Source organism: Papio anubis, chromosome X (genome assembly GCF_008728515.1).
Source record: "Papio anubis isolate 15944 chromosome X, Panubis1.0, whole genome shotgun sequence".
Taxonomy (NCBI): Eukaryota; Metazoa; Chordata; class Mammalia; order Primates; family Cercopithecidae; genus Papio; species Papio anubis.
Window position 1 is genome coordinate 72249373 of NC_044996.1, and position 72089 is coordinate 72321461.

At 37.5% G+C, this 72089-nt stretch overlaps 1 protein-coding gene across 1 annotated transcript; it reads right to left on the reverse strand.

The window, feature by feature from the left end:
• Positions 1 to 5808: 5808 nt before the first annotated feature.
• Positions 5809 to 23821, reverse strand: TBX22 (T-box transcription factor 22). Its single transcript, XM_003917929.5, has 9 exons — positions 22725 to 23821; positions 15184 to 15360; positions 14393 to 14573; positions 13470 to 13571; positions 11856 to 12030; positions 10745 to 10909; positions 10302 to 10366; positions 9539 to 9624; positions 5809 to 7073 (listed from the first exon to the last, which is right to left on the reverse strand). Exons 2-9 carry the CDS (start codon positions 15356 to 15358, stop codon positions 6463 to 6465), a joined length of 1560 nt encoding a protein of 519 aa, XP_003917978.1. The 5' UTR covers positions 15359 to 15360; positions 22725 to 23821; the 3' UTR covers positions 5809 to 6462.
• Positions 23822 to 72089: the final 48268 nt, after the last annotated feature.

Consider the following 72089-nt stretch of genomic DNA (forward strand, 5'->3'; position numbering starts at 1 on the left):
CATAAAAATTATAGAAGGTAACATTGGAAAAACTCTTCTAGATATTGGCTTAGGCAAAGACTTCATGACCCAAAACTCAAAAGCAAATGCAACAAAAACAAAGATAAATAGATTGAACTTAACTAAACTAAAAAGCTTCTGCACAACAACAGAAATAGTCAGCAGAGGAGACAACCCACAGAGTGGAAGAAAATCTTTGTAAACTATGCATCCAACAAAGGACTAATATCCAATATATAAAAGGAACTCAAAGAAATCAGCAATAAAAAAAATTAGCATCAAAAAGTGGGCTAAGGACATGAATAGAGAATTATCAAAAGATGATATACAAATGGCCAACAAGCATATGAAAGCATGCTGAACATTATTAATTATCAGGGAAATGCAAATCAAAACCACAATGCAATACCAGCTTACTCTTGCAAGAATGGCCACAATTTAAAAAAAAAATAGATGTTGGTGTGGATGTTGTAAAAGGGAACACTTTGACACTGCTGGTGGGAGTGCAAACTATATGTATATGTACATAACTATATATATATAGTTTAGCCACTGTGGAAATCAGGTTGGAAATTTTTCATAGAACTTAAAACAGAATTACCATTTGAACCAGTAATACCATTATTGGGTATATATCCAAAAGAAAACAAGTCATTCTACCAAAAAGTCACATGGACTTATATATTCATTGCAGTGCTTTTCACAATAACAAAGATGTAGAAGTAACCCAGGTGCCCATCAACTCTGGATTGGACCAAAAAAATGTGGTACATATACACCATGAAATACTATGCAGTCATAAAAAGAATGAAATCATGTCCTTTGCAGCAACATGCATGCAGCTGGAGGTAATCATCCTAAGTAAATTACCACAGAAATGGAACACTCAATACCACATTTACTCACTTATAAGTGGGGGCTAAACAATAGGTACTTTTGGACATAAAAATGGCAACAATAGACACTGGGGACTACTAGAGGAGGGAGAGGCAAGAGCTGAAAAACTAGCTATTGGATAACATGCTCAGTACGTGGGTGATGGGCTCAATCATATCCCAAACCTCAGCATCATGCAATATATCCAGATAACAAACCTACACCTGTTCCTCCACTGAATCTAAAATAAAAGTTAAAATTATTTTTTTAAAATAAGTAAAAATAAAAAATACCGTTCCTCCTTCACTCATAATCTAGTAGAAGAGACATGCATATGAATAACTAAACTAAAAGGTAGCATAATAGATGTGTGTGTGTGAAGCATCAGGGCTTTGTTAGCAACAGCTGGGATATTCAACCCCAACTACCCACTAGAAGACACTGTATCCTGCCTACCCAAGGGCTAGGGGCAACAGCTTTGATTAATCACACCCAGAGACCTGCTGAATTTGCTACAACACTTGAGTGCAAACAGTGGATTAGTTTACCCTAATGCCATATGTATGTGGTGCTAGAGCCTACAGAGCCTTTTGAAATGTGATGTCCCATTCTCACCATTGCCTCACCAATGTACAATTATAGCAAAGTATCATAGTGACAGGTTGCAAACTCATTATACTTTTGCTAAACAGTTCTTTCTCATGATTTGGAGAGGATTCAATCTGAGTTTTGCAAAACATAGCTATTAATGTAACAAACACTGTTTGGCTTGTGTATGGGTTCCCTTTAAAGAAAACCAAATACAATGTTAGCGTAGGTACAGCAGTGAGTAACTTTTCTACTTCAACTTGGGTCTTACTGAGAAACCAATGACTCTTCGAAAAAATAATCTATTTGTTGATGTTTTTATTAAGTAATTTTTTTCTATAATTTGCAATTATCAATAAAGAAGAAAACCGGTATGATTACACAGTGTAATTGGTAGAAAGGTCACAAAATCTGTATGTCACAAAGGAAATGGTGAAAATGCGATTTCAGGCAAAATTGAAATAATTTTACAGTTCCAAAACATCAACATGTTCTAAAAGAATGACCATAAAAATGAAAGATAGACTGAATTATGTATTCAGTAAAAAATCTTTAAATACATTAACTTTCAATCATTGTATACTCATGATTTTATTACTTTTCAGTTCTAGAAAAATTTGAACTATTTATACCATTCTCTACAACCAAGATATTACATTATACTTTATCATGTGCATAAGTATGTGATGTTCAATCAAAATCAAAATTCTGCCACCTTTAACAACAATTAAAATATAATAACTTGATCAAAAAGTACTACAATTTCAAGGTTTTCTATTCTATTTAACTTTAAAGTTTGTGACTCTCAGGCAGTTTAAAAGATAAAGCCAATAGACATGTAGATACACTTCAGCTAAGTAGAAAGATCCTGTAACTATTTTTGTACATCTGCTGACTATAATGTATGTATACATATCAATGTGCAGTACAAATTTGTAAACATGAACATTTGAAACTTTGAAAGGAAATTATACTAGTCTTTTTCCTCTCAGTGTTTTATTGAAACAGCATGTCAAAATTTGGCCAGCACCACACATGTAAATAGTTTTAATACTGAATATGTTTCCAGTGTTCTGTATATCTATTTGTTCTGTTTTATGTTGTCAACCAACCCATGTTTATTTGCACAGTTTTAATACAAATTATCATTTAATTGCAGGCCAAACTTAAGAAGATTAAATGTATACCAAGGCATTTATATCAAAGCAACTGCCTAAGCTATGTATTTGGTTTGTTTTAAACTGCTCCAATAAACATGTTAGATTCTAGTGAAATCAACTGGTAAACTGTTGCTTTATAACACAATATTATGGTTATTTTGGCTAATTAAAAATTTTTCAGCACAAATGCAACATATCTCTAAATCCGAGTAAAAATATTATACTTTCGCCCTGTCAATTCAATTCACAAAGTACAGTACATGCAGTTGGACATTTCTAAGTGTGCTTAAATCTGCCTTTCCCCAGAAGTATCTATAACTAATAGTATAAGTATGTAACGACTAGGTGTTCTTTGTAGCATCTCTTATTGGGGAGGGGAGGGAGAAAAAGCAGCACACTGTAAATTATTTAATAACAAAACAAAAGTAAAACACCACTGATTCTGTGTGTGTATGTGTGTGTGTATACACACGCATGTTACAGTGTGACATATGGAATTTATCAAACTGCATATTCAGATAAGGAAAAGATTTGTTACTGAGATTTAGTAAAGAGATAATGACCACATACTACCCTACTGTATACATATAATTTGATTATCTTAAAGCATCTAAATTTCATCATTAGCATGTTTGTAGACCTTTGTAAAATATATTTTTTTACTTTACTTTTTGTAAAATATATTTTAAATACTTATACAAAACATCTGTTTCAGTCATGTTCTTGTTCAGCATTATACCAGCAATACTTAAATATACATATTACCTGGTTTAAGTGAGCCATGGCTTCCCCCCAGGGTGCATAATAAAAAATGATTAGGAGAATAAAAGGGAAGTCTTCCATAATGGAATGGTTCACTGAATTATCACTTGATGATTTAACTGTTCATCTCTTTTCATCCTACAGACATGCTTCAACCTCACAAAAGAATGAAGTCATGTCCATTCCCAGAGTATATGTAGAATCTATGTTTAATAGCAGTGAAATACCATGAATATCTATCTTCATAGATTGAGGAAAATAAAACTCCTCATTTTCAAGCACAATGAATAGGAGCAATGACATTATGTGAGTTTGGAGGCTCTAAAATTATGTAGTTATATATGATACTTCAAAATGTAATTTCCAGAAGGCTTAACCCCTCTGTATGGTGAAAAGAAATAATGGCATTAGAGTTTGATGTCTAAATTATATTACCTAAAGCTATATATTGGTCTTTAAAGTATAATGAATAGAGAATTTATCTACTTAGATATGTGTTTTGTAACCAGGCTCATACTTTAAGTCCTTATTTCAGCTGACTGATTGTTCCATAAAATAATACCTTCCTGACCAGAGAATCTGACTACAGGTCTGAGCTTGACTGGGGACTGTGAAAGGGTAAAGTACCATTCATTTATTTTCTGACTCAACGTACAAATTTTACAGTTAATGAAATGCTTACTTTCCCTATATTTATTTGTGGTAAGTCATATAACCAGGTCAGGTTAAGAATCAGATTTTACAAATTTAGTGAGCTGAATTAAGGAGGAATATAAAAAGAAGTGGTTCCCATATATATATGGTCAAATCAGATGGAAATAGAGGTTTTAATTGTTAGATATTGGGATCTATTAAGTATCATTTGGTCACTTTTATAGGCTATTACACACTTAGTCCAACAAAAGTGGCTTTGGATTTTTGTAGATTTCTAAAGCAAGTCTAACGTTAAGTTGATGCAGGTGAAAATGATAGAATTACATATCATTTTGTTTTTCATTTCATAACCATAGCATCAATTTACCCAGTTACTCGAGTTTTGCACCATCCATTGAGGAGTAAGAATTTATTAAACAGAAAATAGTTGAAGACACTAAATATTTACTGTGCATGAATTAGAGCTGTTAGAAGATTTCTGCAAATGAGTCACTTGCTCAGAAGCAGGGGATTGCTTACTGAATCTCTTCAGGTTTCTTCCAAGTCTAATTATCTGTGAAGGTTTTTCCTTGTTTACTTCTTCAATTAAAAGTTCAAAATGACAATTTATGAATATTATTTAATGTAACAACATAAATGTTTCCTTCTTGTATTTAAACGTTTGCCCCTTTATGTTAATCACCATTACCAATGTAATCACATATTACTAGTTTATATGAGTAACATATAGTCATATTATCTGACACATACAGCATAGGGTATATGTATTCTGGAGAAGCTCCAAAATTAATCCCTTCTTTTAAATAGTCACTAAAAAGCAACCCAGATATTTCTTTGATTTTTCAGTTAAATACTTTCTCTTGCCAATTACTGAGGTTCTGCCATGTAGACCTCCGAATGTTTCATTTATAATCTGATATAAGGGTTTCTGCTTAAAAAGTAACAATCCATTTTACTAATTAAAGTCAGCCTTTAGCTTTCCTGTTTGGGAGTAGTCAAAAATAAAATGTCTTTTCTTATTTTAATTTCTGATTTAATAAACCTGGGTGGTATACATTTTATTCCTTAAAGACTTTTGCAACAGTATCTAATTACATTAGATCGCAAATAATACTTCATCTTGACTAGAATACTTAATTTAAATGCAATCATGTGGCATCCTATCCCTACTCCCAGGAGTGAATGGCACATAGTTTTAATACATATATAGGAAGGCACATTTATAAAGCATATTTGGGATGAAATAATCATTTTAAGCAAAATAATTGATAATTGATATGCTCTTCTTTATATGTGTTGGAAAAATCAGAAAAATCAGTTAGCAGTTTGCTTAGTTTGTCAAAAGTCAAGTAATTCCATTGTGATATTAAAGGGCTTGGCTTAATAAAATGTCTAGAGTTACTAGCATAAACTCAGTATCTGATTCATCTTAAAGATATGCTGGCTATGTATAGGTTATACCTCATAATTATTTTCAGAAATTTAGGGCCTGGTGAAAGGAATCTTTTCAACTTCATAAACTCAAATATTATTCCACTTTTGTTTAGTTTAATTCACTATGATTGACATACAAGAGTGGAGATAAATCATACCAGAATAATGATATTTTCATATTTATGGATTCAAATATATTTTCCCTCTTATAATCATAATGTCTTTATCTTCTTAGAAAACTATAATAATATGTTTTTCTAATATTGTGTAAAATACCAGATGTGTTAAAGGAATACGTGAACAAGTTTTATCTAGGATTTATCCAAAAATAAAAGAAAATAAAAGCAAATATATTAGAGTGTTTTACTTTTCATTTGATCTTTGTGTTCCTTCTAGATCAAATGGTCTTTAGGCTACAAAGATAAATAAAATATAATACTTGAAAGTTTGTGTCCTTATTTGTATCTTAAATTGAGATTAGCAGTTTCTTCAACAGCAAAGTATAAAGGCATAAGGCAAACAAATAATTAAATTTATTTCTACAACTACTAGATAATGACACTAAAGCCAATCTTCATTGTTAAAACTGAAATTGCTTCACTGCTTGCATGAGTTACATCCATCTTCTTTTTGTCATTGTCAATGTGTAAAATGCAGTTATCATGGTGAACTAGCTTCACTATAATTGAAAATCCCATCGCTTAGCATCAATTTTCAGTGGTGGAGTATCATCAAATAATATTTATTGCATAGCTCATTTTGAAGCTCAAGGCCACTGTAATCAGAGATTCCTATACATTGCACTTGACATTATAAACAGCTCTTCATGAATATTATTTGATAAGGCACTTTAAATCTTTAAATGCATAACAAAGAAATACTTATTGTAATGATGCTTTTCAAGACCAATAACTGTTGAAATTTCTTTGGCTACAAATAAAGAAAATATTCGTTTACATGTAATTGTTCTAGAAATGCTATTGTTTTACTAAAGGTAATGGTTAATTGCTGGATACCAATGAACATGATTACATTTGCCTTCTCTAAAAGAAACTTGACTGTCGTCATTCACTTTAAGATGATTGGGACCATTTATCAGTCTAGACGGCATAGTGAAATTGTATCTATAAAAGCCATAGGAAGGATGAAAGGAGCAACTAAGTGCTTCTTGGGTGATGGAGTTTGGCAGCAAAATATTTCCAGGTGCCTGTAATCCATACAACATTTGACTGGTAGAATCAGGTGCTTGTAGATACTGATCACCGGAGTCTTCAGATGAACCACTTTTTGAATTGGTGACCCCCAGGGAAGATAACATAGGCACTTCCATCATGAGTGGGGCTAAAGACTGAGAACTGTTGCTGCTTGCTAGTCTTTCAGGAGCCGGTAAAACAAGAGGTTGCTGTTGCCAAAAATTAGTTGGACAAATCTTGCAGCAAAGAGGCAGGTTGACATTGTGCAGGTATGCCTCTGGACAGGGCATTCCAAGGGAACTTGTAGGTAAATGAAACATAGGTGAAAAGCAAGGTGGAGAAAGTAAGTTCAAAGGAGAGGGGGCCCCTCCACTAGAGGTCACTGGAGATGAGCCACTGCTTCCACCTGTGAATGACAATTCAGTCAATGAATAATGAACTTGACATTTGATGTTCCTGCTGTATTAGTAATCATACCCATCACTATCCCTGCTTCATCCTTAGATTAACTTTCCTTGTGAGTTCACAGTTCTTTTAGCTTCTTTGAGACAGGACCTGCTCATTCCTCTGACCAAAGTTCAATATAGTATCTATACCAGGTATCCCTAATGCCTGGGCTACCCACTGGAACAGGTCTGTGGCCTGTTATGAATCTGGCTGGACAGCAGGAGATGATCAGCAGGCCAGTGAGCATTACCTTACTGCCTGAGCTCTGCCTCCTGTCAGATCAGTGGCAGCATTAGATTCTCATAGGAGCGCACACTCTATTGTGAACTGTGCATGTGAGGGATCTAGGTTGAGTGCTCTTTAATGATAATCTAATGCCTGATGATCTGAGGTGGAACAGTTTCATTCTGAAACCATCGCCTCCCAACTCCCACTGTTCGTGGAAAAATTGTCTTGGCCCCTGGTACCAAAAAGATTGGGGACCACTGATCTATACTACTACCACTATTACTTTTAGCACTACTACTATGTATCATGTATTAAGCATTCATTTGCTCAAATATTGTGCTAGGCACTTGAATCACATTTGTCCAAAGAATTACAAAGAAATCCAATTATGACTCGGAGTCAATTATATCTTACAAACACAAACTAGTTTTATTATTTTAAAAATTAAAATATTTACATAATAAATAATTTTTAGTAATCTTTAAAAATTACTAAAATAAGTACTTAAGATGAACAAATTGATTGGTTGTTTTGGATTATGTAGATTTAATTTATAGATAGAATGCATAGATTTCATGTACATTGATTTTTTAAATTCTTCTGACCAAAGGTATACTGATTTTAAAAATTCCTCTGACCAAAGTTATAATGATTTAAAAAATTCCTCTGACCACTGATTTAAAAATCAGTGTACATGAAAATAGTCTTGTATAAATGAAAGCAACATATTTAAAAGCCTTAGCTTTTTTTCTAATACAAAACAATGAATGGGGCAATTTCCATACTGCATTGTATCTTAAGAGTTGCAAACAATTTTGCAAGTTAAGAAACATAAAGATGAATGTAAGTATTCATATCAATGATGTTTGGTGATCTTTTATGTTTGCCTAGCTCTACTAAAACTAGGGATAATTACAAGGTCCAGGAAACTCTAAACCTTATTTTTGTAAATGTCTGAATTCAAACAATTGGTTATTGGCTGGATTTGACCAAGTTGTTTCTTTTTTTAGTGTTGCTGTTTTCTTAACTATTTTTGTGTATGTAGACATATCCTAAACCTTCATCAACAAGATTGCAAATATCTTTTATAATAAAGCATTTAAAAGTTATTTAAGAAACTAGTAACTCATTTGCAATTTGAGAGCATTTTGGATATCTTAAATAATTAAGAAAACTGTGTACTTTAACATTTCATGATCATCTTTAACTTTTTCTTTATTAATGCGCATTTGTTTTGACTTGGATATTTTAAAAGTATGCTTCCTAGATGCTACTGGTTAAATCGACACTGTAAAGTAAGTGTTTATATATTTTTCATGCAATTCCCTAAACCATATCGAGACAATCATCCAGTGAAATATTTCACCAAATGATTAGACTTCACTTCTTCCCTTTTCAGTTAGTCGTTATGGCATCATGTAAAACTCAACCTAACTATAATGTTGATTTTGCTTGGTAGTTGTAACCTTGAATTAATGGTCAAAGTCAAGCAACTCCGATGGAGTAAAGATAAAGGGATAAAAAAAATCCATGTCATTTTCAAGTAAAAATTATTCTGTTTATTATTAACTATCAGAGCAAATTAAGGTATTCTTCCACCAGAAAGTCGGCATTATTTAATTGTTATTACTTTGTCATGTAATGTACCATCTGAGAATAAATATCTTGCAATTATTTTTAAATGCTTGTGGCAATTAAATTGTGAAGACTTAGTATTATTTTTAACATTTACTTTCCCCATGGACAAAAAAGAGGCAAATTAGAGCTAAGTGATGAATTTAATGAAAGTTATTTTAACGTGTACTGAAAGGTCCTCATAAAAGATAAACTATTCATTTCAATAGTAACATATCTGCAAATCAGGCTACAAATGCACCACAGGCATATCCTAAAGAACGTGAGATAGTGAGAGGCTGAAGAATCCAGATGAAATCTGAAAATCATAGGGTGTAAGATAACTTACTAACATATGTCAATAAGTCCACAATTACCACATTTCTATTCTCTTCCTTTATGCCAGCTTCTCTCCCTTTATGCCTCTTACCTCATCATTCAGGCAGAGGTACACCCACTTACCTGTAAGTACACATTTTCTTGCATGTACATATCCCTTTGTATAGTATTTGGTACAAGTGTTCTGGATGTTGTTATTTAATTAATATGTAAAAATAAAACAAATGTTCCAAGTTTTCTTACTTTGTGTGTCTGCGCCAAACGTTTTAAAATCGAGAGTGAAAGAAGGCCTCCATGGGTAGGTCTCTAAAAGCCCATCCAATACACCCCTAAAAAAGAGAGTCAACTTTCAGCATCCCCATAATGCAATTTCTGAACATAATGATTTTGAGTTATTTTGCTATGTCGTTTAGATGTAACTATTTTAAATATTTCTCTTTTATACAGCTAGACTTCTGAATAAAATTCAGTTAAACCTAGAATTCTAAAATAAGCAAGATCTTAATACTGAGTAGCAAAGGAGTGGGAGGAAGTAATGTTTTGGACACAAAACATCTGGGTTCCTTTTCTACCACCTACTAATTACAAAATTTAGAGCGTTTGAGTCTCTGAGCCAGTTTTCTTATCCTTAAAACTTGTGCGGGGCCGGGCGTGGTGGCTCACGCCTGTAATCCCAGCACTTTGGGAGGCTGAGGTGGGCGGATCACAAGGTCAGGAGTTCAGGACCAGCCTGACCAACATGGTGAAACCCCGTCTCTACTAAAAATACAAAAATTAGCCGGGCCTGTTGGCATGTGTCTGTAATCCCAGCTACTTGGGAGGCTGAGGCAAGTGAATCACTTGAACCCCAGAGGCGGAGGTTGCAGTGAGCCAAGATCACGCCATTGCACTCCAGCCTGGACAGCAGAGTAAGACTCCATCTCAGAAAAAAAAATAAAAATAAAAATAAAAACTTGTGAAAATAGCTAGCTACATCAATATTAGATGTCATTGCTATGCTGCTTACCTGTTTCTTCCAGTATCTCTAAATCCTTTAGCAAAAGGATTTCTTTCTATTTTTAGTTTCGTAATCTATGGATTCAATAGAGAGAGAAAGATAATATCATTGCTTTCAGTGAGAACACTGTCACCATTGCTTATAGTGGTTACAACCACCAGAAAAGATGTTGCAACATGTAATATGACAATTTAAATAAATGTAACCATATTGCAAGTCATATTTAGAATGGTTAGCTCCTATTTATAAATCATTACTTTTATAAATTACATTCTGGAGTTGCCTTCTCACATAAGATTTACACAATTCATTATCAAACTTGCATGGATGACAATTCAATAAAACTATGATTTTTATTTAGAATTGTGGAAAATGCAACTGATTGCAGTTAGCCTCTATCCCAAGGTCCCTCTGGAGCCATTTCCATTTGCCTGAGACATGACCAGCTTTACCTGTTGGTTTTGGTAAGCCGTTACTGTGGTGAACTCAGTTTCTTTAAAGGAGAATGTTTTAACCCCTTCAGTGGGCAAGGACTGAAGCTGGGACAAGTCAACACTGCTGTCTTGCTCTATCACGTGCACTCGGGGTTTGTACTTATGCATGGATTGCAGAATAATCTGGAGGAGAAATGACCAATGCTGTTAGAAAAACTGGCTTCCAGTCCCCAACCCTAGTTCTCTCTCCTGACCACCTCCACCACGTGCACACAAAAAGGCAATGATGAGGCTTAGGTAACTATTTTGTTATGCCATTTGGCCTCCAACAGAGGCACTCCGAGGGAGGCGCTCCAAGCTAAAAACATTTCCAGAGAAAGGCACCTCAGCGGCACCCGTCAGCAGTGATTCCATTTCCAGATTGAGGCCTTTTCCTGCTTCAAACATTGGCGACCATCTGGTGTGGAAGTGGCACTGCGATCTGCTAGCCTGCTACAGGTTCTCATGGCAGTAACTGATGGGCTTGGACACGGTGGGTAACCTTCTGGCATACCCTACCTCCTAATCTTGGGAGCTTCCGTCTTTCCTTTTGTAGCTGGCACAGCGCCAGACTGGGGAGGGCAGAAGCAGGGATGCACCTAGTTACAATGTGCAAGATCAATAGTACCTATGAGGGTTGGTTGTTGGGGAGGTTTCCAGGCTGCAGTCTGACATTCCCCCACTTGTATCCTTCCACCACACCATACAATACACTGGGTGCCCATCCAACTGCGTGGACTATAGGAAGGCAATCAGAGATCACAGTGATTGCCCAGGAGGCTATGGTGCCTGAGAACTCCCTGAATGGTTCCCTCCTACTCTCCCAGACCAGGCATTCTGGCTTAAACAGGTCTCTTTCTGTCCTCAAACTCCCTATATTCGCCACCCCCAGTTGCCAGCACTCTCAGATGCCAAACAAACGTTTCAGGAGCCCTAGGTTGGCTACTTTACTTACAGGTGCAGGGCTTGGACAGTTCCTAAAAAACACAACATGTGCATCTGCAAAAAGCTTCCTTGGCCTCTCCAGGGTGGCCAGTGGGCAGGAGCCTTGGCACCTCCCTACTCAGGGTAAAGGATTTTGCTCACGTACATGGCCTTTGTCATCCATCTCATTGTTGGTGAGTTTCATGCGATCAAAGCTGATGATCTGCCGCATCCAGGTCTCTCCTGAGCAGGGTGAGTCCGGGTGAACATAGAATCTAGGAATGATGCACAGATGTTCCGTATTCCCGGCTACCATCCACTGTGAGCTGTGATACACGTACCTGAAAAAACACATGCTGTGGCACTAGGTGTAGCAGGCCAAAGCTGGGAGCTGTTGTGTTCTGTTCCTGAGGATTTTGCTCCAGATTAGCCCAGTGATCTCAAGGGCAAGTAAGCAGAAGATTCAACTTAATTTCTAACAAGCATTCAGGGGCAAAAAATAAACTGTAAATAAGCATATGTCATCAAAATGCAATGAAGTGCAGGGCAAGTAAAATGTCATGAGATTTCTAAGTTTGGTTTGTATTTTCTCACAGAAACCACCACAGAAATTGATCTAACCCATTTTATCTCACAGAGACAATGGAAAAATCCACTAGCTTTGGGTGTGAAGAGTCTGGGAAGAAGTGGAGGGCTGACAAGTATTTCTGTCTAGCCTACTGTCACCAGTCCTCGTGGAAGCCCTTTTGCCAATAAGGCTTCACATCAAGAAAACTCTTAGGAACACAGTCCTGCACAGCCTCTGGCCGATTTTCACACTATTTCCAATCTCAACTTCCCAGTTTTGCGCCTATTCCCATGCCAGCTGCAACTTGAGAAGCAAACAGCTTTTTCTGCTGTTTTCATACTGCAGCCCCAGCAGTCCTCTGAGCTGAGCCTTCTCCTTGCTTTCAAAGCTAGCTCTGGTTTTGAGGTGGGCTGTCTCCTTGGAGGACCAGGGACCCGCCTCTGTGTCAAATGCTCACAGCCCTAGTGTAAACAGCTGTCACCTCCCCATCCCTCCAACCGTGAACTGGACCCCAAGCCCCTGAGTCAAAGTGTTGGCAAGCTGGTGTGTCTGGGATGTATCCCACAAGGGCTTTTTGGCTTTAGAACAATTGGGCCACTTTCAGCCTGCTGTAGGTTGAGGACTTAAATAAAGGGAAAATGACCCTTGTACTCTCTAAGACCCAGACATTGCTTCAGGGGAAAGATTAAAGATGGACCAAAAGACAGGCCTAGACACAGGAACTGCTTGACTGACCTTGAGTGGCAAATTGATCATCCTTCTGGGCTCCTGCTGCCAAAGCAGCACAGCTCAGGGCCCAGTGTGTCCCCAGAAACCCAGGCTCCCATGGAGCCTGGGGATTTCTCCCACAATTCCTTCAATCCCCTTCCCTTCTGGCCACCAGAGCCCACACCCTCTGCAGTTTACACAACCAAGGCCAGAGCAGTGGGTAGGGAGAAGCTTGGGGTACATTTGAAGCTCTAATTAGTGCCCTAAATTCACTGCATTCCAAGAGGGGATGGGGGCAGAAGAGAGGAAGAAGACTTCTCTTCTTTCACTGGGAAACCCAGTTTGAAAAAGAAAATTCAACTCCCAAAGCCCACAGGCGAGCAATCGCTCACCACCACTCCCCATGCTAGAGTTTTCAAAGTTGCGCTGTTAGGTTGCAGGTCTGAAGGTTCAAATCCCTGGCCCTAGCCTGGGCATGGAGTACCATCCTATGGGGCCCATTACCTATAGCGTTTGGAATCCACTGGCACCACATCGATGGCCACATAGTACTGCTTCCCTGGATCCAACCCTTTCACTTTGACCCGAACAGAGGGGAACATCCGCCTGTAAGAAAGAAAATAAGGACTGACCCAAGAGCTTTTAGAAATGTTTGGAAGAGGGAGTGGCTCTGGACAAATGCTGACTCCAGTAAAAAGTGAAGGGATTCACAATACCCTTCCCATTTCAAAATAGCAAGGAATAGCATTTGCAAATGAGAAAAGATGGTTGGTTGTATACTTGACTGAACAAGTATGGAATTTCTAAGTGGAGCAGAATATTATTATCACAAGGCTTTGTTCATGTCCCTCCCCAACCATAATAAAAAGCTATAGAAGAGAAAGTATGAGAGAAAAAGCTGTGTCCCAACCTCCTTTTCAAGGGTACTTCCTGTGAAGCAGATTTGTGGAAGGCTGAAATTTGTAAGACTCACAAAATAACCAGCTGCAGTGAAGTGGCTGTCCCATGCCAAAAGGTGGCTATGGGAATGGCTCACCTCAAAATAACCTGGGCCAGGTCTGGCGGGCGCGAGGAACTGTGACATGGAATATTGTCCATGGTTATCTTAGAGGCCTTAACTGAGAGGTCTGGCCACAGTCTAAGACCAAAGTCTGATTTTTGTCTTATACTACACAGGCAGGAGACGGGGAAGTGAGTTATTGGAGTCATAGTGTACAGGAAAGGAAGAATGAGCCACTTACATGGGGCCAGGTAAGTCTGAGCCCTATCAATTGAGGGGCTATGGCTTTCTACTGTATGTCAGGGAGTTGGGGAAAAGGAACAGAGGAGTACCAGAGCATGAAACTGGAGACTCCTCATCTTACCAGAGCGGTAAATTAAGTGCCTAATGTGTGCGACCCCTGTGAACAGCTTGGGCAGAACCGAACCTGCCCGCTTTAGTAATGATCATCTCAGTCCCGATGTCATGGAATCTCTTCCACAGTTCAGATCCTTGAAGCTCCATTTGAATATCTTTCTCTTCCAGACTTTCAGAGATGTTGCCATCGCCGCTGTCGCTGCCGCAGCCAGAGGAAGCAGTTGTTGAGGACTCTGTCTTAGGTTGTTTTTCTGCTGGACACAGAAACGCGCTCAGGGTTTAAGACAGCGTCACAGTTCACATGCCCACTTCTCGCTGGTGCCTATCTTGGAGCAGACAGGCCTTGTACCTTCCCTAGGAACTTTGGCGACAGATTCCCCAAGCTCCGCATAACACCCTCTGCGTCCGCTTAATGGAGAAAGAGGGGCCGTGAAAGGTGCAGCCCCGCTACCACCCCCCACCCGCCCGCCTTTTTTTTTTTTTTTTCTTCAGATTTGCCAATCCTCACTCTCTTGGAGACGTTGGTAACCGAGACTGGATGCCCTCGGGATTTGGGAACTCGCCCTGCTTCCCATCCCGGGATACAACAGCCACCCGCTGGCTCTGAGAGCTTCCCGCGAAGGTAGGAGGAGGATGTAGGAGAGACTCACTTCACAATCATGTAGGGACCCTCCCCTTTACCGCAAAGAAACTGCTGTATTCCGGGAAGGATTCGGAGGCGCTGAAACTTCCCCTTCACCAGGTGGTCGAGGTGTCCCGCGGCTCCTAATGTGGCTCTGGCTGCGTCGGGACGCGAGCCAGGCGGAGAGATGCGGAACCAGTAAGCTCAGGCAACCGGCTCAGGGCAATGGGAGTACTTACCAAGCGGCTCGCTCTTCCCTGCAGCGCTGCTCCTTCTCTCCTCCTCTTCCTCTCCGCCCTTTTTCTCCTGCAGCTCAGGCTGCTCCTCCTGTATTGGGTCCTGGAATTTTCTTTTGCTGGGTCTCCCCACCAAGGCTTCCACGGAGAAGGCACGCGCCCGAGAGCTCAGAGCCATCCCTGGAGGGGGTGAAGGGATTCTTTGCAGCAAAGTTTCAACCTGAACTGGGTTAGGGAGGGAGGGGGAGACACAGGCGGAGGGCACAGAGGGTAAAGGAAGGAGGGAAAGCAGGAAAAACAAAACAAAACCAAACCCAAAACCCAAAACCCAAATCTGAAAAACAATTTCTGGATCTGTATTCAAATAAATCAATTTTGTGTGTATGTGTGTGTGTGTGTGCGTGTGTGTGTGTGTAATTTTTATATATACATATATAGTTTTTGTTTGAATAGACGAAAGAAAAGGAGAGGAAGATCAAACTAGTATGTATGTCCTTCAAAGTCTAGTCTCCCTTCCTCCCAGTGGACATGTGCAGACCATTAGTCCTCAAATCCCCGATTCCAGGACCTGGCAGAGCACAGAAATTGGCAAGTGCCCGCCTTTTAGGGAGCAGACCTGCCGCCAATGGCGGCTCAGGTTGCTGGGATTGGGAGTTACTGTTGCATCCAGTGAATACCCAGCCGGTCACTGCCTCCACTGTTTGTTTTGGAAACTATTGGAAGCATAAAAAACACAGTGAGTGACACTTCATAGTCTAACAGGGAGGGGGGTTTAGGGGCTTGTTGGAAAAAAAGCTATAGATAGGGAGGTAGAGAGAGGAGAAAAGGGAGACACAGGTTACGATTTTATATTAAATTATAAAACTCAAAGACATGCGAAATAATTGCCCACGAGGGGCCACTTTAAGCAGATCCAGAGAGATGTATCAGGGTCTTTTGCTCTCCGGTGAAGGCACTGGGAAACAGAAAGGAGCACAAGCTTTTGGGGCCAGTTGGCTCTGCAGGTGGAGTCTCAAACTAGGTGAGCAGCAGTTGTGCCAGTTTATCCTCTCTCTTCTGGTAGTGAAGTGAGGATAGGCAGGAGTCTTCCAGTTGCCACTGTCAAGCATCAGAGAAAACTTGGATCTTCAAGCCCTGCCTCTGCTAGAGCCCAATATTCCTATACATAGCCTTTGTTTTTTTCTCACAGACAGGACTTAATCAGCAAACATAGTCTAAAAACTCCAGGGCCACCAGCAGGGCAACAAAAGGGCCTTTGCTCCCAAGAATGTGCATAACTCAAAATGTTTGGATTAAGTGATTGAGTCCAGTGTCTCCTGGAATATATTCTTGGGCTGGATTTTACTTTTCCTTAAACTGAATATACAAGTTTCTTTTTCTTTTTTTTTTTTTTTTGGGGAAGAGACTTGTCTACGACGTCCAAAGAACACGTTTATGTGTGCAGATATGAGATGTCTGCCTGTGTGCACATGACTTGGTCACATACTTTTCATCAGAAATAAGAAATCAAGTGCCCCTGGATTCTTTTGCAGGTTGCATCTTAACTAATGGCATTTGCATTTTTCCAGAAAAATTATATTATTCACCTCTGACACATTGGTAAAAAGGGCATGTAAAGCCGATCCAAGTTCATTTAAAATAAGATGCAACTTGAAATAACTTATAATATATGCCAATACTGGAATCTGGGAGTAAAAGACCTGTGTGTCCTTTTAATTTCAGCTACTTAGGTACAAATGTGCCCTGCCACTGTGATGGCAGTGGTAGTAGTGGTGGCAGGGGGATATTCAGCCATAGGGAGGAGATCTTCAGGCAACTGGGTATGACTTTAAACACTCCAAAAATCTCAGTATGGCCAAGGGTTAGTTACAGCTTGGATGCCGCTGAAGGGTTTGGCTCAATCGTTAGTTATCCACTGCTCACCATGCAGAACTGAGAAAGACACTGTTCCTATCCTAGACAGGCAAAGTGAACCTCACAGGGCAAGGCCACTTTCCTATAGGGAACTTGGGCTGGAAAACAGCCACATCTGCATGTGATCTTTGCCACATCTCTTAAGAGCATTTGTTTCTTTTTGCACCCATTAAAGTGGGGGGAGAGTGTTCATTTCCTCTTACTCAGAAGATATATCTATCTATTATCTATCTATGTATCTATCTATCAATCTATCTATCTATCTATATTTTATTTATTGCATGCTCTTAGCTAAAATACACAGCTCAAAAACAGAAAAGTCGAGTTTATTTGTTAATTTTGGAGTGCAATTTACCATGTAATATTTGTGTTAGTATCTCCTAATACAGGCATTTTCTTGCCTTTAACTTTAGCTCACTTTATTGTTAAAAGGCAGGACATTACCTTGTATAGAAAGGGACAACTTTGCTTGGTATCTTTTTTTTAAATAGATTTTTGTAAAAATAAGGCAAAAGATGTTTGTTGCAATGTCTGTGCTAGTATTTTAGACTACCTAACATATGATGTGATATTTTGAAATCGAGAAAATAGCATATCTTGGGTGTAAGTTTCTTTCTCAGAAGAAACTTCTTTCTTAATATTTATTACATGCATGTAATTTAGTCATCCAGAATTTTTTATTTTTTAATCTGAACTTTTTCCATTCCCATTTCTGTATATATCTGTTGACATCACTGGGAGATATGTAGCTAAGCTCTCCCTTGTATGTACTAGACTAAAGTATAGTTAGTTCCTGTTAACTCGTATCTGAGGGGGAAAATATTGCATTATCTCATAACTAACTTTGCAATCTGGTCAGCTGCTGAAGCACTGGGTTGTCAGGTATTGGGGGCCTGAGGCGCATATACTAATGCCAGCAATTCATTCTCCACACCTGGAAGTCTCTTTGGGGCATCTCTATATTTCATCCATGAACACCCATAAACCTTTATAAGAGACTCTTCAACAATGGAGGGGCAGCAAAGCATGTGGAGATTTCTGAGACCCACAGGGGCCCACAATAGAAAGAAGAATATGTTTTTTAAGTTTGATAATAGGAAAATCCTTACAGTAAAATGTTGGTTTTGAATTGTCCACTCCCCGTGATTAAGATATTTTGGCATAGTTCCAAGCTTATAGAACATGAATCTGAAATAAGCTACTCATGGCCTTTTTTTTTTTTTTTTTTTTTTTTTTTTTTTTTTTTTTTGCCATTACTTGGGAAAGACCTCCTTTGAATGAACACTCTAATGAACACTCTAATGAAAGCAGAGTCAGGAAATGTAATCAGCTTCCCCGCAACATCATTTGAGTACCTGAATTCAACTTTGCCTGCGCTAGCTAAGTTACATGAAGAAATAAATTATCTTTGTTTGCTTAAGTGAGCTTCAGCTGGGTTTCCATTACTTGTAGACAAAAGAATCTTGACAAATACACTCATCTTGATAAAAATTTGGAAGATCACCTTCTTCTTCTTGTTTTCTTTCTTCCTTTCCTCTTCTTTCTCCTTTGTCAATACTACTGGTTATGAGAATAGGAAAATTATATGCTATTGACTAAATTTTACTTTCTACATGAATTCTTCAGGCTATGATAATAAATAGGAATAAGGCTCAAGCAGTACACCATATAAGAAGACAGACTTTGGATTCAGACTGACCTGATTCAAATTCTGACTCTACTTTCTATCTGAATGACCTTACACAAGTCTTTTTTATTTTTTTTTTGCATTCAGTTCTTTGTTTTAACCATTTAAAGCTATTATTTCTAACACTTTTATCATACAGTATGTTTCTGTAAGTGTGTGTATATATCTGAGGGTTTAGTAAAAAAAGAAAAAAAAACCATGCAAACTGCTTAGGACAAAGCCTGGAACATAATAAGCACTCACAGATGTTTTCAAAATTAAAGAGATGATAGGAGTTAATTTCAAGAATGTGCTAATCTTTCTATCAACTATACAGCTATGAATTATTTGAGGCAAAACACTCGAAGCGGAAAACTTTGGGATCAACATTGGAACCACTAACTTTTGGTTAAATCCTAAAGCAGATTCAAAAGGTTGAAAGTCTTTAGGGAAGCCAACTTTCTTAAAGAAATTCAAATACTATTTTGAAACATGTCTTCTAGAATACATGACCTGTTTTTATCAATTTTATCCTTGGAAATATATCTTTGGTATTTGTCAATGCAATGTAAGTGTATGTTCTTATATGATTAGATAAAATATGTTAATGACAAGACCCTAACTCATGGGTGTGTTCTTACTTCAGGAAATTGAGGGACGTGGCCTAATTAATATTGAAGTAATTCTCACACTGAATCCCTCAACTTCTGGTTGGCTTAATTCAATATAATCTCTCAAGAAGACTGTGCTTTTATTCATCTAGTCATTGAGTCATGCACGTCAAACTTTGTTACTCTTGCTCCTCGGTAGAGTAGGGGAAGAAAAAGTAGAGATACAAATTCTTATCTGTGTTCACTGTGTTCTTCTCATGGGGAGGACTGGAAGCGAAATGCTTATGCTTGCAAAAACTTTAGCTACCGGAAAATGTATTCTGTTGAATTTAATCGTGTGTTCATATTGCTATCAAATGGTGAAGGCCTTCCTATGATAATAATTACAACATTAGGCTTCAGTTCATTGTATTTCTCATTCTAACAGAAGTATATCAAAAGCATACAACTACATTTTCTTATTTCTTCACTGGATTAATAACTTAAGGTCGATAGAATTTTTAAAAATTTCCTAGGAAATTTGTCCCCAGAATTATGGGGACAGTTTTGTAGTTGGCTAATTTTGAGCAGGATAAATGAATAAATGAAAAAGATAAAACCTGTTTGAAAGTCCAAATGTTAACTACCCTATAGTGATTCTAGTAATTGCCAGAAGAGGCATTGTATAGTCACCATTCAGCTGCCTTTGACTTCCTGGAGCAGTGAAAATAATAAATAATTGTAAATGCATCCTTTCTCTTTTAGTCCTCAAACACTCTCCATTAAAACATTGAACTTAAGGCCAGGTATATGGGTTCACACTTGTAATCCCAGTGCTTTGGGAGGCTGAGGGAAAAGGATAGCTTGAGTCCAGGAGTTTGAGACCATCCTGAGCAACATAGAAGATCCTGTCTCTACAAAGCATAACAAACAAAATTAAAGAAACACACACACACACACACACACAACAACAACACCAAACTAGAGTCAAACCCAGTCCTTTTCTATGTTACCTCTCCTCTCTGGTGCTCCATTGGAACTTGCACAGTCATATATTAACTGAAGGCTCAATCAGGATTGCTGGACATCATATTTTTTCATGGGTTGAGTTTGTGGTATGTGAATTTTAGGTTAGGTCATTTTAACTTGGGTATACTTGGGTATTATGTCTTATACATTTCTTTTACTTACTCCACCCCCATGTTTCCTCTTTCCTGTTTCCTTTTCTCTCTCTCTTTTTTTTTTTCATGCTGCTTTTTTTTTTTTTTTTTTTTTTGAGACAGAGACAGAGTCTCACTCTGTTGCCCAGGCTGGAGTGCAATGGCATGATCTCGGCTCACTGCAACCTCTGCCTCCCGGGTTCAGGTGATTCTGCTGCCTCAGCCTCCTAAGTAGCTGGGATTACAGGCACATTTCACCACGCCCGACTAATTTTCATATTTTTAGTAGAGACAGGGTTTCACCATGTTGGCCAGGCTGGTCTTGAACTCCTGACCTAGGGTGATCCTCCTGCCTTGACCTTCCAAAGTGCTGGGATTACAGACTTGAACTGCTGCTGGCCTCATGCTACCTTTTAAAAAATGAGGATGAGAGTCAGAGTTACCTCCAAATATGCTATGTGCATCAGCCCCAAAGAAAGTGGGCTAGGATTTGAAAAATGACTGCAGGTGCCAGTGTGATATTTTAAAATAGATAATTCAGACATGTAGCAAAATATCACTGGCTCAGATCACTTGAACGAGGATATGCCAAGTTTATTGCATCAATGAAGTTTTGAAAAAAAAATACTGTTTATGAAGAATGATTTTATCTTCCTAAAACCAGAAAAATGCTTGCTTTACACCCTCTTCCCCTACACACGCTTTCTCACCATGCAGTCCTCAGATCAGTGAGTCATTATCTGGCTCTGCCTAATTTGGGCAGCCATGAGCCCAACAGAAGCAGATCCTTCTGTTAAGAAATAAATCATCCTGAACTCCATTGGGCCCACCAAATCTCATGCTGATCTTTTCACTATTTAATTACTCCTGGTTATTTACAATATATTTTCCTCTTCTTACCTTGGCACCCTACCCCATCATTCCTAGGGCATGTGAATAAGGTACTAAAGGCTTCTTTCCATATTCTCATAATTATTTGTATTTAATCAGGGCTTTTCAATGCCTAACAACCACAGATGTACTGACAGTCAGAAGTATTTGGTAGTAGGCTGAGGGATTTTCCCTAAGTCTATCAAAACACCAAATATAGGCAAACACTTATACTGCCTGTGCTTCAAGCCAATCTATGCCTTCTTTCATACACTGTCTCCCTTCCCAGGGTCCCCACATTAACATTACTAGACAAAAAACTGCTCCTTCATGAAATAAATGTTTGTAGAGTTAGTAAATCCTGATCGATGCTCCAAGGGGCAAAAGCGAAGGCTTTAATAATTAAGAAATAAAGACAAATTTTAAAAAAATACAAAAGAGAAATCACAGAAGATAATAAGGTATCCATGGGGATAACTGAAGCAAAGCAACCATACCACCCTACAGCAAAATCCCTGACATGCCTTTCATAGCCAGGTGCTTTCTGTAGTCTCCTTCTCTAGTTTGAAGAGGCATGTGTGTGTGGTATGCGTGCTTGTGTGTTTGTGTTACAATGCAGTATATGAACTCAAGCTCTGGTGAGAAAAATCAGGAATAAGTAAAATAAAGCAATTTCTTTTGGCACACTTTGATGTTCCCTCTCTCACCCCAATGCCCATGCTTTGGGACTTCAGACCTCCTCCTGAAATCAAGTGAGTGCAAAGAGGATCCAATAATCCTGCTGCCTCTGTGATCTAGAGCTCCTTGGGGAAGAGCCTCGGTAGAAAGTACCACTGCTTAGAGCCCTTGGCTAGGGCCACTTTTCAGTGTTAGACACCTGCCACTCAGCTCAGTGGCTACCATGTTGGCTTCAGTCCTTACCTTCCAGGAGGCACTCTCGTCCCTCCACCTTGCTCCCTAGCTCTCTAAACAAGATCTATGAGCCCTAATGCATAGTATCCTGGGCCTGGGAGCCTTCTGGCAACATTGCTACCTAGGAGAGGGACTATTGCTGGATTCTTTGGGTATTACAGCATACTCTCAACCTACTGGACAAGTCTAGCCTTCATTAATTTTAAGGAGCACTAACATTCTACTTTCAGTCCCCCGAGAGGTAGTGATGGCAAGATCTCTGTCACAAAACCCCAGCTGATGAAAGATGAAACTGACAATTATCACTTGGACTTTCCTAATGTTAGGGACTTGGTTAGTGATAGTTAACAGGAGAGGCAGAGGCTGAGGAGAATCCCTGTGCCAATGTCCCCCTAAAACCTATAACACGGTCAGTAAGGCAGAGGTATTTACCTGGAAGGCAAGAAGCAGTGTGTTGCTGTGTCAAGAGGCCAGGCCAGCCCAGTGATTCTGAAGTCAAGTCTCAGTCAGAGCTCATTCACTCTGCATATGCCTGCAGCCGCTCTTCTCAAGAGCCCAGAGAAGAGTGGACTAGAGCCAGAGCACAAGAGAACGTGGTGTTCTGGCCCTCAGCTGTGGGAGAGGCACTTGCTACTTCCGGGGTTGGACACCAGCAACTTCTCCCACAGAAGACATGCTTTTACTCAAGGTTGGCCATGAAGTCACAAAGACAGTCTGTGATTTCAGCTTTCAGAGCTTCAAGGCTGCAGGCACCACGCATCCTACCTCAGCCTCCCTGTTGTAACCATACCTGGTTGCATCCTGCTCTGAGCTACAGGATAATGCACTTGGAGAAAAATGCCTTTGAACCAGAAGTGGATTGACTTTACAAGTCTAGTCAGCTCATTTCCATGCCCAGCAGGAGCACTTGCAGTTGGAAAATGCTTTTCAATCCTCAATCAACAACAGCAGCTCAGAAGCTCCACCCAAGGGGCTCAGCTCTGGAGTCATCCACTAAGGGACCCACTCAGCCTCAGGCAGTGATTCCCAGGCAGTGTAGAGGCTCTTAGTGGCCAGGATCCCTCTCTCAGTCCACAAGCGCCACATAAACAAAACTTTACGCCTCCGAAAGGAAAGATCCAACACACACACACACACACACACACACACACAATTTAATGCACAGCGAATTCCAGAAATGCCTTGGCTGACACATTTTTCCGCTGCAAAATAGAACATGTTTGATTTTTACTTGTTGGTTTATTTCTCCAGGGTAACTCAGAGAGAATCGAAAGGGGCTTAAGGCTCTAAGCCAGAAGACTTTACTAGCAATAAGTGATCCATAGGTCCTTGAAAAATCAATGCTTATTTTATCCTCTAGTGAAGAGGCTCTCAGAGAAGAGAAGACAGGTTCCAGATTAGTGTGGTTTAACTGGATGAATTCTATAGCTTTTAAATTTATTTTCTCCATTGCAGAGGGTACCATACCTTTCAAGTAATGCAGGAAATCCCAACTAAACCCCTCATTGGGCTACCACACCACAGTGTCATGGATAACTAGGAAGGACCCAGGGGATTCCCCAAATAAAACCCCTGAAGCAGATAATTCCTGTTATAACCCTGCCTGAAAAACCAGAGGCCAAGGAGGACCACACATTTCTTATCAATATTGAATGCCAAATAGTGAGGGTGATATTTCTGATGGATTTATAAATGCATTCCGGTGTTCCCAAGATTTCCAACTCACAGTCAACCACACCTAAACCCAAGGGATTATTTTTTATTTTATTTTATTTTATTTTATTTTATTTTACTATTTCATGTGAAAGTTTTAAATGTCTGAAGAGGACTACAGTCTCTCTAAAGTATTTTTCCTGGCAAATATTTTCCCTTCTCTCAAGAAAAGTAAAATAGTGATTACATTTTATTTTATTTTATTTTATTATTTTATTTTTTACTTTCCCCTTTACTTTATCTTGATTTTTAAGCTAAAACATGTCACGGTAATGAGTTTCAGCCATTTTTGAAGATAACTCAGAGACAGGATTTTCCAAGAATCCTTCTACACCCCCTGAAAGAAGAATGTGTTTGTGTCTTCGCGCTCCTGTGTGTGTGTTTAGGGAGAGAAGGTTGCAAATAAGAACAGTATGTGAGCCCATCCATAGAACTACGTGCATTTTGAAACATGACAAATCTGTTTCTGTTCCTCGTTTAATGTCGGGAAATGTGTTTCCTGTCGTAATTGGGGCTATTCACTTTTGGTGATATTTAAAACGGGCCAAACGGAGTCAAGTTGATGTTTGGTTAACCACGAAGGAAATGGCTTTTGATCAGGCAGGCAATTACTAACCAAATTTGGTAACTTCCCAAGCAAAACAAAGGAATTTGTTAACTATTTTTCTTCTACAGTAATGTGCAAGGCAATTATTTATGAATGAAAGAGAGTTTTCCGTGCTGGTGAGCAATAGGCAGCGGGGAGTGAGCCACCAGGACTAGACTCTCATCACAAAACATCATTTCCAAACTCAGGGCGGGAGGGAGTGTCCTTTTTGTGTCCCTCTGTGTGTATATGCCGGAAGGAGGCTAAGCGCAAGTGCCAGCATAATCCTGAGGTGGCAAGGTCTCAGCCTGCTGTAACAGAAGAGGCTTGTGGCTACGTCATAAACAATCCTATCCAGGCAACTCAGGAAACAGTGTCTTTCTTCCGTTCTCCACTCTCCTCTGTGAGCTCTGTAGTGCTCCGTTTCAGGGCCGTGGCAGTCGGGGAATACTTCTGGCCTTTGGGGTGAGGGCTTTTGAGAGACCAGGCTCTAACGCTCCGCAGAACCAGGTAGTTAGCCACGGACAAGTGTTACCAAAAACTAAATTCAACATGATTACATGTGAAGTGCTAGATGTATACTGCCTGGGTAGACGCGGCAGTGGCGGTCTTCTGGGGGCAAATTTTGGCATTCCAAAGAGGCTCATCTTTTCTCATGACCTTAGCAGGTGCACTCAATTCCCGGCGGCTCCTACAAAGTCTTACCCAAGGAAGCAGTCCAATAGAAGAGAAAAAAAGGCTTGGCTTCTCAAGATTCAGGAGATTTTGACAGAGTTCTGGGGCGACACCACTCACAGGTGCGGGGCCTCCAACAATAACCACTACCTTTTCTTCCTTCCTTCCTTCCTTTTCTTTTCTTTCTTTCTTTCTTTCTTTTTTTTTTTTTTTTAAGCTTGCTACCTGGCTACATGTTAACTCTTAATCCTCATGTTGCTACATGTTAACACTTAAACCTCACAGCAGCCACAACAAATGAGGTAGGTAACTTCATTCTCCCATTATCCGCGTCAAGTAATCGAGATTTAAGAGAGTACATTAATGGTGGAGCCAGCTGCCAATCTCCAGCTCTGTGGTGACTCTACAAGACCACTGCTCAGGGATCACCAAGCAAGGAATTTTTAAACCGTCTGCCATCATTCCAATAGCCTGCTCCTGCCCCAAGTCCCCGCGGTGATTATCAGAGGGCCCAGGGGCAAAAACCCGGCTGCAGCTTCTTGGAGCCAGCATAAGCTATCCTATTTTGCATGATCCTTTGTCTCCTTGGTGCTGCTCCTGGAGGAAACCTGAACTTCCCAGCAGTTCGCGGGGCGGGCGCCTTCTGCGCACAGCCAGTAACCTAGCTTTCTTCCAGCCAAGCGTACCTCACAGGACCTTTGCGACTGTAGAGCTTGAATCTTGACTTAGTAATTTAGGTCGCGAATGACTGCTCTGGGCTCCAAGATGTGTTCAGAAGTTTGGGGTGAGGTTGCTGCACTCATCAGGGACTCCAAAAACCCTTTCCTGTGATAGTAAAGCTCTGTCTGGGTCAAACAGGCCGTTTTACAAACACTTTAGAAAGTCAAAGCACAAGTGCCATTTTCTGGTGCTCCTCTGAATCGCTGTTACCCAGTTATATCATCCGACCTGTGACTCAGCTTCCTACTATCTTCCTGGACCAGCATGACCTTTGAAAGACCATGATCCATGGCGCCATCGATTTATTAAAAACACTATTTTGTGAGAAGCCAAGAAGTTTCAGATGTTATTCCCCTTGCCGGAATGTAACAAAATGCCACTGATATTTTTAAATTGGGAGAATTTAGGCGGTTCATTTTTTACCATTCATAGAAAAAATAATATTGGACATGATTAATGGATAATTATTGGCTAGAATTTCAGACAGCATTCTCTCTCTTACTTAGCATAATTGCTTAACTGTGTCCAGATTTACCACTTACCTCTATTAAAAAAAAACACAAGTGGCCAATTCCAGGAGCAATTAGCACATCGTCACCTAGGGAGCCCAATGAGATAACTTTGAATATTAACTTGCAAACAATTATTATTTTAATGAATTTACGCATATATGTTAGCCTAAGAATAATCTATTGAACCAGTTACAATAATTATGTTTTGATGAAATTTAGGCTTTATTCTCTAGAAAATCTTAAATACAACCCTGTATTCAAATGTTCAATTAAAACTTTTAACACAATGATGCAAGTGTATATTTCACACTGGTGAACTTATTTTTAATATTTTAAAGCCACGTTTATTTAATGAAAAATATGCATTGAAAAATGACTGATTTATTGCTTAGGGTCATCCCAACAACTGAAGTAGATTGAACAGCACATCTAATTGACTGAGCAAAATTTGGTCACAAGGATTATTGCCACAAAATGAACTTATCAAAAGAAAAAAAAAATAGATCTTGTTACTTAAGTCGGGACAAATCAGGGAGACATGGGGATAGAAAATTCAGAAAACTTTAAAATGGAGAATAGGTTTAAGTATAAGAAAATTAGTCATACTTCACAAGAGAAAGAAATAAAAGGCATCCTAATAGGGAGAGAGGAAGTCAAACTATATGCAGACAATATGATTCTTTACCTAGAAAACCTCATGGGCTTGGCCCAAAAGCTCCCTTATCTGATGAACGAATCCAGCAAAGTTTCAGGACACAAAATAAATGTACAAAAATCAGTAGCACTTTTATACATGGACAACATCCAAGCTGACAGCTGAATCAAGAATGCAATCACATTTCCAGTATCCACAAAAAGAATAAAATACCTAGGAATACAGCTAACCAGCCATGTGAAATATCTTTACAACAAGAGTTACAAAACACCTTTCAAAGAAATCTGAGTTGACACAAAATAGGAAGGATCAATATTGTTAAAATGGCCATACTTCCCCAAGCAATCTACAGATTCAATCCTATTCCTGTCAAACTACCAATGACATTCTTCGCATAATTAGGAAAAAAAAAAAACTATTTTAAAATCATATGGAACCAAAATAGAGCTTGAATGGCCAAGGCAATTGAACAAAGATCATGAACAAAGAACAAAAGAACAAAGCTGGAGGCATCATGTTACCCAAATTCAAACTATAATACAAGGCTATAGTAACCAAATAGCATGGTATTGCTACAAAAACAGATACATAGACCAATGTAACAGAATAGAGAGCCCAGAAATAATGCCACACACTTACAACCATCTGATCTTTTACAATGCCCACAAAAACAAGCAATAAGAAAAGAACTCCTTATTTAATAAATGGTGCCATATGGCTAGCCATAGGCAGAAGATTGAAACTGGACACTTTCCTTACACCATATGCAAAAATCAACTCAAGGTGAATTAAAGACTTAAATGTAGAAACTAAAACTATAAAAACCTGGGGAGATAACCTAAGAAATATCATTCTGGATATAAGACCTGGCAAAGATTTCATTACGAAGATGCCAAAAGCAATTGCAACAAAAACACAACTTGACAAGTGGGACCTAATTAAACTGACGAGCTTCTGCACAACAAAAGTAAATATCAACAGAGTAAACAGATAACCTACAGAACGGGAAAATACATTCACAAACTATGCATCTGACAAAGGTCTAATATCCAGAATCTATACGGAACTTAAATGAATCAACAAAGAAAAGACAAACCACACCATTAAAAAGTGGGCAAAGGACATGAACAACCACTTTTCAAAAGAAGACATAAATGCAGTTAACAAACATAAAAAAAAATGCTCAACATCATTAATCATTAGAGGAATATAAATCAAAACCACAATGAGATACCATCTCACAACAGTAGGAATGCTTATTGTTAAAAAGTCAAAAAATAACAGATGCTGGCAAGGCAAGGTTGTGGAAAGAAGGGAATGCTTATACACTACTCATGGGAATGTAAATTAGTTCTGCCACTGTGGATAGTAGTGCGGCGATTTCTCAAAGAACTCAAAACAGAATTACCATTCAACCCAGCAATCTCATTATTGGGTGTATATCCAAAGGAATATAAATTGTTCTACTATAAAGGCACATGCATTCATATGTTCATCACAGCACTATTTACAATAGCAAAGACATGGAGTGAACCTAAATGCCCACCAACAGTAGACTAGATAAAGAAAATGTGATACATATACATGACAGAATACTATGCAGCCATAAAAAGGAATGAGATCACGTCTTTTGCAGCAACATGAATGGAGCTGGAGGTCATTATCCTAAGTGAACTAATGCAGGGACAGAAAAACCAAACACAGCATGTTCCCAATAATAAGTGGGAGCTACACAATGAGTTCACATGGACACAAAGAGGGGAATAACAGACACCAGGGCCTACCAGAGAATGGAGGATGAGCAGAAGGAGGTTATTGAAAAAACTACCTATCGAATATTTTGACTATTACCTGCGTGATGAAATAATCTATATACCAACCCCTGTGACATACAATTTACTTATATAACAAATCTGCACATGTACCCCTGAACCCAGGAAAAGATTTAAAAAGTCATACTTCAAAAGGCTTATTAAAGTGCATGTAGTGATCTCTGATTGAAGTATAAAGATTTTCTTAAATAACAGGAGATATTTGATGATAATGTTAATTATACTATTACTAAATAATCTTGCTGTACACTTTTTTAGTGCCTGATTTGATCATAGTTATTTATAATTGCTAGAAACAGAAAACAAACCGCTGTCCTTCAACAGGTAAGTGATTAAACAAATTGGGTACATATGTACCACAATAAAAAGGAATAAACTATTGATACACACTACAACCAGATGAATCTCCAGTTCATCTTCTTCTAATTCTTAGTTTCCTATTGTTTGGTGAGTTGCTGTAGCTTCACTGTAATTATTTACATGGCTTTAATTTTGAAATTGTGTTCAGCATGAAAATAAAACAAGTGAGGAAGGTTGTAATTATATAATTGCAATGTCCATCTTTATTTACGGTTTCTAAATTAATGAGATTCCCCCCCCCATGATAAAATTAAATCACATGTAGTAAATGTGGCTGTCATTATAGTAGTGGCATTAAATTAGAAATTTAATAGTAGGAAAATCTATGAAATTTTCTATATTTTATTTATAAATTGATTTTTCTCTTTTTATTGGTACTGATAGAACCCAGCTGAGATAACTTTATCTCTAATTAGATGACATATTATTTTAAAGCATATCAAATAGTGTTTTATTTCTTTATTATAACATGTTTCAAAAACTCAGAAAAAGATAAACCAAATCATTTTAATTTTCTGTGATGAAAAATGAAATGAACAGAAAAAGACGATTGGAATAATATAATTAGAAACATTTTTGAAGTGGATGTAGCTTTATATGGTATGTTGGATGACATTTTCTGTTGAATTGGGGGAATGTTTGTTTGTTATAGATTGGCTCAGATCATTATCACATTTTGTGATCTTACTGAATTCCAATAAATTACTTTTAAGTTATGTGGTACTCTCTGGTCAGTAAACAAAAGAAATAAAGCCCAATATTAAATAAGTTTATTAGAAACTGATTTATATGCCTTTAAAGGAAGCATCGTATTTTTATACTTGTGAATGTAAGCAATATTCTCATTATGTATTAATTTTTCTAAAGCTCAAAGATTAATTCCAAACTAGGGACTACAGCATAACTAAACTCAGCTGAGAGGCAATTGAATTTTTTTGTGGTTCTACTAACTGTTTCATTCTTGCAATAACAAAAAGCTGGTGTCTTGCTTTCAGGTAATAGTTCATTTTGAAACATCACCTGTATTTAATTTGGTAACTGATATTATTATCTTTTATATTTTCATCTGATTATCTTAAAAGCTTTTGGCTTTCTTCAATGTTATAGTTATGAATTTGATGCTAACAGATTTTCTATTATAAAATGTATTGTCACTAACCCAATCCATATTTGAATATTTATAAGATAGAACACAAAATTGGCGAACATCTGAAAAAATTATCTTTTTCTCTTACTGTGTCATTATATTTTTATACTTTACATACTTAATTATAAAAAAGAACAATGGTTTTCCTTAGAAAGTCTTCCAGTGATAAAGCATAGAAGTGACGTTAAAGTATAGTAGTTAAGAGAACCAGATGCAGAGTCAGAGAGACCTAGGTCACAGTTTTGAATCTGCCACTTATTACCTGATAACTTTGAATGAATTACTCAGCTTTTCAGAGCCTCAATTTTTTCATCTATAAAATGTGGATAAGAGCAACACTTATCTCGTAGATTTTCTCTAAGAATGAGATAATTCATGGCCAGCATCTTGCTAACTTCCATTGAACATTCATTAACAATAACAACAGTGCTCATTGACTTACATCCAATATTTTCAAGAAAATTTCTGATGTGAAACCACTTCAAATAATTAAAATTTTTTTCAAATTCAAGTTTAGATTTTTTTACAGCTGTTATCTAATAGTGTAATCTCACCTTGGTTAAAAGCTAAAGTGCAATACTTTAATTTCTGATATTTTTATACTTTGATTAGAAATGAGAGGTAAAATCAGACAGATCAGACAGTATAATTAAAAAACACCGAATCACGCACTTTGCTTTCCTTTCCCATACATTGAAAAAACTTATTTTGGAATAATTTTAGATTTACAAGCAGTTGGAAGAAATAATAAAAGATCCTGTGTACTCTTTATCCAGTTTCTCCCATGGTAATATCTTGCAAAAGCATGTACAATAGCACAATCAAGATATTGACGTTAATATGAACCAAAAATTTTGTTCAGCTTTCACCAGTTTTGCATATATCCATTTGTATGTGCAAGCCCATGTATATATTTAGTTCTATGCAATTTTATCACACATGTAGATTTTTGTGTTCACCACCATAGTCAAGATACAGAACAGTTCAATCACCACAAAGATTCCTTATGCTTCCTTTTTATAACTATACTCACCTCCCTCCATCCCACCTCCATAAATGAAATTTACACAATATAATCTTTGGGATTGGATTTTTTATTCAGCATATTTCCCTGGAGATTTATCCAGTTATGATGTGTATCAACAATTTATTACTTTTTGTACACATTTTGTTTAATCACTTACCTGTTGAAGGACACTGGGTTGTTTTCAGGTTCTGACGATCACAAATAACTATTATGAGCATTCATGTACAGGTTTTTAAAAACTTCTCCTTCTCTCCATCACCATGCCATATTGTTTTTATTTGCTCCCCTTGACCATCCTCTTGGATTGTCAATGATTCAACTACAGTTTTTTTCACTGCTCAACTGGTCATTTCTCACTTTCAAGATTATAAGAGGCATAGCAGAATGATGAAATTATTTTGATAAGTTCTGATTAATCTGATCAATGTAGTGACTAGGGATTACTCTTATTACTAGTTGCAAATGAATAAAAAAGTGCTATATTTCTGTGATAGGTAATATTCAGCCCTCAGCCATTATTTTGCAATTGCTGACAGGGAGAAAACTAAAACATACATTTAAGAATTAGGAAGATCATATCTCAAGTGGATATATGGTAAAAGAGTATTTTATACAAGTGTATTGCATTCATATGTCACTAGTAAAAGTTAAAAAGGATTAAATTGTATTACTTTGGACTCTGAAGACATCTTAACTACTTGACACTAGATACTGGAATTTTATTTTCATTTGGCGTGCTGTAAAGAATTTCAGAATACACGAGGGCATTTTTGAAGGTTTATCAATTTTACAACAGGATACAGATATACAGTTATTTTTAATAATTTGTGTAACATAGAAAGATGACACATTTTTGCCTAAATAGCTTTTCTTCTAATCAGAGTCAGCTACTTCCACTGCTTTTCACTTTTCTTTGAAAGAAAATCATACAAACATTTGTTTTCTTCTGTGCTTTGGATTTGGACTGAAGTCTGGGTTCTTTAACCTCTGGTTTCCCTTTGCACATTTTCCATTTCACATAATTAGGTATAGGATAGTTTTGTTTTGTTTTTCATATTAGTGAATAACTCTCATATAGATATGAATTGGCAATATTCACTTCACACTTTAGTATTTCCAAAGCAAATCTTTATATAACCAGATCAATAAATTACTGGACCATCATTTGAAGCTTCGAATATTTTTTTCTACCAGTGGATCTTTTAAAATATATTATAAAAGGCATTTATTATAACAATATTTTGTCATTTTTTGCTCCGTAGTTTTAGAACTCATCATAGTTGATTTAGCCTTTGAAGTGTGTAGATAAATTGAATTCCCTGAAGCTTGACTGCTTGAGTGTTTTTCATTTACCGTAATAAACAGTGAGATCCTGCATTTTTCCAGTATTATATAAACATAGGGGAATTAGTTCAGTCTCAATGATCAAAATTCTCCTTCCTCCCGCAGTAATGTACCCCGATGTGGTCCAACTGTCCACCTGGATAGTTAATTCCACTTCGTAAAGGATGCATTTTTTTTGGATACAAAGTACACTATAGTGCACCCTGGATAAAGATCTTGTTCATAAGAGAGTTATTGTCATTAGATAACTCAACAGTTTTGAAATTCATCAAAAATCAACGTTAGCAGTAAAGCTAAAGTTTCAGAATACTATGATTTCAACAATGTATTCAAATGCCAATAAATATATTCCATGTAAATAGGTTGCCATGTAAATGTACTGAAATAACTGATTATGAGGATATTTGAAAATACATATTGCTGAGAATTTATAGAACAAAATGCAAAGTTGAAATAGAAAAGTCATAGAAGTATGAAGTAATAGTCCAGGTCTCATATGTTGTGATATTATCTTATATATCTTGAACTAAAAAGCAAGTTTAACTTACAAAAATACAATTTTACTTTAATATTGTGTCCATTAATTACTTGAGACAAAATCCATTACAAATATCCTTCTGTTAATTGAAGTTTGAAGCATATTTTAATATGTATCATTATCAATTAAGGAGAAAAAATTTAGTGTAATTTATGATATTAGGCATAGTAGAAATAATCTAGAAGCAATATAATACTTGCATTGACAAAGTGACATAATAGCAATAAGATTTCCATATTGAAGGATCTGATCATAATTTACTAAAATACAAAGGGTTTATAATTCTGTCCTTTATAGTCACACGCTTAAGTTGCTTCATCAAAGATAGTTTTGACTATTTAGATTCAATTATTGCCTGTTATTAAATCAAACCATTAAAACAGGGGGCGGAGCAAGATGGCCAAATAGGAACAGCTCCAGTCTCCAACTCCCAGCGCGAACGACACAGAAGACCGGTGATTTCTGCATTTTCAACTGAGGTACTGGTTTCATCTCACTAGGGAGTGCCGGACAATCGGTGCTGGTCAACTGCTGCAGCCCGACCAGCGAGAGCTGAAGCAGGGCGAGGCATCGCCTCACCTGGGAAGCGCAAGGGGGAAAGGAATCCCTTTTCCTAGCCAGGGGAACTGAGACACACAACACCTGGGCGTCGGGTAACACCACACCCCAATACTGCGCTTTAAGCAGGGCACACCAGGAGATTATATTCCAAACCTGGCTGGGAGGTGCAGCCCAGGGCCTCCCTCATTGCTGCTTTACAGCAGTCTGCAATCTAACAACAAGGCAGCACTGAGGCTGGGGGAGGCGCCATACCATTGCTGAGTCTTAAGTAGGTAAACAAAGCTACTGAAGCTCGAACTGGGTGGAGCTCACAGCAGCTCAAGGAAACCTGCCTGTCTGGGTGGAGCTCACCTCTGGGGACAGGGCACAGCTAAGCAGCAACAACAACAACAACAACAAAAGCATGGGGAAACCTCTGCAGGCGCCAGCTTGACTCTGTCTGACAGCTTTGAAGAGAGCAGTGGATCTCCAACAGGAGGTTGAGATCTGAGGGAAGGGACAGACTGCCTGCTCAAGTGGGTCCCTGACCCTGAGTAGCCTAACTGGGAGATCCCACTAGGGGCAGTGCACCCCACACCTCACAGGGTGGAGTACACCCCTGAGAGGAAGCTTCAAAGTAAGAATCAGACAGGTACTAAGCTGTTCCAGAAATATTCTATCACCTGCAGCCTCTGCTGCTGATACCCAGGCAAACAGGGTCTGGAGTGGACCTTAAGCAATCTCCAACAGACCTACAGCTGAGGGTCCTGACTGTTAGAGGAAAACTATCAAACAGGAAGAACACCTACACCCAAAAAACACCATCAATGCGTCACCATCATCAAGACCAGAGGCAGATAAAACCAAAAGATGGGGAAAACAGGGCAGAAAAGCTGGAAATTCAAAATAAGAGCACATCTCCCCAGCAAAGGGCCTTGGCTCATCGCCAACAACGGATCAAAGCTGGAGGCGGAGAATGACTTTGTGAGATGAAGAAGGCTCAGTCATCAAACTCGAACAAAGAATTACTGTACCGAAAGAAATAAAATCTTAGAAAAAGAGTGGAAAAGTGTCTTCGTGGTGGTAAGAGAAGGTCATAGCGAGAAATAGAAAAATTCCGAAACCATGACCGCGAGAAATACATGGCAAATCCCCACAAAGCCAGTACCGGCTTCGATCAGTGGAAGAAAAATTATCAGCGATTGAGGGATCGTGAATAAAATTAAGGAAAATCGTCAAACCTTATGGGATTTGTAAAAAGACCAAATCGTCTGATTGGGGTGCCTGAAAATGAGGGAAAATGGAACCAAGTTGGAAAACACTCTGGGATATCATCCAGGGGAGAACTTTCCCAACCCTGGTAGAGCAGGCCACCATTCAAATCCAGGAAATACAGAGGGAGCAGCACAAAAGATGCTCCTCGAGAAGAGCAACTGCAAGACACATAGTGCCAGATTCACCAAAGAAGTTGAAATGAAGAAAAAATCTTAAGGAGCAGCCAGAGAAGGTGGGTTACCCACAAGGGGAAGCCCATCAGACTAACAGATCTCTCAGCAAGAAACTCTATAAGCCAGAAGAGTGGGGGCCAATGTTAGCATTTCTTAAAGAAAGAATTTTAAGCCAAATTTCATATCCAGCCAAACTAAGTTTCATAAGTGAAGGAGAAATAAAATCCTTTACAGATAAGCAAATGCTTAGAGATTTTTGTCACCACCAGGCCTGCCTTACAAAGACCCTGAAGAGCACTAAACATGGAAAGGAACAACCGGTACCAGCCACTGCAAAACATGTACTAAAATGTAAAGAACATGAGGCTAGGAAGAAACTGCATCAACTAACGAGCAAAAGCCAACCAGTGCCATCACTTGTGGAAGGATCAAGTTCACACATAACAATATTAACCTTAAATGTCAATGGACTAAATGCTCAATTAAAAGGCACAGACTGGCAGGCTGGACCAAGAGTCAAGACCCATCAGTCTGCTCATATTCAGGAGACCCATCTCACATGCAGAGACATACATAGGCTCAAAATAAAGGGATGGAGAAGATGTACCAAGCAAATGGAGAACAAAAAAGCAGGAGTTACAATGTAGTCTCTGATAAAACAGACCTTAAACCATCAAAGATCAAAAAAGAGAGACAAAGGCCATTACACAATGGTAAAGGGATCAATTCAACAGGAAGAGCTAACTATCTAAATATATATGCACCCAATAGGAGCACCCAGATTCATAAAACAGATCCTTAGAGACTTACAAAGAGACCCTAGACTCCCATACCCAATGGCAGGAGACTGGCACTCACTGTCAGCATTAGACAGATCCTTGAGACAGAAAGTTAACAAGGATATCCAGGAATTGAACTCATCTCTGCAGCAAGCAGACCTAATAGACATCTATAGAACTCTCCACCCCAAAATCAATAGAACATACATTCTTCTCAGCACCACATCACACTTATTAGAAAATTAACCACATAATTGGAAGTAAAGCACTCCTCAGCAAATGTACAAGAACAAATTATAACAAACTGTCTCTCAGACCACAGTGCAATCAAACTAGAACTCAGGACTAAGAAACTCAATCAAAACCCGGCTCAGCTACATGGAAACTGAACAACCTGTCCTGAATGACCCTGCAGGTTGCAGAGGTGAAGGCGAAATAAGATGTTCTTTGGGAAACCAATGAGGAACAAAAGATACAACATACCAGAATCTCTGGGACACATTTAAAGCAGTGTGTAGAAATTCTCTTTATAAATGCCCACAAGAGAAGCAGGAAAGATCTAAAATTTACCTCTAACATCCTGAGGTCAGAACTAAGAGAAGCAAGAACAAAGCAGCATTCAAAAGCTAGCAAGAAGGCAAAGAAATAAACTAAGATCAGAGCAGAACTGAAGGAGATAAGAACACAAAAACCCTCAAAAGTCAGTGGTCGGTTGGTTTTGAAAAAGATCAACAAAATTGACAGACCATGGCAAAAACGAATAAAAAGAAAAAAGAGAAAGAATCAAATAAGCCTTAATAAAAAAGCGATAAAGGGATATCACCACAACCCCACAGAAATACAAACTACTGTCGAAGTACTGTAACCACCTCTGGAAATAAACTAGAAATCTAGAAGAAATGGATAATTTCCTGGACACTTACATCTTCCAAGACTAAACCAGAAGAAGTTGAATCCCTGAATATAGACCAATAGCAGGCTCAAAATTGAGGCAATAATTAATAGCCTACCAACCAAAAAAGTCAGGACCAGATGGATTCACAGTTGAATTCTCTGAGGAGAATTTAAAGGAGAATGGTACCATTCCTTCTGAAACTATTCCAATCAATAGAAAAGAAGTCGTCCCTAACTCATTTTATGAGGCCAACATCATCCTGATACCAAAGCCTGGCAGAACACAACAAAAAGAATTTTAGACCAATATCCTGATGAACATAGATGCAAAAATCCTCAATAAAATATACTGGCAAACCCCGGATTCAGCAGCATCCAAAAGCATCACCATGATCAAGTGGGCTTCATCCTGGGATGAAACGGTTAAGCAATTACAAATCAATAAGCATCCGGCATATAAACAGAACCAAAGACAAGAACCACATGATTATCTCAATAGATGCAGAAAGGCTTTTGACAAAATTCAACCTTCAGTAATGCTAAAAAGCGGCTCAAATAAATTACGGTATTGATGGAACATACCTCAAATGTAGGGCTGTGATGACAAACTCACAGCCAATAATGTGAATGGGCAAAAACTGGGAAAAATTCCCTTTGGCTTTGGCTGGGGATGCCTCTCTCACCCTCCCTATTCCAACATGGTGTTGGAAGTTCTGGCTAGGGCAATCAGGCAAGAGAAAGAAATCAAAGTGTTATTCAGTTAGGAAAGAAGAAGTCAAATTGTCCCTCTTTGCAGAGATGACATGATTGTTGAAAATCATTTGTCTCAGCCCAAAATCTCCTTAAGCTGATAAGCAACTTCAGCGATAGGGATACAAAATCCAGTAAGTACAAATATCACAAGCATTCTTATATACCAGTAACAGACCAGCAGAGGTCAAATGTGAATGAACTCCATTCACAATAGCTTCAAAGAGATAAAAATGCCTAGAATCCAACTTACAAAGGATGTGAAGGACCTCTTCAAGGAGAACTACAAACCACTGCTCAAGTGAAGTAAAGAGGACACAAACAAATGAAGAACATACCATGTTCATGGATGGGAAGAATCAATATATTGAAAATGGCCATACTGTAGGTATTTATAGATTCAATGTCATCCCACATCAAGTTAACAATGAGTTTCTTCACAAAGTTGGAAAAGCTGGCACAGGTTCAGACCAAAAAAAGACCCCACATTGCCAAGACAATCCTAAGCCAAAGAAGACAAACCTGGAGGCATCACTTGCTACCTGATTTCAAACTACACTACAAGGCTATAGTAACTGAAACAGCATGGTACTGGTACTAAAACAGAGATATAAACCAATGGAACAGAACAGAGCCCTGAGGAGATGTACCACACATCTACAGCCCATGATCTTTGACAAACCTAGGAAGAAACAAAAGAAATGGGGGAAAGGATTCCCTATTTAATAAATGGTGCTGGGAAAATTGGCTAGCCATGAGTAGAGAAAGCTGAAACTGGATCCTTTCCTTGTATACTCCTCATGCGAAAATCAATTCAAAGATGGATTAGAAACTTGTCAGGGCCCTAATACCATAAAAGCCTAGAGGAAAACCTAGGTAGTACCATTCAGGACATAGGCATGGGCAAAGGCTATGTAAGCACCACAAAGCAACAGTAGCAGCAAATGCCAAAATTGACAAATGAGATCTAATTAAACTAAAGAGCTTCTGCACAGCAAAAGAAACTACCATCAAGAGTGAACAGGCAACCTACAGAATGGGAGAACATTTTTGTCTACTCTAAATCTGACAAAGGGCTAATATCAGAACCTACAAAGAACTCAAAACAAATTTACAGAAAAAAGCTCGACAAACACATGTAGAAATTGGGCAAAGGATGAACAGACATTTCTCAAAAGAGACATTCACTTACAGCCGTAGACATGAAAAATGCTGTCATCACTGGCCAATCAGAGAAATGCAAATCAAAACCACAATGAATATCATCTCACACCAGTTAAATTGCGATCATTAAAAGTCCAGAAACAACAGGTGCTGGAGAGGCTGGAGAAATAGAACACTTTTACACTGTTGGCGGTTGGGATTATGCTGGATTCAACCATTATGGAAAACAGTATGGCGATTCCTCAAAGATCTATTAGATGTACCATGACCCAACCATCCCCATTGCACAGGTATATACCCAAGGATTAGAAATCATGCTGCTATAAAGACACATGCACCATTATGTTTGTGCGGCACCTATTCCTAATAGCAAAGACTTGGAATCAACCCAAATGTCCATAGTGACGGGCTGGATTAAGAAAATGGCACATATACACCATGGAATACTATGCAGCCACTAAAAAGGATGGTTTGTATGCGTTTGTCGGGACATGGATGCAGCTAGAGTATGTTGACTATCACAGAACAAATCAAACACAGCATGTTCTCAGTCATAGGTGGGAACTGAACAATGAGATCACTTGGACTCAGGAAGGGAACACTTATCACACTGGGGCCTATCATGGGAGAGGGGAGGGAGGGAGGATTGCATTAGGTTATAGCAGTAAATGGCCGAGTTGATGGGTGCTGGCAGGTTGATGGATTCCGCAGCACAGCAACATGGCACAGGTATACATATGTAACAAACCTGCACGTTATGCACATGTACCCTAGAACTTAAAGTATAATATTAATAAAAAAAAAAAAAAAGAAAGAAAAGAAAAAAGAGAAAGAGGTTTAATGGACTCACAGTTCCACGTGGCTAAGGAGGCCTTATAATCATGGCAGAAGGCAAAAGGCATGTCTTACCTGGTGACAGACAAGAGACTATGAGAGCCCAGTTAAAGGAAGAACCCCTTATAAAACCATCAGATCTCTTCAGACTTATTCACTACCATGAGAACTGTTTGAGTGGAATCACCCACATGATCCATTTATCTTCCAATGAGTCCCTCCACAGCATATGAGAATTATGGGAGTTACAATTTAAGATGAGATTTGGGTGGAGAGACAGCCAAACCATCTCACATATATTATAAATATATCTGAGACTCACATAATATATAATTATATATGAGACTCAAATCAAGCACTCAACCCCTTTTACAACAGCTGCAAAAAATAAAATAAAATACTTAAGAATATATCTAAACAAGGAAGTGAAAGACGTCTACAAGGAAAACTACAAAACACTGCTGAAAGAATCATAGATGACACAAACAAGTGAAAAAGCATCCCACGCTTATGGATAGGTAAGATCAATAATATTGTAACTATGAAGATACTGCCAAAATAATCTATAAATTTAATGTAATTCCCATCAAAATACCATCATCATTATTCACTGTACTAGAAAACAATCTTAAAATTCATATGGAACCAAAAAAAAGCCTACATAGAATTACTAGCAATTTCTTTTCTAGTTATATAACAAAAATAATTGAAAGCAGTTACCTGAACAGATATTAGTTCACATATATTCATAGCATCATTATTTACAATAGACAAAATGTGGAAGCAACCCAAGTATTCATCAAGTATGAACAGATAAACTAAATTTGGTACATACACATGATGCAGTATTATCCAGCCTTAAAAAGCAACAAAATTCTGACATACGCTACAAAATAGAAGAGGTATGTAATGTAGTCAAATTCATACACTGGGGATATCTAGGTCTTGAGGGAAGTGCAGAATGGGGAGATATTTTAGGAATATGGAGTTTCAGCTTGAGAAGATGAAAATATTTTGTAGGTGGTGGTGGTAATTGTTGCACAACAATGTGATACACTAAATGCTAATAAGCTTTCTTAAAAAGGGTCAAAAAATTTAAAAAAAATACAAAAGTCAAAATTGTGCACTGCATGCTATGTAATTTTTACCACATAAAGTGATCTCAAACAAATACTCTGATTTTACACTAAGGCAGTAAAAAATAGTATCAAACTAAATCTAAATGTCTGTAGAACATTTAATGCTATAACTTTACTTGATATTTAGTAATTGCAGAAAATATTAACTATTATTATTATTTTACTGTTTTATTATTTATCTACAGGTCAAGACTGAATCAATATATATGCCCTTTTTTTGGACTGAATTTTTTGGTTAACTGAATAATTTAGTCAAAATAATTATGAATTTGAGACATTTATATTATATCACTCCTTTTTCCAACATGATGCTTTCTGCTTGGCTGATTTGAAATTTTGGATGGGTGAGAAAAATCTATACTAATATGACTGAATATTTATTTATATATTTATGTATTGAGCATTAATTTTTTAAATTCTGATAATACACACGATGTGGTGTATACCTTCTTTACAAATATTAATTGTATATTATTGTTACTATCTGTGCACTGTTGAACAGCAGATTGCTAGAACTTTTTCACCTCATATGACTGAAATTTTCTACCAATCAAACTGCAACTAATTCCCCCTTCTCCCAGTCCCTGGCAAGCACCATTCTACCATCTGCTTCAATGAATTTGTCTACTTAAGATACCTCACATAAGAGGAACTATGCGGCATTTGTCTTTTTGTGACAGGCTTATTTCAGTTAGCATAATGTCCTCAAAATCCATGTTGCAGAATTGTATGTGACAGAATTTTCTTGTTTTTTAAACCTGTATAACATTTTACTGTGTGTACATAATATTAATACAGTTTCTTTATTAATTTATTCATTGATGGACATTCAGTTTGTTTCTACCTCTTTGCTAATGTGAATAATGCTGCAGTAAACATGGGTAGAAAAATGCCTTTCTGAGATATGTTTTTAATTATTTTAAGCTAGGAGAAGGAAAAAAATAATAAAGATTAAAGATAAAATTATTGGAAACTAGAAAAAGCATTAAACAAAATCAATGTAATCAAATATTAGTTCTTTAAAAAATATTATCAAAATAAACATTTAGCAAGACTTACTTAGAAAAAAAGACTCAAACTCCTTAAATGAGAAATGAATGCAGAAATTGTACTATCTCCCTTAAAGAAATAAATATACTTAGAATATTATAAACAATTTTACACCAACATTTATATAACCTACATGAAATTGACAGAGTATTGAAAACACAGAAACTACCAATACTATTAAAAAAAAAATCTAAAAGTCTTGTAACCAGGGAAGAGTTTTAATCCAGGTCCTTTTACTTAAAATAAAAATAACCTTTAAAAAACATCAGAACTAGATGGCTTCACTAGTAAATTGTATGATTCACTTAAAAGGCAATTAAAAATAGTAACTAAAAGTTCTTCCAAAAGAATAAAAGAGAGGGCAACACATCCCATCTGATTCCACTAGGCCAATATTATACTGATGCCAAAGGGACAGAAAAACATTACAAGAAAAGAAAACTGCAGAGCAATAGCTCTTATTAGTACAGTTGCAACATTTTCAACAAATACAAGCAAACTAAATGAGGCAGCATATTAGAAGGATTATAGGCTATCAACAACTGGGATTTACCCCATGAGTGCAAGAGTGGTTCAGCTTATAAAAATCAATGAATGCAATATGCTACCTTAATAGAGTAAAGGAAAAAAAGCACATAATCATCTCAATTGCAGAATAAAAAGCATTTGACAAAATAAAACCTTTTTTTCATAATAAAATTCAACAAACTAGGACCAGAAGGACACTTTCTCAATATGAAAAAGGGCATATACAAAAGAAAAAAAGTGACATTACATTAATTATTAAGAACAGAAATCTTTCCCCTTAAGATCAGGAAGAAGACAAGGATTCTGTTTCACCATATATTTAACATAATATTGAAAGTAACATTAGGCAAGAATAAGAGACAAAAAGCATCCAAAAAAAAAAAAAAAAAAAAAAAGAAGTAAAACAATCTCTATTTGCAGATAGCATGATTCTGTATCTAAAAAGTGTCAAACAACTTGCAAAAATTAGAATACATAAATGAATTCAGAAAAATTTTAAGGTACAAAATCAACATGCAAAAACTAGTTTTCTTATTAGTCACAATGATCATTCAAAAGAAAAAGTGAAGAAAACAATTTTATTACAATAAGGTTCAAAACAGTAAAATGCTTAGAAGTACTTGAAGGAGTTGTTAGACTTATGCACAGAATGTTGGAAAACTTTGTGGAAGAAATTATATTTGACCTAAATTAATTAACAGATACCCTATGTTTGTGTACTAAAAGACTATACTTTTATAATGGCAATGTCGACGGAAGGGGTCAAACATTGTGAAATAGTTGAAGAGATTTATTTTGAGCCAAATATAAAGCTATGACCCATGGCACAGCCACAGAAGGTCCTGAGAATATTTCCCCATAGTGATTGGGCTACAGCTTGAGTTTATACGTTTTCGGGAGACATAAGACATCAATCAACACATGTAAGATGTACATTGGTTTGGTATAGAAAGGGGGGACAACTTGAAGTAGGGGTGAGAGGGGGCCTTCCAGGCCATAGGTAGATTCAAATTTTTTATGATTAGAAACTGGATGAAAGAGTTGAAAGAAATGTCTGGATTAAGATTAGAGGTTGTGTATATACCCGGTAATGGGATGGCTGGGTCAAATGGTATTTCTAGTTCTAGATCCTTGAGGAATCGCCACACTGTTTCCCACAATAGTTGAACTAGTTTACAGTCCCACCAACAGTGTAAAAGTGTTCCTATTTCTCCACATCCTCTCCAGCACCTGTTGTTTCCTGATTTTTTAATGATTGTCATTCTAAGTGGTGTGAGATGGTACCTCATTGTGGTTTTGATTTGCATTTCTCTGATGGCAAGTGACGATGAGCATTTTTCCATATACATCATGGAATACTATGCAGCCATTAAAAAGGATGAGTTCATGTACTTTGTAGGGACATGGATGCAGCTGGAAATCATCATTCTCAGCAAACTATCACAAGAACAGAAAACCAAACACCGCATGTTCTCACTCATAGGTGGGAATTGAAAAATGAGATCACTTGGACACAGGAAGGGGAACATCACACACCGGGTCCTATTGTGGGGAGGGGGTGGGGGGAGGGATAGCATTAGGAGATATACCTAATGTAAATGACGAGTTAATGGGTGCAGCACACCAATATGGCTCACGTATACATATGTAACAAACCTGCACATTGTTCACATGTACCCTAGAACTTAAAGTATAATTAAAAAAAAATCAGAAACGCTACATATTAAATGTATCTGACTTTTCTATTTCAATGCCAGTATAATACAATTATGAGTATTAATACCATTATTTCTCTTTATAGTCATGTTCTTATGCCATATTTCATACATGATTTACCAGTAATTATTTCAAACACTGAGATAAAATTTTTATAATTTTAAAAGTAATATGTCATTACTGAAGATTCAGAAAAGTAAAACTGATAAAGCAATATGTTTTAGTCTTTACTCCAAAGAAGCCCTTTAAAACATTCAAGTATATTTTTCCAGACTGATTGCATTTATACATTTCTAATAATTACAGAACCCTTTTAATTTTCCTTTTACACCTAACATTTTAGCCAACATCTAAGTCTCTAGTCTTCATGTTCAACGTTTTATGATTCTGTATAGTTTACTTAGATATTTTCATGCTTGTGACGTTTCATTTATTTTCTTCTTGTATGTTTGAATAACAAAAATAAAGCAGTGATGAACATTCTTGTATCTGAAAAAAAAAAAAAAAAGATTAGAGGTTGTGAAGACCAAGGTTTTATCATGCAGATGAAGACTTCAGAAACCAAGCTTCAGAACTCTTATGAGATCTACAAAGTTGCCAGACCTTTAGTTAGTCCTCTTCTGAATCAGGGAAAAGACCTGAAAAGGAAGAGAAGTCTCTACAGAATGTAGATTTTCCCAAAAAGAGACAATTTACAGGGCCACTGTAGTACCTATCAAAGAAATATATTTTGGGGTAAAATATTTCAATTTCTTTCATAACCTTCTATCTTTCATGAGACACTATATTAAAGCCAGGTTGAAATTTGTTGTCTCATTGCTAAAAAGTGTCTGCTTTGTCAGTCTTAAAATCTCTGTTTAAATGTTAAAATTGGTCAGCTTTGCTGGAATTCCAGAGGAGGGCATAAGGTATGTGTGACCCTCCCTGAACTAGATTTTCAGGAGGGTCTAAGCTAGATTTTCAGGTTAACTTTGGAATGGACTTGGCCAAGGAACTGGGGGTACATCAATCATTTAAGAGAAGTAGAATTTTATATTTGGTGTATAGCAATACTCTACAAAGAAACCTACAGATTTAATTCAATCCCTATAAAAAGTTTGCAGCCTCTTTTTTAAATAGAAAAATAAAATGTGTTCATGTGGACATAGAGAGCAGAATAATAAATAAAGGAGACTCAGAAGGGTGAGAGGGTGGTAGGGAGAGAATAATGAGAAATTGGCTAATGGCTACAATGTACACTATTTGGGTGATGAATAACTTAGAATTCCTTACTAGACTACTGTGCAATTTATGCATGTAGCAAAATTGCACATGTGTCCCATGAGTTTGTACAAATGAAAAGTAGAAAAACAAAACAAAAACCATAAAATTTATATTTACTTACAAAAGACCTGAAATATTCAAAACTATGATGAAAAAGAACAATGTTGGAGGACACACACATTCAAATTTCAAAAGTTACTATTAAGCTATAGTAATAAAAAAATGATAGTGACATAAGCATAGACATACAGGTCAATGGAATGGAATTAGGAATGCAGAAAGAAATCCATACAACTGTGGTGAATTGATTTTCAACAGGAGTGTCAAGACCGTACAATGAAAAATTATAGTTTCTTCAACAAATTGGGCTGAGACAACTGGATATCCACATGCAAAATAATAAAGTTGGACCCATACCTTACATAATACAAAAATTTATACAAAATTTCTAGTTCAATCTTGGTAGGTTGCACGTGTCTAGGAATTTGTTAATTTCTTCTAGATTTTTCCATTTATTGGCATATAGTTGCTCATAGTAGCCTCTATTGATCCTTTTGATTTCTGCAGTATCAGTAGTAATGTCTCCTTTTTAAGGTCTGATTTTATTTTGGTCTTCTCTCTTTAGTTATTCTTACTAAAGGTATTTCAATCTTGTTTAACTTTTCAAAAAAACTACTTTTTGTTTCATTGGTTTTTGTATTGTTTTCTTCTTTTCAGTTTTATTTATTTATGCTGTGGTCTTTAATATTTCTTTTTTTCTACTAATTTTTGGTTTGGTTTGCTCTTATTTTTCTAGTTCTTTTACATACATTGTTGGCTTGTTTATTTGAAGCTTTTCTCTTTTTTTGATGTATGTACTTAGAGTTATTAACTTTTCACTTTGTACCGCTTTTGCTACATCCCATAAATTTTGGTATGTTATATCTCTATTTAATTTGAAGACAATTTTTAATTTTATTTTTAATTTCTTCATAGACCACTGGTCATTCAGGAGTGTATTGTTTGATTTCCATGTGTTTGTATAGTTTCTAAAGTTCATCTTCTTTTTGATTTCTAGTTTTATTCCGTTGTGGTCAGAGAAGATGCTTCATATTATTTCAATTTTTTTGAATGTTTTAACACTTGCTTTATGACCTAACATGTGGCCTATCCTTGAGAATAATCCATGTGCCAAAGAAAAGATGGTATATTCTTCAGCCATTGGATGAAATGTTCTGTAAATATTCATGAGATTCATTAGATCTATAGTACAGATAATGGCTGATGTTTTCTTGTTGATTTTCTGCCTGGAAGATCTGTTCAATGCTGAAAGTGGGGTGTTGAATTACCCAGCTGTTATTGTATTCATGCTTATCTCTCTCTCTTAACTCTAATAATGTTTGCTTTATGTATCTGAACGCTCCAATGCTGAGTGTAAACTTACTTAATATTTTTGTATCCTTTTGGTGAATGAACTCTTTTATCACTATATAGTGACCTTCTTTGTCTCTTCTTAATGAGTTTTCTTGAAATCTATTTTGTCTTATATGTGTATAGATGCTCTGCCTGTCTTTCGTTTTCTATTGGTATGGCACATGTTTCTTCATTCCTTTATTTTCCACCTATGTGTGTCTTTATTGGAGAAGTATATTTCTTATAGGCAAAAGGTCATTGTGTCTTTTTTATATATTCATTCAGCCATGCTACTCTATCAATTTAGTCCATTTATTATTGGTAAGTTAGGATAAACTTCTGATTGTTTTGTGATCTTCTCTTTCTACTTTCTTTTGTTCCTGTCTTCCTTTTAGTGAAGGCGATTCTCTCTGGTGGTATGGTTTAGTTTCTTGCTTGTTATTTTTTGTTTATTCATCACATGCTTTTTTTTTAGATTACCATGAGGCTTCCAAATATAATATTATACTCCATTATTTAAAGATGATAACACCTTAACCCTGTTTGCACACACAAAAAGCAAGCTAGTAAAAAGAAAACTAATAAAGACTGTAAGTCTTAATTTTGTCCCCCAACTTTTAAATTTTTTGTTTTACTATTTATATCTTATTGTAACATTTATATCTTGAAAACTTGTTGTAAGTCATTATTCTTCATGGGTTAGTTGTTTAGTTTTTCTACTTAAGATTAGTTTGCACACCACAGTTACAGTGTTACAGTGTTTTGTGTTTTTCTGTGTCCTTACTATTGCCAGTGAGTTTTGTTCATTCAGTTGATTTTCTTTTTGAAACTTTTTTGCTATGTTCCGGTATATATGCACAAGTTTGTGGAATAGGTAAACCTGTGTCATGACGGTTTGTTGTACTGATTTTTTTTTTTAATCGCACAGATATTAAGCCTAGTACTCATTACTTATTTTTCCTGATTCTCTCCCAGTTCCCACCTCTACCCTCTGGTTATCCCCAGTGTTTCTTATTTCCCTCTATGTGTCCATGTAGTCTCATCATTTAGCTCCCACTTGTGAGAACACAGGGTATTTGGTTTTCTGTTCTTACGTTAGTTTCCTAAGGATTATAGACTCCAGCTCCATTCATGTCCCTGCAAAAGATATTATCCCATTTTTTTATGACTGCATAATATTTCATGATTTATGTATACCACATTTTATTTTCCTAGTCTACCATTGATGGGCATTTAGGTTGATTCCATCTCTTTGCTACAGTGAACAGTGCTGCAATGAACACACACATGCATTTGTTTTTGTGACAGAATTACTTATATTCCTTTGAGTATATACTAAGTAATAGAATTTTTTGGTTGAATGGTAGTTCTGTTTTTCTTTCTTTGAGGAGCTACAACACTGCTGTCTACAAAGGCTGGACTAAATTACACACCCACAAATCGAGTATAAGAGTTCCTTTGTCTCTGACAATTTGCCAGCATTTGTTATTTTTTTACTTTTTAATAATGGCCATTCTGGCAAGTGTGAGATTGTATCTCATTGTGGTTTTGATTTGCATTTCTCTACTAATCAGTGACATTGAACTTATTTTTCATATGCCTCTGGGCTGTATGTATGTCTTCTTTTGAAAAGTGTTTGTTTATGACTTTAGCCCACTTTTTAATTTTTTTCTTGGAAATTTGTTTAAGTTTTATTATAGATGCTGGATATTAGAACTTTCTCAGATGCATAGTTAGCAAACATTTTCTCCCATTCTGTAGGTTACCTGTTTAGTATATTGATAGTTTCTTTGTGGTGGTGTGTGTAATCTCTGTTTTAATTTTGCTTTTATTGCAATCACTTTTGGTGTCTTCATCATGAAATTTTTGCCCATTTCTATATTCACAACTGTATTGCCTAGGTTGTCTTTTTTTTTTTTTTTTTGGCAAAAACTAAATTTTATTTTATTTTATTTTATTTTTTTAAATTTATTTATTATTATTATACTTTAAGTTGTAGGGTACATGTGCATAACGTGCAGGTTTGTTACATATGTATACTTGTGCCATGTTGGTCTGCTGCACCCATCAACTCGTCATTTACATCAGGTATAACTCCCAATGCAATCCCTCCCCCCTCCCCCCTCCCCATGATAGGCCCCGGTGTGTGATGTTCCCCTTCCTGAGTCCAAGTGATCTCATTGTTCAGTTCCCACCTATGAGTGAGAACATGCGGTGTTAACTGGTTTTTATAGTTCTTGGTTGTACATATAAGTCTTTAATCCATCTTGAGTTAATTTTTGTATACGGTGTAAGGAAGGAGTCCAGTTTTAATCTTCTGAATATGGCTAGCCAGTTACTCAAACACCATTTATTGACTAGAAAGTCTTCCCCACTGCTTGTTTTCATCAGCTTTGTCAAAAAGTAGATGATTCTAGGTGTGTGGCCTTATTTCTGGACTCTATATTCTGTTCTATTTTTCTATGTGTCTGTTTTTGTGCCAGTACCATGCTGTTTTTGTTACTGTAGCCCTGTAGTATTGTTTGAAGTCAGCTAGCATGATGCTTCAAATCTAGTTATTTTGTATTATGATTGCCTTGGCTATTGTGGCTCTTTTTGTTTTCACATTCATTTAATTTTTTTTAGTTCTGTGAAGAATTTCATTGATAATTTAATTAAAAAAGCATCAAATCTATAAATTGCTTTGGGCAGTAGGGCCATTTTAATAATATTGATTCTACATATCTATGAGCATGGAATAATTTTTCATTTGTTTGTGTCATCTTTTATTTCTTTGAAAAGTGCTTTGCAGTTCTTACTGTAGAGATCCTTAGCTCCCTGTTTTGCTGTATTCCTAGGCTTTTTTTTTTTTTTTTTTTTTTTTTTTTGTGGTAATTGTGAATAAATTGCATTCCTGATTTGGCTCTCAGCTTCACCGTTTTTGGTGTATAAGAATGCTAGTAATTTTTGTACATTGATTTTGTGCCTTGGGACTTAACTGAAGTGGTTTATCAGATTATTGATCTTTTTGGCTGAGACTATGGGTTTTTTTAGATGTAGAATCTTGTCATCTGGAAACAGAGATAGTCTGGCTTTCCGAATTTCCTATTTGGATGCTCTTTATTTCTTCTGCCTGATTGCTCTGACCAGAACTTCCAGTACTATGTTGAATAGGAGTAGCGGGAGAGGGCATCCTTGTCTTGTGCAGTTTTTCCATGGGAGTGCTTCTGGCTTTTGCCCATTCAGTTTGATGTTGGCTGTAGATTTGTCATAGATGGCTGTTATTATTTTGAGGTGTGTTTATTTAATATCTAGTTTATTGAGAGTTTTTAAGAAGAAGAGGTGTTGAATTTTATCAAAAGACTTGTCTTTGTTTATTGTGATTATTATCTAATCATATGGCTTTGTGTTTAGTCCTGTTTATGTGAATAATCGCATTTACTATTTTGCATATGTTGAACCAAACTTGCATCCAAGGGATAAAGCCTACTTGCTTGTGGTGAATCAGCTTTTTGATATGCTGCTGGATTCAGTTAGCCAGAATTTTCTTGAAGATTTTTGCATAGATGTTCATTAAGCATATTGGCCTAAAGTTTCTGTTATTATCGCTGTTTCTCTGCAAGGTTTTGGTTTCTGAATGATGCTGGCCTCATAGATTCAGTTAGGGAGAAACTTCTCCTTCTCAATTTTATAGCAGCATTTTAGTAGGGATGGTACCAGCTCTCCTTTGTTCATCTGGTAGAATTCAGCTGTGAATTCATCTTGTTCTGGACCTTTTTAGATTGGTAAGCTATTTATTACTAAATCCATTTTGGAGTTCATTATTGTGCTGTTCAGAGATTCAATTTCTTTCTGCTTCAGTCTTAGAAGGGTGTATGTTTTCAGGAATTTATCTAATTCTTCTAGATTTTCTAGTTTGTGTACATGAGGGTTGCTATGGTTCAGATATAGTTTGTATGTATAAGGGTTGGTATGGGTTTCAGTGGCCCCACTCAAATCTCATGTTCAATTGTAATCCCCAGTGTTGGAGGTGGACCCTGGTGGGAGGTGATAGAATAATGGGGCAGGTTTGTAATGAATTGTTTAGCAACACACTCTTATTTCTGTTTTTATAGGAGTTGGTCAATTCTTGAGATATATAGTTGTTTAAAATTTGTAGAACCTCCTGCCTCAGTCGCTCTCTCTCTCTCTCTTTCTCCTGCTCGTGCCATGTAAGATGCCTGTTTTCCATTTGCCTTCTGCCATAACTGTAAGTTTTCTTAGGCCTCCCCAGAAGCTGACAAGATGCCAGTATGATGTTGCCTGTAAAACCTGTGGAACCATAAGCCAATTAAACCTATTTTCTTTATAAATTACCAAGTCTCACATATTTCTTGATAGCTGTACAAGAACAGACTAATACAGAGGGGCCAATAATACTCTGATAGTTATTTGTATTTCTGTGGGGTCAGTGATTATATTCCCTTTGTTATTTCTAATTGTGTTTCTTTGAATCTTCTATCTTGTCTCCTTTTAGTCTAGCTAGTGGTGCATTGGTTTTATTTTATCTTTTCAAAAATCCAACTTCTGGATTTATTGATCTTTTGAATGTATTTTTCTGTCTAAATTTCCATCACTTTACCTCTGATTTTGGTTATTTCTTGTCTTCAACTAGCTTTGGGGTCATGTTTTTCTTAGTTCTCTTGTTCTTTGGATTGTGATATTAGGTTATTGAAATTGAGATAGTTCTAACTTTTTGATGTGGGAATTTAGAGCTATAAAATTTTCTCTTTTTTAATGTCAATAGTTTTGGGGTACAGGTGTTTTCCTGTTTCATAAATGAGTTCTTTAGTGTTAAATTCAGATATTTTAGTGCATTTGTTACATGGGCAGTGCACTCCATACCCGATATGTAGTCTTTCATTTCTCACCTCTCTCGTAATCTTTCTCCCAAGTACCAAATGTTCATTACATCACTCAGTATGTTTTTGCATCCTCATAACTTAGCTCTCACTTAGAAGTCAGAATATACAGTATTTGATTTTCCATTCCTGAGTTACTTCATTTAAGATGATGGTCTCCAGTTCCATCCAAGTTGCTAAAAAAGAAACAATTAAGCTCATGTGACTGAGTACTGTTCCATGGTATATACATACCACATTTTCTTTATTCACTCATTGGTCAATGTGTACTTAAGTTGGCTCTATATCTTTGCAATTGCAAATTGTACTGGTATAAACAAAGGTGTTCATGTGAATTTTTTATATAATGACTTATTTTCTTTTGGGTAGATATATAGCAGTGGAATTGCTGAATCACATGGGAGATCTCCCTTTATTTTTTAAGGAATCTCCATAGTGTTTTTTTTATAGTGGTTTTACTAATTCACATTTCCACTAACAGTATAAAAGTGTTCCCTTTGCACTACACTTATGCCAAATTCAATTGTCCTTTGACTTTTTAAATATGGTCATTTTTTGCAGTAGTAAGGTGGTATTTCATTATGGTTTTAATTTACACTTTCCTTCTGATTAGTAATGTTGTGCATGTTTTCATGTTTATTGGCTGTTTGTATATCTTCTTTTGAGAAATGTCTATTCAAGTCCTTTGCCTACTTTTAGTAAGATTATTTATTTTTTCTTCCTGATTTGTTTGAGTTTCTTGTAGATTCTGGATATTAGTCCTTGGTTGAATGCCTATATTGTGAATATTTTCTCCCACTCTTTGGGTTGTCTTTGTACTCCGCTGATTCTTTTACTGTGCAGAGTTTTTAGTTTAATTAGATTACACTTATTTATTGTTGTTTTCATTGTGTTTCCTTTTGGGGTCTTAGTCAAAAATTTTTTGCCTAAGCCAATGTCCAGAAGACTTTTTCCAGTGTTATTTTCTAGAATTGTCATGATTTCATGTCTTAGATTTAACTATTTTATTCATCCTGAGTTCTTTTTTATAAGGTGAGATATGAGAATTCAGTTTCATTCTTCTACATGTGGCCTCCCAATTATCCCATCATCACTTGTTGAATAGGGTGTCCTTTCCCACTTTATATTTTGTTTGCATTGGAGAAGATCAGTTTGCTGTATTTGCCTTTATTTCTGTGTTTTCTACTCTTATCCATTGGTCTACATGCCTGTTTTTATACCAGTACCATGCAGTTTTGGTTACTATGACCTTATAATATATTTCAAAATCAGGTAGTGTGATGCTTAGTATAATTTCAAGTCAGGTAATGTGATGCCTTCCAATTTGTTATTTATGCTTAGGATTGCTTATCCACCACGATCAAATCGTCTTCATCATCAGGGTGCAAGGTTGGTTCAACATACACAAATCAATAAATGTGATTCATCACATAAACATACATGCCAACACCTGCATCTGAAATAAGCTCAACATCACTGATCATCAGAGAAATTCAAATCAAAACCACAATGAGATACCATCTCACACCAGTCAGAATGGCTATTATTAAAAAAGAAATGTCTGTTAACATTCTTTTCCCACTTTTTAATGAGGTTGCTTGTTTTTTTCTTTTAAATTTGTTTTAGTTATGTATAAATGCCAGATATTAGACCTCTGTCAGTTGCACATCTTGCAAATATTTATCCCATTCTGTAGGTTGTTCATTTACTCTCTTGATAGTTTCTTTTGTCATGCATAATCTCTTTAGTTTAATTAGATTTCATTTGTTGATTTTCAATTTTTGCTTTTGTTGCAATTGCTTTTGGCATCTTCATCATGAAATATTTGCCTGTGCCTATATCCTGAATGGTACTGCCTTGGTTGTCTTCTAGGGTCCTTGTAATTTCGGGCTGCACATTTAAGTCTTTCATCCCCTTGAGTTAATTTTTGTATATGATGTAAGTAAGGGATCCAGCTTTAATCTTCGGCATATGACTAGCCCATTCTCCCTGTACCATTTATTGAATAGAAAATATTTTCCCCATTGCTGGCTTTTCTCTGCTTTGTTGATGATCAGATAGTTGTAGGTGTGTGGTCTTATATCTGGGCTCTAGATTTTGTTCTATTGTTCTATGTGTCTTTTCCTGTAGCAGTACCATGCTAATTTGGTTACTGCAGCACAGTAGTGTAGTTTGAATGTGGGCAGCATGATGCCTCCAGCTTCGTTCTACTTGCTTAGGATTGCCTTGGTTATCCAGGCTCGTTTTTGGTTCCATATAAATTTTAAAAAAGTTTTTTCTACTTCTGTGAAGAATGCTAATGGTCATTTAATTGTAATAGAATTGAATCTATAAATTGCTTTGGGCAGTATGGCCATTTTCAAGATATTGAGTCCTCCTATCCATGAGCATGGAATGTTTTTCCATTTGTTCATGTTATCTATGATTTTTTTTGAGCAATTGTTTGTAATTCTCATTGTAGAGATATTTCACCTCCTTGGTGAGTTGTATTCCTAGGTATTTTATTTGTTTTATGGCAATTGTAAATGGAAATTAATTTGTGATTTGTCTTTTGGCTTGAATATTCCCAGCGTATAGGGATACTAGTGATTTTTACACTTGATTTTGTATCCTGAAACTTTGTTGGAGTTGCCTATCAGCTTAAGAAGCTTCTGGGCTGAGACAATGAGGTGTTCTAGATATAGAACCATGCTATCTGCAAATATGAATAGTTTGACTTATCTTTCTATTTGAATGCTATTTATTTCTTCTTTTTACCTTGTTTCCCTGGGCAGAAATTCCATACTATGTTTAATAGAAGTGGTGAGAGAGGGCATCTTTCTCTTTTGCTGATTTTCAAAAAGAATGCTTCCAGCATTTGTCCATTCAATATGATGTTGGCTGTGGATTTGTCATATATGGCTCTTATTATTTTGAGATGTGTTCCTTCAATACCTAGTTTATTGAGAGTTTTTTAACATGAAGCAATGTTGAATTTTATCAAAAGTCTTTTCTGCATTTATTGAAATAATTGTGTAGTTTTTGTCTTTAGTTTTGTTTATGTGATGAATCACATTTATTGATTTGGATATATTGAACCAAGCTTGCATCCCAAGGATGAAGCCTATTGGATGCTGGTGGATAAGGTATTTGATTGGCTGCTGCAATCAGTTTGCCAGTATTTTGCTGAAAATTTTTGCAACAATGTTCCTTAAAGTTTTTTGTTTGTTTGTTTGTTTTGTATCTCTGCAATGTTTCGGTATCAGAATGATTCTGGCTTCATAGAATGAGTTAGGGAGGAGTTTCTAATTTTCCATTTTTTTAGAATAGTTTCAGTAGGAATGGTACCACCTCTTTTTTGTACATCTGCTAAAATTGAGTTGTGAATCATTCTGGTCCTAGTCATTTTTTTTTTTTTTTGGGTAGTAGTCTATTTATTACTGCCTCGATTTTAGAACTCATTATCAGTGTGTTCAGGGATTCAATTTCTTTCTGGTTCAGTCTTGGAAAGATGTATGTTTCCAGGAATTCATCCATTTCTTCTGTATTTTCTAGTTTATATGCAGAGAGGTGTACAGAATATTCTCTGATGGTTCTTTGTATTTCTGTGGGGTCCGTGATAATATCTCCTTTTTATCATTTCTTACTGTTTTTATTTGGATCTTCTCTCTTTTATTCGTTGTTAGTGTAGCTAGTGTTCTATCTTGTTATTTTTTTTCAAACATCAGATCCAGGATTTGTTAATCTTTTGCATGTTTTTTTTTTTTTTATGGTTTTTCATGTCTCTCTCTCCTTCAGTTCAGCTCTGATTTGGGGTATTTCTTCTCTTTTGCTAGCTTTGGGATTAGTTTGCTCTTGATTCTCCTGTTCTTTAAATAATGATGTTGAGTTGTCAATATGGGATCTTTCTAATTTTTTGATATAGGCATTTAGTGGTATAATTTTCACTGTTAACACTGAGTTATCTGTGTCCCAGAGATTCTGCTATGTTGTATCTTTCTTCTTATTGTTTTTAAAAAAGTTATTGATTTCAACCTTAATTTCATTGTTTATTCAAAAATTATTCCAGAACAGATTATTTAATTTCTATGTAATTGTACGGTTTTGAGTAAATTTCACAGTCTCGAGTTCTAGTTTGATTGCACTGCTGTCCGTGAGATGGTTTTTCCTCTTCTATAGATGCCCTTAACATTTTTATTTTGTTTAAACCTAGGAGAATCTGATGATTATGTGGCTTGCTGATGATCTTCTCATGGAGTACCTTACTAGGGTTCTCTGCATTTTCTGAATTTGAATGTTGGCCTGTTTATCTAGGTTGGGGGAAGTTCTCATGGATGATATCTTGAAACGTGTTTTCCAAATTGGTCCTTTTCTCCCCATCTCCTTCAGGTACACCAATCAGTAATAGATTTGGTCTCTTTACATAACCCCATATTTTTTGGAAGTTTGTTCATTTCATCCTTTTTTCTCTATTTTTGTCTGCCTGTCTTATTTCAGAAAGACAGTCTTCAAGCTCTGAGATTTTTTCCTCTACTTGGCCTATTCTGCTATTAATACTTGTGATTGCATTATGAAATTTCTGTAGTGTCTTTTTTAGCTCTATCAGATAGGTTACCTTCTTCTCTATACTGGTTATTTTGTCTGTCAGCTCCTGGATGCTTTATCGTGATTTTTAGCTTCCTTGTATTTGGTTACAACATGCTATTTTAGCTCAGTAAAGTCTGTGTTTAATTCATATTCTAAATTCTACTTCTGTCATTCCAGCCATCTCAGCCTCAGCCCAGTTCTGAACTCTTGCTGGAGAGGTGATGTAGCCATTTGGAGGAGAGAGGACCCTCTGGCTTTTTGAGTCTTCAGTGTTCTTGCACTGATTATTTATCAATTTAGTGGACTTCAGATATTTTAGGTTGCTGATCTGTGAATGGATTTTTTTTTTTTTTAACAGTCTGGTGACTTTTCTGTAGGGCTGCTGTGGTTTGCTGGGGATCCACTCCAATTCCTGGTCACCTTAGATTTTCCTGTACCACTGGGAAGCAACACCAGTGAAGACTGCAAAACAGCAAAGCTGGTAGCCGCTCCTTCCTCTGGGGCCTCTGTCCCAGAGAGTTACAGACCTTTGCTGGTCCAAACGCACCTGTAGGAGCTGACTGGAGACCTCAGTTTGCAAATATCACCCAGTCAGGAATCACAGGATTGGAGGCCTGCTTATAGAAGCAGTCTGGCCACATTTTTATAGAGCAGCTGTTCTGTGCTGGGATATTGCTTCCGCCCCTGGTTGGCTTGGGCTTTCTAAAGCCTGGAGGCTGCAACAGCTAAGGTGCTCAAACAGCAAAGGTGGTGGCGCATGCCTCGTTCTGGGGGCTCTTTACCAGAAAGTTTTGAAATCTCTGTTGGTCAGAGAACACCGGCAGTGGTAGTTTGAGGCCTCAGTTGAGAGGTCCCTTCCAGTTAGGAGGAACAGATTGGGGACTCACTTAAAGAAGCAGTCTGGCCACATTTTGGTAGAGCAACTGTGCTGTGCTGGGGGATCCCTTCCACACCCTGTCTGTTTGGACTCGCCAAAGCTTACAGGCTAAAACAGCTGAATCATCCAAACAGCAAAGATGGTGGCCCAACCCTCCACTCAGGAACTCTGTTTCAGAAAGAATTCAAATTTCTGTCAGCTGAAGAATACCAGCAGGGGTGGCTGGAGGCCCCAGACGAGAGATTCCACCCAGTGAGGAGGAATGGGTTTGTAGATCTGCTTAAAGAAGTCGCATGGCCATGTTTTGGTTGAGCAGCTGTGTTGGGTTGGGGGATTCCTTCTTCCCTGGGTCAGTTTGGATTCTCCAAAGCCCACAGACTGGAATGGCTGAGTCATCCAAGCAGCAAAGATGGTGGCCTGCCCCTTCCCCGCAGGAACTCTGTCCCAGTTAGGGGTGACTCTGTTGGTGGTGGTTGACTGGAATTCCAAGCCAGTGCATCTTATCCTTTGAGGTGCTATGAAAGTGGAGCCCACAGACAGTCGCTGCTCAGCCCCAGGGATTCAGCCTCTTTCCTAAGGTTGTATATGGAAGTCCAACCTCTTGCCTTGCTGGAGTTGCAGTCACTTGTCCCAGGAAGCCCAGAGCCAGAGTGTGTAAAGCTCCTGGGCCTCTGTGGCACATGCCTGTGCAGCTGCTCTGCCAAGACTCCACATAACTCTGTGTGTCAAAATGAAGGCCCTAGTCAAGTGAGTTCACAAGGGGATCATCTGACTCAAGGGTTGCAAAGATTCATGGGAGAGGCATGGTTTCCCAGGGTAGCACATTCAGTTACTGCTTTCCTGGGTGGGGGAGGTTCCTCTGGCTCCATGTCACTCCCAGGTGGGCCACTTTACTGTCTTGCTTTTGTACATTCTCCGTTGGTTGAGTTGTTTCATTGATTAGTCCTGATGCAAGTGTTTCAATATTTCAGTTGAAAGTGCTGTATTTACTCACCCCTTTTGTTCCTCTACATGAAAACCACACACCTTAGCTGCTTCTGGTAAGCAATCCCAGCAACTTTTTTAATGCTGATTCAGTCTCACTGCTTATTATTTGTCTGTTCAGGGTATATATTTATTCCTGATTTAATCTGGAAGGTTGCATGTTTTTAGTAATTTATTCATTTTCTCTAGATTTTCTAGTTTGTACACATAAAGGTGTTCACACAGTAGCTTTTTTTTTTTTTTTTTTTTTTTTTGATGATGGAGTCTCACTCTGCTGTCACCCAGGCTGGAGTACAGTGACGTGATCTTGGCTCACTGCAAGCTCCACCTCCTGGGTTCACACCATTCTCCTGCCTCAGCCTCCCAAGTAACTGAGACTACAGGCACCCACCACCACTGCCGGCTAATTTTTTGTGTTTTCAGTAGAGACAGGATTTCACCGTGTTAGCCAGGAATGTCTCTATCCCCTGACCTTGTGATCTGTCACCCTCGGCCTCCCAAAGTGCTGGGATTACAGGTGTGAACCACCGCACCCAGCCCTGTTCACAGTAGCTCTGAATGATCCTTTGTATTTCTTTGGCATATGTTGTAGTATCTCCAGTTTCATTTCTAATTTAGCTTCTTTGTATTTTTTCTCTTCTTGATTAATCTCACTAATGGTCTCTCAACTTTGTTTATCTTCTCAAATAACTAGCTTTCTGTTTCATTTATTTTTTTGTATAAATTTTTGGCTCAATTTTATTTATTTAGTTCTTCTCTGATCTTTGTTACTTTTTTCTGTTGTGTTTGGGTTTAGTGTGTTCTTGTTTCTCTACGTCCTTGAAGTGTGACATCAGGTTGTCAATTTGCACTTTTTCAGACTTTTAGATGTAGGTATTTAATGCTATAAACTTTCATTTTAACACTGCTTATTTTCTGTAAACCAGAGGTTTTGATAACTTGTGTCTCTACTATCATTAATTTCAAAAAATTCTTTAGCTTCCATCTTGATTTCATTGTTAATCTAAAGATCATTTAAGAGCAGGTTATTTAATTTCTGTGTATTCGTATAATTTTGAGAATTCCTTTTGGAGTTTATTTGCAGTTTTATTCCACTGTGGTCTGAGAAGATACTTGATATAATTTTGATTTTCTTATATTAATTGAGACTTTAACATATTGTCTATATTGGAAAGTATTCAATGTGCTGATGAGAAAAATGCATATTCTGCCATTGTTGGGAAAAATGTTCCATAAATATCTCTTAAGTCTACTTTTTTTCCTAGTGTATCATTTAATTTTATTATTTCTTTGTTGCATTTTGGTCTTAATTATCTGTCTAGTACTGTCAGTGAAGTGTTAAAGTCCCCCACTATTTTATGTTATTGCCTGTCTCATCTCTTAGGTCTAGCACTAATTGTTTTGTACATCTAGATTCAGCAGTGTTAGATGCACATAAATTTGAGATTGTAATATGTTCTTGTTGGACAGTTCTTTTTATCAATGTTAATGTCCTTTATTTAACTGTTGTTGCTTTGAAGTCTGTTTTGTCTGATATAAGAATAGCTACTCCTGTTCACTTCTGATTTCCAGTTATGTAGAATATCTTTTTACACTTCTTTAACTTGAGTTTATATAAATCTTTTTGTGTTGAGTCTACTGAAGACAGAAGATATTTGGTTGGTGGTCTTTTATTCATTCTGCCATTTTGTGTCCTTCAAGTGAAGCATTTATGCCATTTATTTTAAATGTTAATATTGAGATGTAACCCAAGAGTGTTCTATTCATCACACCATTTGTTATCTACTTTTTTTTTTTTTTTTTTGTATTATTGTTTTATAGGCCCTGTGAGTTTTGTGCTTCCAAAAGATTTTATTTTGGTGCATATCAAGCTTTCATTTTGAGATTTAGAACTCCTTTTAGCATTTTTTTTTTTTTTTTTGTAGTGCCTATTTGGTAGTGGCAAATTCTGTCAGCATTTGTTTGTTTGAAAAGAACTTTATGTCTCCTTCATTTATGAAGCTTAGTTTTGTGGGATACAAGCTTTTTGGCTCACAATTATTTTTTCTAAGGTGACTAAAGGCACGTCCCTAATCCCTTCTAGTTTGTATGGTTTCTGCTGAGAAGCCTGTTGTTCATCTGATAGGTTTTCCTTTGTATGTTACCCGTATGCTTTTGTCTCATCATGCTTAGTATTCTTTTCTTTGAGTTGACTTTAGGTAACCTGATGACTGTGTGCCTTGGTAATTATCTTTTTGCAATGCATTTTTTAGGATTTCTTTGTGCTTCTTGTATTGAATACCTAAATCTCTAGTGAGCCCAGGGAGAGTTTCCTTATTTATTCCATCAAACAAGTTTTCTGAACTTTTAGCCTCCTCTTGTTTCTCAGGAGCACTGATTATACTTGAGTTTGGTTGTTTCACATAATCATGATTTCACATTATTTTTCTCCATTTTTCTTGGAGACTTTGCTCATTTTTAAAATTCTTTTTCTCTATCTTTGGGTAAGTTTGAAAGCTTTGTCTTTGAGTTCTGAAATTCTTCTATGATTTCTAGTATATTTGAAACTTTATACTTTTTTTTTTTTTTTGAGACGGGGTCTCAGTGTTGCCCAGGCTGGGGTGCAATGGTGTGATCTTGGCTCACTGCAACCTTCAACTCCCAGGTTCAAATTATTCTAATGCCTCAGCCTCCCAGGTAGCTGGGATTACAGGCACCTGCCACCATGCCCAGCTAATTTTTGTATTTTTAGTAGAGACAGGGTTTCATCATGTTGGCCAGGCTGGTCTCCAACTCCAGACCTCAGGTGATCCACACTCCACAGCCTCCCAAAGTGCTGGGATTACAGGCATGAGCCACCGCACCCAACTTACTTCTTTATTTTTTATTCTTTTTTATTCTTTTGTCTCCTCTGTGTTTTTTTTTTTTTTCCCAAATAGACTGTCTTCAAGCTCACTATTTTATCTTCTGCTTGATCAATTCTGCCATTAAAAGACTGATTCATTCTTCAGAATGTCAGTTCCAATTTTAACCCGTAGAATTTCTGTTGGATTCTGTTTGTTTCAATCTCTTTGTTAAATTTATCTGATAGGATTCTGAATTCTATTTTTTGTGTGTTATCTTGATTTTTTGAGTTTCCCCAAAACAGCTATTTTGAATTATCTGTCAGAAAGGCCACATATTTCTCTCTGTCCAGAATTAGTTCATCATGTCTTATTTATTTTATGTGGTGAGGGTGTGTTTTTATAGATTATCTTGATACTTTTAGATGTTCATCTATGTCCAGACACTGAAGAATTTGGTATTCATTGTAGTCTTTATAATCTGGGCTTGTTTGTACCGGTTCTTCTTGGGAAGGCATTCCAGATATTTGAAAATACTTGGATGTTGTGATCTAAGCTGTATCTGGTTTAAGGGAGACCACAATCCCATAATGCTGTGGTTCTTGCAGATTCATAGAGGTACTACCTTGGTCGTTTTGGAGAAGTTTTTAAAGAATTTTCTGGATTACCAGGCAGAAACTCTTATACTCTTCCCTTACTTTCTCCCAAACAAAAAGAGTCTTCTTCTCTGTTTCAAGCCACTGAAAGTTGCAGGTAAAGTGACACAAACACCACCATGTCCACCATCCTTAGGACTACACTTGTTCAGACCTGAAGACAGCACTGTACTGGGTCTCTCCCAAGGCCTGCTGTAACCACTCTCTGGCTACCAGTTGTATTTGCTTAAAGCCATGTGGTGTTACAATTAGCAGGTAGCAAAATCATCCAGGCTTGTTTGTCTTCTTTCAGGGCAGCAATTTTCCACAGGACCCAAGCAGGTACTGCGGTTTTGTTTAGCAGCCCAGAACTAGAGTAAAAACCCTTAAAACTCTACCTGGTGTTCTATTGTACTGAGGCTGCACTGGCACTTAAACTTAGTTTTTCCCACTCTTTTATCCCCTTTCCAAGCATAGAGGAGCCTCACTCGATGGTTACCATCCCCTCACGCCCATTGTGAGTACTGCCAGACTACCACCAATGCCACCTTAAGTCCTAAGGCCTCTTTAATAAGCTTGTGGTGAAACTTGCCTGGCCTGAAACTCACTCTTCATGGCAGTGGGCTACCTTCTGGTCCAGGGGAGGTAAAGAAAGACCATCCAAGAGCCAATTTCTGAAATCAGGGATCCTAAACACCCAGTTGGTACTCTACATTTCTGTGGTTGTACTGGTACCTAAGGTGAAAAACATAGTCTTTTTTTACTTTTTTCTCTCTTATCTCAAGAATGAGTTTTTCCCTGTAACCACTACAGCTGGGAATTTGTTAAGTCACACCTTAAGCTAGCAAGTCTCACACAAGTCCCACGCAAGTCTCACACAAGTCCACACTACCTGGGTATCACTGCTGTTTATTCACGGCCCAAGGGGTCTTCAATTAGCAAGTGATAAATTCTGCCAAAACTAGGTTTTTCCCTTCAAGGCAGAGGGTTCCCTTCTGTCCCAGAGTGTGTCTAGAAATGTTGTCTGGGAGCTAGGGCCTGGATAGAGGGCCTCATGACTCTGACTGACATTATTTCTTGCTGTGGCTGAATTGGGTATCCAAGATGCAAGACAAAGCCCTCCCCGTCATCTCTCTCATTTTAGACCATTCCTGCTGCTTAACAAACTACCTTAGACTGGTTAATTTGCAAAAACCAAAAAGAAATTTATTGCTTACAATTCTGGAATATGGGAAGTCCAAGATCATGATGGCAACAGATTCATCGTTTGGTGAGAGTCTGCTCTCTGCTTCAAAGATGGTGCTTTCTTGTGTCCTCACATGACAGAAAGGGCAAGCAGGGGATTCCATAAACCTCTGTTATAAGGTTACTAATCCCATTAATGAGGGCTTTGCCCTCATGATCTAATCACTTTCTAAAGGTCACATGTCTTAATACTATCCTTTTGAATATTAGATTCCAACATAAAAATTTCAAGGGAGAACATCAATATTCAGACCATAGCACTGCAGGCTTGTCCCTCACAAATCGTCTCTTTCTAACATGCAAAATACACTAATTTTATCACAATTACCCCAGACGTTTAAACTAGTTCAAGCATCAACTTTAAAATCTAAATTTGAAGTCTCATCTGAATATCATCTACATAAAATATGAGTGAAACTCAAAGTATGATTTATTCTGAGAAAAATTTTTCTCCAGCTGTGAGCCTGTAAAATAAAACATTTATGTACTTCCAAAATACAATAATTGGATAGTCATAAGTTAAATATTCTCTTTCCAAAAAGGAAAAATAGAGAAGCGGAAAGGAGTAATGTCTCAAGTAAATTCAAAGCTCAATAAGCTAAACAACATTAAATTTTACAGCTGGATAAAACTCTTTTACTACACATTCCAAATTCCAGACAAACTGGGAAGGCTGTTGGCCACCACTATGGATTCAGTAGATATTGCTTTTTGCTGTGGACTAATTCTCATGGCTTTACTGGGGATTGACCTGGTGGGGCTCTCTGTGGTTGTCCTGCACTCAAGGTGGCCCTCTTCCTAGGTTGCATGACCAAGGCTCCAGATTGTTTTATCTTTCAAATTCTAGATGAAAGCAGCCATACACCCAAAGCTTGTGTACTCTTTAGTATAGTGGAGATGACACTCCATGAATGCCTTTAAGATTTGTCACCTGTGCCCTCTGGAAGAGCAGACAAAGTAGCCCACATTGTATCTAGACACAGTGGAACCACACCTTGAATTACTGAGGTGGTATGTTCCAGAATATGAGCAGCAAAATCTTGAGGCTGTGCCAGGCAGTGAGTGCTCCGGTTCTGAGAACATTGAAGGTTACTCTTTTGGTAATACTTCTGTCCCTCATTTCTTTATACTATTTACTTGTGATGGAAGTGGAAATTCCAATGATCTTGGAAATGCCACCAGTTTCATTTTTCTGTTCCCTTAATGAATGACACTAGTCTTCCATCCATCCATATTAATCTTTTTGTAAAATAATCTCTTGGCCAAACTTTTGATGTTCTGTAACGGACATGCTTTTTTCTTTATTCTGTACAACTTGGGCAGACTAGACATTTTCCAAATGTTTAAGTGTTGACATATTTTCCATTATAAATTCTGTTTTTAATTTGTTTCTGTCTTCTTGTATATTACTATATGCAGTCAACAGATGTCAGGCTGCATGTTCAACACTTTCTTAGCTATTCTTCTGCCAAATATCCAATTTCATAACTCGGAAGTTTCCTTCTTCCACAAAACACTAGGGCAGAAACATGATTCAGTTGTGTTCTTTGAATCTTTGTAACAAGGATGGTCCTGGGATCTTGCAGGCTACCCAAGTCCCTTGGCTTTACTAGGCATTGTCCTAGTCTGGGCTCTCTTTGGTGGTTTCACCCTTGTGACTGTTCTCTTCCTAGAACCTTAAGATCTCCAGGAAATTATCTGAAATTTATTTATAGTTAGCTATGCCCCCATAGCTGTTGTACTGTGTGTACCTGCAGAGTTGCCACCACTCAGATGCTGCCAAGCTTTACCACCTGTGTTCTCTCTGGATTAGTAGCTTCTATGGACCAAAGTGCACCTGTAACAATTTGAGCCACATCTGAGATGTCTGAAGAGAGATGTACCAGAATGTAGGGAGTAGAAAATTGAAGCAGCTCTTGGCCCCAACTGTCAAGGTCCCATGAGCATCTGAGGAATCTATTTTGACATAGTTCTGTCCCCAAGGCCTTGGCACTTTAGTCTTGTGATGGAAGTGGTAGAACATGATGAACTCCAAAATATCTTCTGGATCATTCCTTTATTTTCTTGATGAATAGCTGCTAGCTTCTTTCTATTCACACTAATCTCCTCATTAATGTTTTCTTAGCCACATCCTTGGCATTTTTTTCTGCTAAACACTTTCCTTTTGTTTTTTACATGGATAGAATCACAATTTTCAAAATCATTAATTTCTGTTCCCTTTTAATTATAAATTTCATCTTTAATTAATTTCTCTTTTATCACTCTTTCAATTTTACATTCTTTCATTCATATTATATAGTTCATACCTATCTTTTTGCATTTTACCATAAACCGTCAAGAAGCGCCATGTCATGCTCTCAACACTTTGCTTATATATTTATTTTGCCAGATATTCTGTTTCATCACTTGAGAATTTCTTATTCTGCAAATTATTAGTACAAAACACAATGTAGTCAAGTTTTTGCCATTTTATAACAAGTATCACCTTTCTTCCAATTCCCAACAAAATATTTCTCATTTTAATCTGAGCTATTATTAGAATGGCCTTTAGCATACATACTTCTATTATAGATTTTTCTAATGATTACTTCCAAACTTTTCCAAATTTTTGCCATTCCAGATTCAATTCTGCTTTTATATTTTTAGGTATTTGTTAAGTTAGCACCCTACTTCTTCTTTTTTTTTTATTATACTTTAAGTTCTAGGGTACATGTGCACAACGTGTAGGTTTGTTACATATGCATACATGTGCCATTTTGGTGTGCTGCACACATTAACTCGTCATTTACATTAGGTATATCTCCTAATGCTATCCCTCAGCCCCTCCCCACAATAGGACCCAGTGTGTGATGTTCCCCTTCCTGTGTCCAAGTGATCGCATTGTTCAATTCCCACCTATGAGTGAGAACATGCGGTGTTTGGTTTTCTGTTCTTGCAATAGTTTGCTGAGAATGATGGTTTCCAGCTGCATCCATGTCCCTACAAAGGACACGAATTCATCCTTTTTTATGGCTGAATCATATTCCATGGTGTATATGTGCCACATTTTCTTAATCCAGTCTGTCACTGATGGACATTTGGGTTGATTCCAAGTCACTGCTATTGTGAATAGTGCCGCAATAAACCTATGTGTGCATGTGTCTTTATCGCAGCATGACTTATAATCCTTTGGGTATATCTCTAGTAATGGGATGGCTGGGTCAAACGGTATTTCTAGTTCTAGATCCATGAGGAATCGCCACACTGTTTTCCACAATGGTTGAACTAGTTTATAGTCCGACCAACAGTGTAAAAGTGTTCCTATTTCTCCACATCCTCTCCAGCACCTGTTGTTTCCTGATTTTTTAATGAATGCCATTCTAACTCGTGTGAGATGGTATCTCATTGTGGTTTTGATTTGCATTTCTCTGATGGCCAGTGATGATGAGCATTTTTTTCATGTGTCTGTTGGCTGTACGCAAGTCTTCTTTTGAGAAGTGTCTGTTCATATCCTTTGCCTACTTTTTGATGCAGCTGTTTGTTTTTTTCTTGTAAATTTGATTGAGTTCTTTGTAGGTTCTGGATAGTAGCCCTTTGTCAGATGAGTAGATTGCAAAAATGTTCTCCCATTCTGTAGGTTGCCTGTTCACTCTGATGGTAGTTTCTTTTGCTGTGCAGAAGCTCTTTAGTTTAATTAGATCCCATTTGCCAATTTTGGCTTTTGTTGCCATTGCTTTTGTGTTTTAGACATGAATTCCTTGTCCATGCCTATGTCCTGAATGGCATTACCTAAGTTTTCTTGTAGGGTTTTTCTGGTTTTAGGTCTACCATTTACGTCTCCAATCCATCTTGAATTAATTTTCATATAAGGAGTAAGGAAAGGATCCAGTTTCAGCTTTCTACTTATGGCTAGCCAATTTTCCCAGTACCATTTATTAAATAGGGAATCCTTTCCCCATTTCTTGTTTTTCTCAGGTTTGTCAAAGATCAGATGGCTGTAGATGTGTGGTATTATCTCTCAGGGCTCTGTTCTGTTCCATTGGTTTATATCTCTGTTTTGGTACCAGTACCATGCTGTTTCAGTTACTATAGCCTTGTAGTGTAGTTTGAAATCAGGTAGTGTGATGCCTCCAGGTTTGTTCTTTTGGCTTAGGATTGTCTTGGCAATGTGGGGTCTTTTTTGGTTCCATATGAACTTTAAAGCAGTTTTTTCCAATTCTGTGAAGAAAGTCATTGTTAACTTGATGTGGATGACATTGAATCTATAAATTACCTTGGGCAGTATGGCCATTTTCACGATATTGATTCTTCCCATCCATGAACATGGTATGTTCTTCCATTTGTTTGTGTCCTCTTTTATTTCACTGAGCAGTGGTTTGTAGTTCTCCTTGAAGAGGTCCTTCACATCCCTTGTAAGTTGGATTCCTAGGTATTTTATTCTCTTTGAAGCTATTGTGAATGGGAGTTCATTCATGATTTGACTCTCTGTTTGTCTGTTACTGGTATATAAGAATGCTTGTGATATTTGCACATTGATTTTGTATCCTGAGACTGCTGAAGTTGCTTATCAGCTTAAGGAGATTTTGGGCTGAGATAATGGGGTTTTGTAAATATACAGTCATGTCATCTGCAAAGAGGGACAATTTGACTTCTTCTTTTCCTAACTGAATACCTTTATTTCTTTCTCTTGACTGATTGCCTTAGCCAGAACTTCCAACAATATGTTGAACAAGAGTGATGAGAGAGGGCATCCCTGTCATGTGCCAGATTTCAAAGGCAATGCTTCCAGTTTTTGCCCATTCAGTATGATATTGGCTGTGGGTTTGTCATAAATAGCTCTTATTATTTTGAGATACGTTCCATCAATACTGAATTTATTGAGAGTTTTTAGCATGAAGGGCTGTTGAATTTTGTCAAAGGCCTTTTCTGCATCTATTGAGATAATTATGTGGTTTTTGTCTTTGGTTCTGTTTATATGCTGGTTTACATTTTTTGATTTGTGTATGTAGAACCAGTCTTGCATCCTAGGGATGAAGCCCACTTGATCAGGGTGGATAAGCTTTTTGATGTGCTGCTGGATTCGGTTTGCCAGTATTTTGTTGATGATTTTTGCATTGATGTTCATCAGGGATATTGGTCTAAAATTCTCTTTGTTTGCTGTATCTCTGTCAGACTTTGGTATCAGGATGATGTTGGCCTCATAAAATGAGTTAGGGAGGATTCCCTCTTTTTCTGTTGATTGGAATCGTTTCAGAAGGAATGGTACCATCTCCTCCTTGTACCTCTGGTAGAATTCAGCTGTGAATCCATCTGGTCCTGGACTTTTTCTGGTTGGTAGGCTATTAATTATTGCCTCAATTTCAGAGCCTGCTATTGGTCTATTCAGAGATTCAACTTCTTCCATGTTTAGTCTTGGGAGAGTGTAAGTGTCCAGGAAATTATCCATTTTGTCTAGGTTTTCTAGGTTATTTGTGTAGAAGTGTTTATAGTATTCACTGATGGTAGCCTGTATTTCTGTGGGGTCAGTGGTGATATCCCCTTTATCATTTTTTATTGTGTCTATTTTATTCTTCTCTCTTTTCTTCTGTATTAGTCTTGCTAGCGGTCTATCAATTTTGTTAATCTTTTCAAAAAAAACAGCTCCTGGATTCATTGATTTTTTGGAGGGTTTTTTTTTGTGTTTCTATCTCCGTCAGTTCTGCTCTGATGTTAGTTATATCTTGCCTTCTGCTAGCGTTTGAATGTGTTTGCTCTTGCTTCTCTGGTTCTTTTAATTGTGATGTTAGGGTATCAATTTTACATCTTTTCTGATTTCTCTTGTGGGCATTTAGTGCTGTAAATTTCCCTCTACACACTGCTTTAAATGTGTCCCAGAGATTCTGGTATGTTGTATCTTTGTTCTCATTATTTCAAAGAATATCTTTATTTCTGATTCAGGATCAAGTTGTTCAGTTTCCATGTAGTTGAGCCGTTTTGATTGAGTTTCTTATTCCTGAGTTCTAGTTTGATTGCAGTGAAGTCTGAGAGACAGTTTGTTATAATTTCTGTCCTTTTACATTTGCTGAGGAGTGCTTTTTTCCAACTATGTGGTCAATTTTGAAATAAGTGCGATGTGGTGCTGAGAAGAATGTATATTCTGTTGATTTGGGGTGGAGAGTGCTGTAGATGTCTATTAGGTCTGCTTGGTGCAGAGTTGAGTTCAATTCATGGATATCCTTGTTGACTTTCTGTCTCGATGATCTGTCTAATGTTGACAGTAGGGTGTTAAAATCTCCCATTATTATTGTATGGGTGTCTAAGTTTCTTTGTAAGTTTCTAACGACTTGCTTTATGAATCTGGGTGCTCCTGTATTGGGTGTATATATATTTAGGATAGTTAGCTCTTCCTGATGAATTGATCCTTTTACCATTAGGTAATAGCCTTCTTTGTCTCTTTTGATCTTTGATGGTTTAAAGTCTGTTTTATCAGAGACTAGGATTGCAACCCCTGCTTTTTTTTGTTTTCCATTTGCTTCATAGATCTTCCTCCATCCCTTTATTTTGAGCCTATGTGCATCTCTGCATGTGAGATGTGTCTTCTGAATACAGCAAACTGATGGGTCTTGACTCTTTATCCACTTTGCCAGTGTATGTATTTTAATTCGATCATTTAGTCCATTTATATTTAAGATTAATGTTGTTATGTGTGAAAGTCATCCTGTCATTATGATATTAGCTGGTTATTTTGCTCTTTAGTTGATGCAGTTTCTTCCTGGCATTGATGGACTTTATATGTTGACATGTATGTGCAATGACTGGTACCTGTTGTTCCTTTCCATGTTTAATGCTTCCTTCAGGATCTCTTGTAAGGCAGGCCTGGTGGTGACAAAATCTCTAAGCATTTGCTTGTCTGTAAAGGATTTTATTTTTCCTTCACTTATGAAACTTAGTTTGGCTGGATATGAAATTCTGGGTTGAAAATTCTTTTCTTTAAGAATGTTGAATATTGGCCCCCACTCTCTTCTGGCTTGTAGAGTTTCTGCTGAGAGATCTGCTGTTAGTCTGATGGGCTCCCTTTGTGGGTAATCCGACCTTTTTCTCTGGCTGCCCTTAACATTTTTTCCTTCATTTCAACTTTGGTGAATCTGACAATTGTGTGTCTTGTAGTTGCTCTTCTCAAGTAGTATCTTTGTAGCATTCACTGTATTTCCTGAATTTGAATGTTGGCCTGCCTTACTAGGTTGGGAAAGTTCTCCTGGATGATATCCTGCAGAGTGTTTTCCAGCTTGGTTCCATTTTCCCCTTCATTTTCAGGTACACCAATCAGACGTAGATTTGGTCTTTTCACATAATCCCATGTTTCTTGGAGACTTTGTTCATTTGCTTTTCCTCTTTTTTCTCTACACTTCTTTTCTCGCTTCATTTCATTCATTTGATCTTTAATCGCTGATACTGAAGCTTGTGCATTTGTCATGTAGTTCTCATGTTATGTTTTTCATCTCTATCAGTTCTTTTAAGGTCTTCTCTGCATTTTGTATTCTAATTTTCCTTTCTTCCATTCTTTTTTCAAGGTTTTTATTTTCTTTGCACTGGTTACATAGTTCCTCCTTTAGCTCTGAGAAGTTTGATTGAGTTAAGCCTTCTTCTCACAACTCGTCAAAGTCATTCTCCTTCCAGCTTTGTTCCATTGCTGGCGATGAGCTGCGTTCCTTTGGAGGGGGAGATGTGTTCTGAGTTTTTGAATTTCCAGCTTTTCTGCACTGCTTTTTCCCCATCTCTGTGCTTTTATCTGCCTTTGGTCTTTGATGATGGCGACGTACTGATGGAGTTTTGATGTGTGTGTCCTTTCTGTTTGTTAGTTTTCCTTCTAACAGTCAGGACCCTCAGCTGTAGGTCTGTTGGAGTTTGCTTGAGGCCCACTCTAGACCCTGTTTGCCTGGGTATCAGCAGCAGAGGCTGCAGAAGATAGAATATTTCTGAACAGTGAGTGTTGCTGTCTGATTCTTGCTCTGGAAACTTCGTCTCAGGGGTGTATCCCACAGTGTGAGGTGTGAGGTGTTGGTCTGCACCTAGTGGGGGATGTCTCCCAGTTAGGCTACTCAGGGGTCAGGGACCCACTTGAGCAGGCAGTCTGTCCATTCTCAGATCTCAGCCTCCATGCTGGGAGATCCACTGCTCTCTTCAAAGTTGTCAGACAGGGGCATTTACCTCTGCCGAGGTTTCTGCTGCTTTTTGTTGAGCTATGCCCTGTCCCCAGAACAGGAGTCTACAGAGGCAGGCCGGCCTCCTTGAACTGTGGTGGGCTCCACCCAATTCGAGCTTCCCAGAGGCTTTGTTTACCTACTTAAGCCTCAGCAATGGCTGGTGCCCTTCCCCCAGCGTCACTGCCGCCTTGCAGTTAGAGCTCAGACTGCTATGGTAGCAATGAGGGAGGCTCCCTGGGCATGAGAATCTCTGGGCTAGGTGTGGGATATAATCTCCTGGTGTGCCGTTTGCTAAGACCCTTGGTAAAGCGCAGTGTTAGGGTGGGTGTTACTCGATTTTCCAGGTGTTGTGTGTCTCAGTTTCCTTTGGCTAGGAAAAGGAATTCCCTTCCCCCTTGCTCTTCCCAGGTGAGTCGATGCCTTGCCCTGCTTCGGCTCTCGCTGGTCAATCTGCACCCATGGACCAGCGCCAACTGTCCGACACACCTCAGTGAGATGAACCCAGTACCTCAGTTGAAAATGCAGAAATCACCCATCTTCTGTGTCACTCACGCTGAGAGCTGGAGGCTGGAGCTCTTCCTATTTGGCCATCTTGGGCATGCCCCCCAGCACCCTACTTCTTAATACCATCTTCTGTTTTAGTCAACTTGCCAGGTGTAACAAAATACCTTTGACTGGTTGATTTATGAATGACACAAATATACTGCTCACAATTATAGAGCCTGAAAAGGCCAAGATCAAGACACAAGCAGATTTGGTGTCTGGTGAGATATTGCTCTCTACTGAAAAGATAGTGCCTTCTTATATCATCACATAGGGGAAGGAGCAAGATGGGCTTTTTAAGTCTTTTCTATAACTTCACTGACTACATTAATGAGGCTTTCATCCTCATGACCTAATCACCTCCTAAAGGCCCTATCTCTTAATTCTATCACATTGAGTATTAGTTTCCAAAGTATAAATTCTGGGAAAACATCAAAATTCAGATTATAGTACTACCCAAAGTGGGTTACATATTCA

Coding starts and splice junctions, on each gene's coding strand:
- TBX22 (XM_003917929.5), bottom strand. CDS start 15,358: ATGGCTCTGAGCTCTCGGGCGCGTGCCTTCTCCGTGGAAGCCTTGGTG. Junction 13,572..14,392: donor ATCATTACTAAAGCGGGCAG/GTTCGGTTCTGC, acceptor TCTTTCTTACAG/GCGGATGTTCCCCTCTGTTC. Junction 12,031..13,469: donor GTGGATTCCAAACGCTATAG/GTAATGGGCCCC, acceptor GTGTTTTTTCAG/GTACGTGTATCACAGCTCAC.